Source organism: Notolepis coatsorum (genome assembly GCF_963971535.1).
Source record: "Notolepis coatsorum genome assembly, contig: SCAFFOLD_135, whole genome shotgun sequence".
Taxonomy (NCBI): domain Eukaryota; kingdom Metazoa; phylum Chordata; class Actinopteri; order Aulopiformes; family Paralepididae; genus Notolepis; species Notolepis coatsorum.
The window spans coordinates 169,363-241,451 of NW_028171532.1; positions in this window are offsets into that span (position 1 = coordinate 169,363).

Sequence of the window (72,089 nt, forward strand, 5' to 3'; positions counted from 1 at the left end):
TCTGGTGCAGGTCGAGGTTCTGTCTCTGCTGTGTGTTTGAGGTTTGTCTGGTGCAGGTCGAGGTTCTGTCTCTGCTGTGTGTTTGAGGTTTGTCTGGTGCAGGTCGAGGTTCTGTCTCTGCTGTGTGTTTGAGGTTTGCCTGGTGCAGGTCGAGGTTCTGTCTCTGCTGTGTGTTTGAGGTTTGCCTGGTGCAGGTCGAGGTTCTGTCTCTGCTGTGTGTTTGAGGTTTGCCTGGTGCAGGTCGAGGTTCTGTCTCTGCTGTGTGTTTGAGGTTTGTCTGGTGCAGGTCGAGGTTCTGTCTCTGCTGTGTGTTTGAGGTCTGTCTGCCACAGGTAAAGGTTCTGTTGGAGGACACTTCAAGAACACCTCAGCCCACCTGGTTGACCTTCTGAACCATTAACTTCCACGCATGCATAAATAAATAAATAAATAAACACATATACAGTGTAGAAGAGCCCTGTCTGAACCCATATAGCCTATCTCCCCTTCGGCCCACCGGTAGATGTTTGGTTTCCCAAGGGGGGACCTGAGTCTGTAACACATACAAACAGTAAAGACACAGATACAAGCAGTTTTGTGTGTGTGTGTGTGTGTGTGTGTGTGTGTGTGTGTGTGTGTGTGTGTGTGTGTGTGTGTGTGTGTGTGTGTGTGTGTGTGTGTGTGTGTACGTGACCCTGTTGGCACGAGCGATTGGTCAAAGCGTCATGGTGGCGCGTAGGAGGTTTCACTTTCCAGGATATGATGATAAGGAGTATGTTGTTTGTATATTGTATTTTGTTGTCACCGTTACTCCACATTTACACAGCATTGTTGTCTAAAAGCAAGGCAGTTGCATTTAAATGACAGGTGCAGGATGGTATTTAATTGTAATAGCATTTTTCTTTAACATATTTAAATCTCTCCACCAGCCATAATGTCCTGTGAAAATAGTTCTAGATTTATAATAGATCCACCTATCTAGATTCTTAGATTCAGATTCAGATAATTTTATTGTCACAGACTTTCTAAATGTACATACATTCAGAAAAACGTGAGATGCTTGTAAACACAATACAGAACGATCTATACAAACTATACAATACAAGGTAAACAACGGATACAAAAAAGAAGAAATTATTCTACAGTGTAAGTAGCAGCAGTGTCAGTGTGTGTGCAACATCTGTACTTGTGTGTGGATGTGTAAGTCACTTAAAGGAACACTTTTTGGGAAATTAGCTTATTTGCCATCTACCCTGGAGTTAGACAAGCAGATACAAACCCTTTTCTTCTCTGTGCATGCATTAGGCTTAGGGAACAGCCGCACCGTTAGCCTAGCTTAGCGCCATTCACTCGAAGTAGGTGTGCCAGTGTAGCCTAGTTCCCAACAGTCACGAAATACACTCCAAATACAACTCCAAAACGTTCCTGTAAACATGTTGTGAGACCTGTGTATTTACCACGTGAAAAAGAAAGAAAAAATAATTTGACATTTTTGTTTTCTAAGCAGATATATACTCTGAACTTTTTTTTGCCGAACCATGCGTTGAGTGCCAATCACGTAATATTACGTTTTTGGATAGTTTTTTTTCTTTTATTCGATATTTGTATTCATTTTTCATCCACTGACCTCGGTGTTACCATAGGAAATGATTCTGAGGGCGGCTACGTGGCGTAGTGGGCGAGGCGCTCGCCACGAATGCAGAAGCTGGGCTCGCCTGTTCGAGCCCAGCGCTCCACATTGCTTTCAGTTTAGCTGGTCGTTCATACTAATACACATTGGCCGTATTAGGGGGTGGGAAACTGATGGGTGGGGATCAGGCGTTGTGGACAGCGACTCCTACAGGTCGGTTGGTGCGCCTGCGCAGTAGAATCAGGAAGTGTCGGGGGCAGCGTGAGCCTCCCACGCGTTACTCCTCGCCACTGAGAGATCGAGCTGCGCAGGTGAAAAGATGCGACTGCTGTTACCTCAAGTACCGGAGGGGACTTGTGCTATGTATGACTTAGTCCACATTGCAGCCGGCTTGTGGGAGGCAAGAAACAGCGTTCGTGACAGGGGAGGGTTGGATTGGATGATATGAAATTGGGATGGGAGAAAATATAGAAAATGGGAGAAAAAGTGGATAAAAAAAAGGAAATGATTCTGAGATCGCCAAAGTGCAATACCGGCCGCATCCTGCTAGGTGGCAGTATCGCCCATCCTTTGAAACCTTATATCTCACCGTGTGTTACACTTAAACCCTTCCGGGCGCTGAATTTAGATGGAGCCAAGTAAATCGCTTCATCCCACCACTTCGAAACGCATCTAGCACACTCGATCCATAAGTTGTGCCAAATTATGTCTGGGACCAGATGGACACCAATACTGGAAATCGCGAGCAGACAATTGGAATATTCTTTTTGGAATACCCCCGATCAAAGGTAAGGACTATCTGACGTCAATTCCAGCTTGGTCGTACAATGTTTTCCTATTGATCCAGCTGATCAGCGTGTGTGGTGTTCAAAACGAATGCCGTTACTGGCCATCAAAGCATAAAAAAAACACCCCCCCCCTTTCATGCATTCATGATGAAACATAATACCTATTATATACATTTTATTTGGAAATAGTAGCATGTTCAGGGAAGAAACGCCAATGCTTATAGCAGAATTCACGTAGCGCCCTATAACTCAGCTTTTCAGGAATTAGCCCGGATCACTCCTAAACTATAGAATATTCACCACGGGATAACGTGCGAACATATACATGAAAAAATTATCTCTTTTTTGCATGTTCGACGGAAGAAAGTCACTGTCAAATGACCATAGTATTGTCTCCATAGCTATAATATAGAATATAGATATAGCTGTCCAAACATAGTGACGCACAGTGAAAATATGCTATGGAAACATGGCGCGTTAGCTACGAGGATAAGGCTGGCGCCCAATGTGTTAAAGGGAACGTCCACCATTAACCCTTTCACTGCCGCACTACCAAAGGGTTAACCCTTTCACTGTGACAATACACAGAAGGTTAACCCTTTCACTGCCACACGACAGCCGGTTAACCCTTTCACTGCCACGCAACAGAAGGTTAACCCTTTACTATCACACTACCGACGACTGTCGGTAGTGTGATAGTAAAGGGTTAACCTTCTGTCGTGTGGCAGTGAAAGGGTTAAGGTAACATTGTGATGTGCTGTTCTATTGCAATGCCAACCTGCAATTTACAGTAAAGCGAGACTCTGATAATTGAATCCACTGTGTTGTGTAATGTATTTACTTTGAATAAGATAATTTCTTACCTCAGTGAAATACTTATGACCAAGAACGTTGTGATAAATTGTCTAAGGTATTTAAAGGGGCCATACGCTAATTTGGAAGATTCAACAGATGAAAGGTATACGTTACTATTTTTGGGAAAACTGTTTGGTCTATTACTTACACTGGGTGTGGGGGTGTGTGTCACCTACACAGTACTAGACGGGACACAGTTATTAAGGGGAACTACAGTGTACTAACAGGCAGGGGTGTAGCTCCAGATTCTGGGCCACCTGAAAGAATGTATTTGTAGGCCCCCAGTGAATGCGAGCGCGCGTTAGCGCGCGAGCGGAATTTTTTTGTGCCATTTTTTTTTTTATGAAAACGCATAATATGGTTTTTACCTATACATTCGGATCAGCAGTTCAGCACCTGCACTGTTGGTGGGTGAGCCTAGTAAAGGATGTCGCATTGCGTTCATCTTCAATGAATGGACCAATGCAATAGTCTACCAAAGCCCCCCCCTCTCTCTCTATATATCTCACACACACACACACACACACACACACACACACACACACACACACACACACACACACACACACACACACACACACACACACACACACACACACACACACACACACACACACACACACACACACACACACACACACACACACACTTCAGAAACAAACATAGTATCAATGAGAGCATCAATAATACACCTGAGTGATGTCTAGTAAAAAAAAAAAAAAAAATTTTTTTTTTTGGGGGGGGCCCCCAGTGCTGGGCCCTTGGAATCATCCTAAGCTACCCCCCCCCAGCTACGCCCCTGCTAACAGGTATTCGTCATTAAGAGCAATTGATGACTACTGTAAAAGCTCCTCCTAGGCTGGTAAATCCTAAGGCCCCACTAGGCCGCGTTCATATATATTTTACGCCTAGTAGTGTGGCAACCACAGTTGGGGGCCCGGCTGGGCATAGCTCCTCCGCGTTCCGGCTGCCCAGTGTTTGTAGAACCTCACCCTCACTAAGCTGGGATAAATAAAAATGAGTCTGATCACCAGGAACGGGCGTTGGTTTGATTTGAAGGAGGAAACCTGATGCAGGTCGAGGTTCTGTCTCTGCTGTGTGTTTGAGGTTTGCCTGATGCAGGTCGAGGTTCTGTCTCTGCTGTGTGTTTGAGGTTTGCCTGGTGCAGGTCGAGGTTCTGTCTCTGCTGTGTGTTTGAGGTTTGCCTGGTGCAGGTCGAGGTTCTGTCTCTGCTGTGTGTTTGAGGTCTGTCTGGTGCAGGTCGAGGTTCTGTCTCTGCTGTGTGTTTGAGGTTTGTCTGGTGCAGGTCGAGGTTCTGTCTCTGCTGTGTGTTTGAGGTTTGTCTGGTGCAGGTCGAGGTTCTGTCTCTGCTGTGTGTTTGAGGTTTGTCTGGTGCAGGTCGAGGTTCTGTCTCTGCTGTGTGTTTGAGGTTTGCCTGGTGCAGGTCGAGGTTCTGTCTCTGCTGTGTGTTTGAGGTTTGCCTGGTGCAGGTCGAGGTTCTGTCTCTGCTGTGTGTTTGAGGTTTGTCTGGTGCAGGTCGAGGTTCTGTCTCTGCTGTGTGTTTGAGGTTTGTCTGGTGCAGGTCGAGGTTCTGTCTCTGCTGTGTGTTTGAGGTCTGTCTGCCACAGGTAAAGGTTCTGTTGGAGGACACTTCAAGAACACCTCAACCCACCTGGTTGACCTTCTGAACCATTAACTTCCACGCATGCATAAATAAATAAATAAATAAACACATATACAGTGTAGAAGAGCCCTGTCTGAACCCATATAGCCTATCTCCCCTTCGGCCCACCGGTAGATGTTTGGTTTCCCAAGTGGGGACCTGAGTCTGTAACACATACAAACAGTAAAGACACAGATACAAGCAGTTTTGTGTGTGTGTGTGTGTGTGTGTGTGTGTGTGTGTGTGTGTGTGTGTGTGTGTGTGTGTGACCCTGTTGGCATGAGCGATTGGTGACTGTCTGCAATGTGTACATGTGTGTAGTAGTAGTGTCCTTTCTGTACTATTACCACGTTCACACGTTGGTGCCACATCCACATCGTTCAGACGGGGGTGGCAGCGCACGGCAAAACCAGATCTCATTATTTTTGAATGAGGATGACAATAAAATCGGCTAATGCTAACATTGAGGGCAGAATGTCAAGTTGAAATGTCCTTTATGTTTGCCTTCCTCGGCCCCAGATGTTCAAACAGGATGTTGAGCCTGCCAACATCTTCCTATTCCTACAGCGAGTCCCATTGCGCAAAATGCCCCATGACGCAAATGTCGGTTTGTTCAAGTGTCCTGTCTCTCACGTCCTGTCTCAAAAGTCCATAGCTTGCATGTCCTGACATTTTTATTTCCTCCTGCATAAACGTCTGTCACTAAAATGTTGGCCACTGAAATGTCCCATGTACAGTATTTCCCTCCAATGTCCTGTTCCTCCAATGTCCATCATTCAATGTATTTAGCCTAAAGTGTCCCATCGCTCAAATGTTTATGGCTCAAGCGTCTATTTCTCAAGTGTCATTCAGTCATTCTAATATCTATTGCTCAAATCTCTACTCACATATCCCTCCCTCAAATGTCGCCCAGCTCTCAAATTGTGACTCAAATGTTGTTTATCTGTTGTTACAGAGCTCCATTTTAATTTGCCTTTGGGAGTTAATAATTCTCTTCAATTAAATATTTGCTTAAAATACAGTATCTGATAGTTGAGCTCATAGATTAGATTAGATTTTATTCAAATGTATTGGCATCATACAGCACAAGTACAGTACAACGAAAAGAAGTTTGGCATCCAACCAGAGCGCAAATGTATAGCAGTAAAGTGCAACAGCAATATACAGGTGATTAAACTGGGTACACGATAGGGTTGTCCCCGACTAAGGATTTGGATGGTCGACTAGGATTGGCCAAAATTTGCAGTTAGTCGACTATTGGTCGACTTAAAAAAATATATATATATAATATTTTTAAACTTTTTTTATTTTATTAAAAAAAAATGTATCATTCCATTTGGGCTGTGGGGGGTGCTTAATGTCGGAAGGAGTCGACTGAAGGCTTCTTGTCCTCTGCAAAAGCATGCAATTGGTCCACTGATACATCTTGATATTTGTCTAGTTCTAGTAGATGGGTGAAATCCTCTTTCAGTGCCTCTGTGCCTGTTTTCGTAGGCAGTTAGCCTCTGGTATGCGTGCCATTAGTGTTAGCCACGCTTCTAGGCCTCTTTTCTTTTGGAAAGAATGATAAAAAAAAAAATAAAAAAAATATAAATTATTTTTTTATTTTATTTTTTTATTATATTTGACTAAGAGGTTGGCCAGTCGACTACGGCTCCTTTCGACCGATTAGTCGACTAATCGATTAATAGGGGTCAGCCCTAGTACACAATATACAAATTAGTGCTACTGAGTCTAGAACTAATCAGATGTATGTACAGAGTTGTAGTATAATATGTACAGTGACACAGGTGTAAGTACAGTATGGTAGTACTCATACTAGGGCTGACCCCTATTAGTCGATTAGTCGACTAATCGGTCGAAAGGAGCCGTAGTCGACTGGCCAACCTCTTAGTCGAATATAATACAAATAATTTTTATATATATATATATAATATATAAAAAAATTATGTATTATTATATTATATTTATTATATTATTATTATATATATATATTTTTGTATCATTCTTTCCAAAAGAAAAGAGGCCTAGAAGCGTGGCTAACGCTAATGGCACGCATACCAGAGGCTAACTGCCTACGAAAACAGGCACAGAGGCACTGAAAGAGGATTTCACCCATCTAATGAACACACTAGACTAGACAAATATCAAGATGTATCCATCAGTGGACCAATTGCATGCTTTTGCAGAGGACAAGAAGCCTTCAGTCGACTCCTTCAGACATTAAGCACCCCCCACAGCCCAAATGGAATGACAAAAAAATATATATATATATATTTTACCAATAGTCGACTAACGGCAAATTTTGGCCAATCAGTCGACCATCCAAATCCTTAGTCGGGGACAACCCTAGCAGACACAAAGCGTAACTGTTCTTGTAAGAGCTCCTCATTCTGCCCATTGGAATGTGCCCTGCAGTAGATAGGACCTGTCCGGGGGAGAGAGGCACAAGGAGCAGACAACTTGTACTGCTGTGATGGGAAGGCCATGACAAACAATATACAACATACATATACACGTTCTTTAATCATATCATCAACGGTGAAAGAAAGTAGGCACAGAGGTCACTGTCCTAATAACGTCTGTGAGGGGGAACGGGATGGCAAATGCTGGTCACGCTGGCTCAACAGATACCAGAAAACATGTTTTCTGTTTACTGCAGATACAGTCCAGCAGCATAGGATAAGAGTAGGATATGTGTAGATATAGTATCTACATATATGTAAAATGACTAAATTACTGCAAGAGAATACATATATATATTCTTTATATATATATATATATATGTACATGCTATCATACAGCCCAGATAGCAAAAAATGAGTGAATCAACGTTGAAATAGGGTTCAGCAGAAATATTGAATCTATGTTGAAGCCTGACATCTAAATTATATAGATCGTTGTCTATGACCCTAACGTTGAATCAACGTTAGGTGTCAACCATAGCTGATACTATATCAATGTTGATTCAACCATCATCTAAATGGTAATATACATGCACATTTTAGTTGATTTTATATTGAATCAATGTTAGACATCAATGTTTATTCAACCATAATCTAAATGGTAATCTACATGCACATTTTAGTTGATTTTATATTGAATCAATGTTAGACATCAATGTTTATTCAACCATAATCTAAATGGTACTCTACTTGTACATTTGTAACTTGTACATCTACTTGTAACTTGTAAAGTTAAGGAATCAATACTGATTAATGTACATGTTACATTAAAATATTGCTGCTGATATGTATACATCATAACATTACATGTTTTTTTCCTGCTGTTAAACACACTATTGTTAAATAAATAATAATAAAATTCTTATATGACCATATTTCCAAAAATGTGTGAACAAAAATGACAACATGGCTTTAATATGAAAATAAATTTTTTTCTAGGGTATCAGAACTTAGTGACTAAAACTTTTTACAAAAAACAAACAGGCTTTCATTAACAATATAGCCACTGCCAGAATAGTGACACACATATTGTGTGTGGTGAGCACACGCATTCATGCACAACGAAGACAAGATTGCAATCATTTTAACTATAAACTTATGAGCTCAAAGTATGAGCTCACTACTGACTGAAATGTCCAACAAAAAGCATCAATTGTCAAATAACTAGACACATTAACATTAACTAGACTAGATGTTTGAGGAAATTAGAAAGGGAACAACAACTTAACCCTTGTGTCTGATCAGATTCGTATTTGTTTGATAACTTTGCAGTGATGAGCCAACATAATATGTGGCATAATCTTTTAATTATCTTGTATTTTTTTTTTACTCTTCATAAATTGTTTATTCCACTTCAGCCCGATCATAACCACCACATATTTTTTTTTTTTTTCATATTTAACAACTCTTTTCAGAAAAGTGGGAGTATTTCATTACAAAAATAATATAAAAAATGGTTATGATCAGGGCTGAAGTTGAATAAAATATTTATGGAAAAGAAAGTGGGAAATTATTTCAACATAATCTTTTTATGGAGTTTTTCAATTTAGTCCCCTAATAAGAGTATAATATTTTAGTTTTCAGACACAAGGGTTAAATATAAACAATGGCATAGGATTTGAATTTAAACACAGTGGAGCTTAGATGATCTACAGTTGTCCACGACTTATCCTCCAAGGCATCTGCTATATAATAATCTTCAGATTTACTTAAGTGTTATTAGTAGGTTACAGCAGTAAGCATTAGTTTGCTCAGTCAATTATGGCCAATTCGTTTTATATTGTTTAATACAGTTAAATAAATAGATAAATGAAAAGCAATTTTTTTTGGATTACCCCCCACTGTACCGAAAATAATACCGAACCGTGTCTTCAAAACCGAGGTACGTACCGAACCGTGGATTTTGTGTACCGTTACACCCCTAATGTTTCTATAACTCTCTCCCATATAACTCTCTCCCATACCCTTAACACCAACCGCTGAAGTGCCCTTGAGCAAGGCACTAAACCCCCAACTGCTCCAGTGGAGTTGCTCAGTGGCCAACAGTGTCAGACTGTGGTTGTACTGGGGCCTAACAAAATTAATAGTTGGTTTCAGGTTGGTTGTCAGTTTGGCCATGGGTAGGTAGGGAATTTATTTTATTTAATTTTTTTATTTTATTCTTTCCCACGGCGACTATGGATAGGGAATTTCTTTATTTAATTAAAATGTTCACAACAACATGGATGCATGTACTCTGCCAGCATGTTTAATATCCATAATACTAAATGTTTGACTAAGATTTCTATGAAACTTTATTTAAAAAAAAAAAAAAAAAACTCATAAAATATATTGGGTCGCACCTAAATCGGCAGGGTCGGTCGGCAACCTGAAACCAACTATTAATTTTGTTAGGCCTGGGCAGCTCCCAGGTGTGAATGGAACTCTGTGAATGTGAAGCAGGGCGTAGCTGAAAAAGAGCATCTGTGCTCAGCGAACCTACCCTGGGTAAATAAAGGTTAAAATAAAAAAAATAAAAAATAAACACTGCAAGAACAGGCTGAAGCAGCATAAGTCATTCAAGTAGATGCCGTCCATGGAAGAACAGTGTCCAGGGTAATTCCTTGTACTGTATGAACCAGGGAAACAGTGTGCTGTGGTACCCCAAGTTTGACTCTGGTTCGCTTGACAATTAAGTTTGGGTCACTTCGGTTCCAAGAACAGGCTGAAGCAGCATATTCAAGTAGATTCCGTCCATGGAAGAACAGTGTCCATCAGGGTAATTCCTTGTACTGTATGAACCAGGGAAACAGTGTGTGCTGTGCTGTGCTGGGGTAGCTGTGCTGTGCTGGGGTACCCTAAGTTTGACTCTGGTTCGCTTGACAATTAAGTTTGGGTCACTTCGGTTCCAAGAACAGGCTGAAGCAGCATAAGTCATTCAAGTAGATGCCAGGGTAATTCCTTGTACTGTATGAACCAGGGAAACAGTGTGTGGTGTGCTGTGCTGTGCTGGGGTACCCTAAGTTTGACTCTGGTTCGCTTGACTTAAGTTTGGGTCACTTCGGTTCCTTGAGATGCCTCCCTCCCGGTCTGGCGCATAACGAAGCCACTTCTTGACAGTTTCGCTGTAGTCCTGGTCGGTCAGCTTGGGGTCAAACTGTCGAGCAGCAGCTGATAGACACAAAAATAAAAAAGGGAGGAAGAGAGGTGGGTGAGATGATGTACGATGATAAGAGCACCCGGCCCTCACTTCACACGAGTGCGATTTTTTTTAATCACTCAATTACTCACTCTGTAGGTCTACAGTAACAAGCTACAGTCAGCATCCAGTTAGACTGGACAGGAAAGAGAATTAAGCAATCGCAATACAATGTGTATCCATGCACCTCTAAAGCTCACCATTTCCATTTCCATTTGCAACAGCATAATTATATTCTGAATCACCAGCATCACCAGCATCACCACCGCACTACCTAAACTTAACCTATGAAGTAGTTTGCAGGGGAGGAAGCTCACCAAACATGCAGGCTTGTAGTGTGGTGTGCTTGAATGGCTTCTTGCTTTCTGAACAACGCTTGTCTTTCTTTCCAGCCCAGTTGAACCCACTGGCCAGGGCGTTGGTCATAGCAGTTTTCAACATCAGTCTGATCAGGTTCTCTGAATTGGTGCCTCCTACCAAAGCCAGGCGAGAAATCTAAATCAGAGAGAAGAAAATGAAGGCCCTGCGTTAGAAACAGCATAACGTTTATTTTATGAACACAGAGCAACCAACTTGTTTATACACACACTTTATGCATGCACTGATATTCCAGCCCATGCCAGTCATTAGGTTTAACCACATTAACCCTCCTGTCCATATGTAAACGGTATATTTGAACAATTTCAAAACGTTTCATAAATAGCAGATATACAAGCTCTAACACGTTTTGAACTAGAAAGTGCTAAACACATTTTTCCCCTGAACAAGACCACATTGAAACAATCTACATTTGATAAATGAATGCAGTTCAATAAATTACCATCTTTTGACGGACTGATTGCTCCATCAGTAATGATTCTGCCTCATTGAAGTCTTGTTCACTGGCGATTGGCAGCTGGAAGGGGAGCATAGTGGTTGTGGTGGCCACCCCGTGTCCCCTGGTCCCACCAGATATGTTGCCCTCAGCCAACTCGGTCTTGATGAACTGCACATCTCTGGATAGATCCTTCACCACGACAAGTAATTCAGCAAGCATTGAATTCATCTTCTGGATGGTAAGGTCTTCAGAAGAAGAGTTAAAATCATTAAGTGAGAAATAAAAATAAGCAGCAAATCACACGAGGAATTACACCATGTCCAATAGACTTGCCTTTCATAAGCTGCCCGTCATCGCCGGCCATCTGTCTACGCTGTGAAACACCAGATTGCCCTGAGCTGTGTCCTGACATCGTTGTAGAAACAAAATCATAGTTATATATTTCACTAGTTTGACTGCATTGGATCAAACTGGTGGTAGTTCCCTCTAAAATGGCATACCATTTTGTGCATGTTGTGAGAGACCAGGGGGACTGTAGTATTGCCCCGAGCTGCATCCCGACATCCCTGTAGAAACAAATCATTATATTTAAAAATACAAAATCTGACTTGTCAGTCAAATTAACATACATGTCACAATCACTAACACCGGTTCCTGACAGGCAGCAAGCGAGCGAACTGGAGACGAAATCGCACACGACACTGTCCTGATATGACGCAGCGCGTGTCCGAGTGTGTGTTACCTGGATTCTCGACCAATAAAAAGTGTTTAGGGGTGGGACTCGGCCGCGTAATCGCTCAACTAGAGACACAGCGAGCGGATATTTGAGGGGTGAACGACATCGCTGCTCAGTTCACTGTCGCTCGCGGCAGGTCAGGATAGTCTGATTGAAACGAATACATTTTAATCACTTTTTCTCGCTCGCTCGCGTCGCTCTATGTCAGGAAGGGGTGTAAGGAGTTGTATCCCCGTCTCTCAAAACACTGTTACTGAAAGAGTACAGTATCATACCACTACTTGCACTTTGTCGATCTTGCAGCTGCTGGACATGTGAGGCCTGCTGCTGCTGGTGATACTGAACATCAAATCCTGGCATCTCGGCTGAAACACAGTAGGAAATACACAAAGTTATTAGCAAATGACGCTATTGTAATCCCCCATGTGAGAAAATGTTTGATTTCCATTCAGCTGATTTCACGTGCACTGCCAAATACTACTTTAATAAAAATATCAAAGACAATGCGAGACAATACAGATATTTTAAACATGCCAGAATATTATGTTATGAGATTGCTTGATAACTCACCATTATGTTGAGTTAGCGATTGCCGGTAGTTGCTAGTAACCAGATCTACAAAGGGGAAATGTAAAATAAGTTGCGACTCAAACATGGTGGAAATTGTGCTCAATATAAAAGCATTATGTACAACTACACATTTTTATTGTGACATTGCTTGCAAGTTGTGAAGGCTTTGAATTTTTGTAGTGGGCTGGCATGCACATTGTAAACATGTATTCTGTTGCATGCATGATGCCAGCGACCTGCCAGCCATCTCCTCACAAGAACACAGATATGGGTTCACTTACTGTTATTTGGATCAGGAGTCTGCAACGAATCTAAATAGCTGTAGATCCTGCCACCATCCAAAGAATCTAAAAAAGGTAAGCCAGGGTGAGAATTGAAGATGCTACAAATCATGTTTAAACAGTCATCTAGTTGGCATTTTAACATGCATAGCAACATACCATTCATTGTAGGGTCTTGGCCAACAACTGGAGGTTTGACGTATCTTAGCGCCTTACGAGACCGGCTCGATTTTGGAGTCTGTCCTACAACATATTTTAGTTGGCATGTTATTCACAATGTATATATTTTGGGCCAACTATAGAATAACTGCAAGAAATGCAGAAGTCCAATCAAATTAAAATGCTCAATTTGTCGGTACATGGTCAGACTAATTTGTTTAACTGTTTATTATTATTATTAACTGTAGCCATTTCCAAAGTGCCTATATAAAATAAATGCATTGCATCAATACCTGGGAAACCCACATCAGGTGCTTTGGCAAAACGTTTTCTTTTGGCGTCGCCACTCGAGTCAGAGTCCGAGTGCACATACTGCTGATTTGGCCTAAAAAAAAGTATATATATACACACATATAAATAAATGTAGTTATGATACTACGTTTATTAGTCAAGGCTAAAGTCTGAATACATAGGCCCTCAGGCCACTGTGTGTTATCCTTTTAGCACTACTTGCAACTACAACAGCAGTGCCATTATTTACAACACCCTAGGGAGAGTTGTCCCTTTAACAAAGTGAACACTGTACCTGGATCTTCTTTTTTGGCGGAGATCTCCTTCGTCCTCAGATTCAATTTCAGAGGTTGGACACATAGTTGAGGTGTACTTGGTCTCTCGTTTTTTGGCCTCATCATGGGTCTCTGGAAAGAGCAGAGAGAAAATGACAATTAACATATCTGCAGTCCAGTGTTTAACGAAAAAATATATGTACCTCTTATCATATGTGCATCGTCACAATTTGCGTCCTCACTTTTTGTGTATGTGTTGCACGAAATACTCACCACACGTAGTAAGCTCACGTACATCCTTATAGGTGATCCATTTATCATCTGGTTGCAGTCCATCTCGAAGGGCTTTTGTGAGCTTTATGTGTTTAGGGGGCCATAACACAGTCTGGTCTTTAGCATTAAACCAGCTCCCTAGAACTACTGCTGTCCCACCATTTGGGAACTGTACAACTGACCACAGCACCACCTCACCATTCATCTTCAAAGGGCTGAAATGAGAATTTACGGTACTCATAATGATCTCTCCTTACAAGCCATTCCCATACCGTCCTAAACTAATATAATCCAGCCTTATTTCTGTCTGTAGTCGTCGGTGTAGGTTATCCAGTGTACATATCCACACGGTCCTCGTCTAGGGCTCCTTGGGTGAAAGCGCCAGGGTAAGCAGCCCAGCCTGGATAAGCACACTAGCTGGTACGAGGAAACGTTGGTAATGCTGGTCACTGTAGAACGGTAGCCGCACGATACACTATACATAATAGACTAATAATAATAGAATAGGTCGAACTCAACGATACAGCTTTAAACTCTGACACTTCAGCTATCAATTTGCACGCGGTCTCAAGGCTCTATTTTGGGGCAAAACGGGGCACACTTCACAGCACGTTGTATCGTGGTGAAGGCTTCAACTTATTGGGGTAACTAACTGCTGTATCCACCTGAAACGTATTTATACGTAAGGTGAATAATCTATAGTACCAGCCTTATTTCTGTCTGTAGTCGTCGGTGTAGGTTATCCAGTGTACATATCCACACGGTCCTCGTCTAGGGCTCCTCGGGTGAAAGCGCCAGGGTAAGCAGCCCAGCCTGGATAAGCACACTAGCTGGTACGAGGAAACGTTGGTAATGCTGGTCACTGTAGAACGGTAGCCGCACGATACACTATACATAATAGACTAATAATAATAGAATAGGTCGAACTCAACGATACAGCTTTAAACTCTGACACTTCAGCTATCAATTTGCACGCGGTCTCAAGGCTCTATTTTGGGGCAAAACGGGCACACTTCACAGCACGTTGTATCGTGGTGAAGGCTTCAACTTATTGGGGTAACTAACTGCTGTATCCACCTGAAACGTATTTATACGTAAGGTGAATAATCTATAGTACCAGCCTTATTTCTGTCTGTAGTCGTCGGTGTAGGTTATCCAGTGTACATATCCACACGGTCCTCGTCTAGGGCTCCTCGGGTGAAAGCGCCAGGGTAAGCAGCCCAGCCTGGATAAGCACACTAGCTGGTACGAGGAAACGTTGGTAATGCTGGTCACTGTAGAATGGTAGCCGCACGATACACTATACATAATAGACTAATAATAATAGAATAGGTCGAACCAGCTCTCTAGAACTACTGCTGTCCCACCATTTGGGAACTGTACAACTGACCACAGCACCACCTCACCATTCATCTTCAAAGGGCTGAAATGAGAATTTACGGTACTCATAATGATCTCTCCTTACAAGCCATTCCCATACCGTCCTACAAAGCCAAAGTGCACTACACACATTGCATTTTTGAAGCATTTAAAGGAAAACTCCAACATTTTGTGAAATTAGCTTATTTGACATCTTCCCTGGAGTTATAAGAAGATACATACCTTTTTCGTCTCTCTGCATGCATTGGGCTTAGGGAACGCCTGGACAGTTAGCCTAGCTTAACTTCATCACTGGAAGTGGGGCAGACATCTAACCTAGTTCACTACAGTCAGGAAATATACTCCAAATACAATCAAAATACAACTCCCAAACGTTCCCGTAAACATGTTGTGACCTGTGTATTTACCACGTCTCCCAGTCACACAAGTCACACAAGTCTCCAAGTCACACAAGTCACACAAGTCACACAAGTCACACAAGTCACACAAGTCACACAAGTCCAGGTCACACAAGTCACACAAGTCTCCAAGTCACACAAGTCACACAAGTCTCCAAGTCACACAAGTCACACAAGTCACACAAGTCACACAAGTGATGCTGGTAATGCTGGTCACTGTAGAACGGTAGCCGCACGATACACTATACATAATAGACTAATAATAATAGAATAGGTCGAACTCAACGATACAGCTTTAAACTCTGACACTTCAGCTATCAATTTGCACGCGGTCTCAAGGCTCTATTTTGGGGCAAAACGGGCACACTTCACAGCACGTTGTATCGTGGTGAAGGCTTCAACTTATTGGGGTAACTAACTGATGTATCCACCTGAAACGTATTTATACGTAAGGTGAATAATCTATAGTACCAGCCAACTCTAACATTTTGTGAAATTAGCTTATTTGACATCTTCCCTGGAGTTATAAGAAGATACATACCTTTTTCGTCTCTCTGCATGCATTGGGCTTAGGGAACGCCTGGACAGTTAGCCTAGCTTAACTTCATCACTGGAAGTGGGGCAGACATCTAACCTAGTTCACTACAGTCAGGAAATATACTCCAAATACAATCAAAATACAACTCCCAAACGTTCCCGTAAACATGTTGTGACCTGTGTATTTACCACGTCTCCCAGTCACACAAGTCACACAAGTCTCCAAGTCACACAAGTCACACAAGTCACACAAGTCACACAAGTCACACAAGTCCAGGTCACACAAGTCACACAAGTCTCCAAGTCACACAAGTCACACAAGTCTCCAAGTCACACAAGTCACACAAGTCACACAAGTCACACAAGTCTCCAAGTCACACAAGTCACACAAGTCTCCAAGTCACACAAGTCACACAAGTCTCCAAGTCACACAAGTCACACAAGTCTCCAAGTCACACAAGTCTCCAAGTCACACAAGTCACACAAGTCACACAAGTCTCCAAGTCACACATGTCACACAAGTCTCCAAGTCACACAAGTCTCCAAGTCACACAAGTCACACAAGTCACACAAGTCTCCAAGTCACACAAGTCACACAAGTCTCCAAGTCACACAAGTCTCCAAGTCACACAAGTCACACAAGTCACGCAAGTCACACAAGTCCAAGTCACACAAGTCACACAAGTCTCCAAGTCACACAAGTCACACAAGTCTCCAAGTCACACAAGTCTCCAAGTCACACAAGTCACACAAGTCACACAAGTCACACAAGTCCAAGTCACACAAGTCACACAAGTCTCCAAGTCACACAAGTCACACAAGTCTCCAAGTCACACAAGTCTCCAAGTCACACAAGTCACACAAGTCACACAAGTCCAAGTCACACAAGTCACACAAGTCTCCAAGTCACACAAGTCACACAAGTCTCCAAGTCACAAAAGTCTCCCAGTCACACGAGACTCATGTGACTGGGAGACTCGTGTGACTTGTGTGACTGGGAGACGGGGTAAACACACAGGTCACAACATGTTTACAGGAACGTTTGGGAGTTGTATTTGGAGTATATTTCCTGACTGTAGTGAACTAGGCTAGATGTCTGCCCCACTTCCAGTGATGAAGTTAAGCTAGGCTAACGGTCCAGGCGTTCCCTAAGCCCAAAGCATGCAGAGAGACGAAAAAGGTATGCATCTTCTTGTCCAACTCCAGGGAAGATGTTAAATAAGCTAATTTCACAAAATGTTGGAGTTTTCCTTTAAGCGTTTCAATTGGCCAGCCAAACATGTTATCTGTGTACATGTAATATTGTACTAATTGTGTATTTATTAATGAGGTAAGTTATGCCCCGAAATCCGACGTTAGAGTCAGTGTGTCAATATAGTTACTGCACTTTAGCTTTGTAGGGCAGTATGGTTATGCTGTTAAATGAAGTAGTGGTATTGCAATGGCACCATCTCCGTCTGGAGAGAGAAGACATTTGCGCTTGATATAGCGAAGTTTACCTATCCCTATATCTTCTTGCAAGCCACTGACCTTGTATGTACCAATGTATGATGATTCACAGGGATACATGTAGTATGGCTGTTTGTGTCTGTACTTTCTGTAAATTATATATACCTCTTCCTCTGATTTAAGAATATTCTCTACTAATGCAAATCCATCTCCAACCTCAATACAATTGTCTCCTTTCTTTGTGGACAAAGTAAACCGATGAGTGGAGACCTTCCTGTACTGTTGTGAAGAAGTAAACTGTGGGGGGACAGGCCCATCAGTGTGAATATTACGCAAAATTGGATCATCTGTGGGACATGGGGATCCAACATGTGGAATTTCAGACAACCTTTTCACTACCTGTTGTAGAGGCTGATGTGGCTTGCGTAGAAGATGCTTAATTTGTCCAAGATAGTTCTCAAAAGGGAATCCTGAGATATTATCTAGAGTGCCAAACTTCCTGTATTCCTCAGCCAAATGAATAAGCTGGTGTACATTGTACACAATTTCACCTCTTCCATACACTGTCCCAAAGTGTTCAACAAAAGAAACCATCAACTTGTGCGCAAAGGCCAACATTTCCTCAGAAATACTAGGGGACAGCAACAAGTACATTCCAACAGAAAACAACATGAAGTTGTCATACAGCTCACTGGGGAGGGAATCCTTCAAAACAACAGGACCCCAATACAACATGAAGGATCGCAACTCTGTAGCTTTCCAGCGATCTAACTCTGACAGTTCCCTTGGTTTACGGTTAAATTCACAAGGCATGTAGGGACGTAGCTTTAGCAGTTTACCTGAAATGGCTTGTACAGTTTTGGAAGGGACCCTTGTTGCCAAATTCTTCCCCTTTAACCATATATTAAGCAGTTTCCTTGTATCTCCGAGACAACAGAGATGCATGTAATCAGTTGGAAACATAGAAACCATCTTAACTAAACCTGTTAAAGGGCTCGTCCCATTGTGATGTGCCTCATCAACCATGTCTGAGAAACTGGAGTCTGTCCTAAGTCTGACTTTTGTTTCAGGGTATGTCATTTTATTTCTCCATACATCCTCCTGAAAACACTTGTCACAACCAGAATAGCCATTAAATGCCTTGGTCTGCTTAATATAAGCTCTAGCCGGGGCATCACAAATGAAAGAAGAAATCTGTACATCAAATTGCTTGTCATTATAAATAATGCCATTAGACAGTACATTCTGAAGATCTTTGACAAACTGCTCTAGGTACTCAAAAACACTCTTTGGCTTGCTGAGACCACAAAAAATGCCAACAACAAATGGGGACTTTGTGTAGTCACATTTGAGACTTCCAAGTATGGGCCAAAACTGAAGTTTAGAACTTTTGAATAAAGGTAAACCATCTATATTAAACTGTAAATTAAGAGTTGTCAGAGTTGCCGGTAAAATCAAACATGCCAACCGTGAAAGCACCCCTTTGACTAAACCAAAATGATAGTATTCTCCCCCTTAAATCTTAGTGGTAGGCACATGTTTTTGTGTTCCTAGCAATGTTCTTCCATCTTTAGGAAGGGTGGGGTGAAACATCTTCAAAAAGGACAGCAAAGATGATAGTGCAACCAGAGAGACTGAATAGGATGTTGCCCAATATTTTAAACTTGTCATGAGGAAATCTTCATTATGCTCATCACTGTCAAAGACATGTTCAGGTTCAATTTCGTCATCCCCAGCTATACTTTCACCTGGTGAGTCAATATTTTCACTTTGATCACTGATAGTTAGTGGTCTGTTTAGTGGCAAGTCTGAAGTTGATAAATCTAGTGGCAAGTCTGATCTAGTTGTTAAATCTAGTGGCAAGTCTGTCTTTGGTAAATCGAGCAGGCACTCAGTATAGGCTGTGACAGGATCTGTGTTCTCTAAAGAGTGATGGTTTGTCCTTGAATTAGCAGCAACAATTAACTTATAATCAGTGAGGATAGCCTGCTCTGTCTCTCTCACTAATTTGTTGACTCTACGTCTTTTAGCCCGAGAATAAGATGACATAGTGATGAGGTGCTGTAGTCAATGTAATGGTACATAAATTGTGCTATTTACTTGGCTAGAACAGGTCTTTGCTTCAATTGCTGCAACGTGCGGCTTCTTGAAACTGGTACGTGATTCTGGAAAAAGAAAGAAAAAAGAGAGGAGGGTCGACATTAATGTGCTGCATTGCAATGTGCAGGGTGAAACGCTTGCATAATTCTACATTTTGATCAATATCAAGAGAGTCCATTATTATATTATTGTTATATTGTTCATTAGAAAATACCATGTATATAACCAAACGTCTAACTATATAGTCAATGTAATGGTACATACATTGTGCTATTTACTTGGCTAGAACAGGTCTTTGCTTCAATTGCTGCAACGTGCGGCTTCTTGAAACTGGTACGTGATTCTGGAAAAAGAAAGAAAAAAGAGAGGAGGGTCGACATTAATGTGCTGCATTGCAATGTGCAGGGTGAAACGCTTGCATAATTCTACATTTTGATCAATATCAAGAGAGTCCATTATTATATTATTGTTATATTGTTCATTAGAAAATACCATGTATATAACCAAACGTCTAACTATATAGTCAATATAATGGTACATAAATTGTGGTATTTACTTGGCTAGAACAATTAAGTCTCAAACAGCCTGCAAACTACCTGGCGTTCTATCGCCATGCTCTAAGACAAACTCTAACCTTAACCAACTTAGAAAGAGTGCAAGGGGAGATGAAGCATATAGCGATATAAACATAGTCATAGCATCAAATTAGTATTTAGATAAGCCACAGAAAAAAATCACGTTATAAAAATAAGCAGTTTCTAAGAAAAAACGATTTGTTATGTGAAGCGCTTTATCAACATGGGCGCCGCCATTTTGTTTGGTGACATCACCGTCGCGGTGCATTTAGCTAGCTGGCTACCTAGCCGCAGCCGGGATTCAAAGCCAACTAACCGGCTAACCCAGCTCGCTAAATACTGCATGTAGCTAGCAGAACTGTAAAATTAGTTTGAACAGCCATACAAAAAGAAACACGCGGTCCCGTTGTTGTCTGGTAGGCAACGTTGCATTTACGGATCCACGTGTTTACTAGGCCAGCTAGCGCGTGCTTCCTTGACTACTTCCTGTTCACCCAATAAGCATGCTTTTGATTGGCTGAGTCGCACAACGTCATTCAGTAACAACGCACGCAATTGGACCACGCAATTTATAATCGTTGGCGCTTTAATATTAACATCGAAATAACTTAAACAACCGTAATATTAACATCGAAATAACTTAAACAACCGTACGATTCCACTTGCACACTCTCCAGAGTTATATTAAGCACACGCTACGAATATTCATGAATATTTATCTTAGTTGACGTATATATATATTTACCTACCAAACTGCAGCATATCACATGCACAACGCCGTCAAGATCCACTGGTGCACACTCACAATAACGTTATTTTTCACAGAACACAGTTAAGATAAAAGTAATATAGCCAAAACTTACTGTAAAGCACTCAGTAGAATCAAATCCGGGGGGAACCAGACGTGCTGTTCTGAACAGCAGTTCACATTGAGAGATCGAGTGCTCAGCTGCATGCTGGGACGTACGTCTGTTTAAATTGGGGGGGGGAATTCGGGCCAACGTAATGACGACAAACAGCATATACGTTGAACAGCATCCGTTGATTCAACATTTATTAGATATTGGCATTTCAATCATTAAAATGCAACCACAAAACAATATTGATTCAATGATATGTTTTCAACAATAGTCAATTGCTTTAGCGGTTAATGGGTGATTCAACATCAATCGTCGACCTTAACCAAAAAGCAAGCATTGTGACCATGAATCAACATTGAATTAACACCTTTTGCTATCTGGGAGGGATAACGTCCAAAGCAAATTCCTTGTATGTGAAAACGACTTGGCAAATAAAGACCTTTCTGATTCTGATTCTGATTTCTAAGGGTTCTATGCAGGTGTATAAGTAATTATATACTACTAAGTATATACTCATCATACTGAGCCTACACAGTATTGTGCAAGTGAGCAACCAAGACCAAACTATACATACACATTTGGTATTAATAACATATTTCTGTTACTCATGGTAAAGGTCTGAAAGTTACAGGGAAGAAGTCAATAGAACATCTGTAGCAGTAAACATTCAGTCATAAATGAAAATCAAATCAAATGTATTTGTATAGCCCGAGAGATCACATGGAATAGCCCCCATGGGCTGTACAAGTCTTCTTGTACAAGTCAAGAAGAAACATCACAATAGATCAAAAACAAAAACCACCATGAAATCCACATAGCGACACTCCCATACCTTTCCCAACGAAGATAAGGAATGACTCACTAAAAACCTAGCAATAGGAAAAAAGCACCACAGGCGGTGTGGAGGAGAGAACCCTCAGATGGGCCCTTCAAAGGGGGGATCCCCCAACTGGATGTTGGTGATAATATAGTGTTGATGATAGATGGATGGAGAATAGAACAGGCGAATAATTGGTATGAATGTATATACATGTAATGAAACACACATACATATATACATGGTAGTAGTAGTACCTAAGGTACATAACAACATTTAAAAATGTAAATAAATAGAGCTAAGAACAAAAAAATGTATGGCATAGGAAAACTGAGGATGATGTAGATCATGTAGTCATGTTGTGATTAATTGATTCTACTGATAGACACCCACATTTTGCCACATTATTAGCCACAGTTCTATTTCATTATGGCTGCTGCTCAGCGTCATCTGCACGCACTTCACTTCGTGCACGAGCACTGAATAAAAAAATTCCACAATGTACCTTTACATCCCAACATTCGTCTGGCCACACCCCTATCCGCTTACCTTCATAAGCAGGTGTGTGGTCACCTACTCGCCTCCTTCTTCACTTTCACCACAAGGAAGTGCCTTCGGTAGATCCCACACTTGACGAGGTTGTTAGCTGAAGAAAGTTGAGAGGTGTTTACATTTTTTCTTGCTTTTTTCTTCTCTCATATATTTCGAAAGAAAAAAGCGAAGTCATAATGTCTACTTCGGAGGGTCGCGCTCGCAACGCCACTCTTCGCCAGCGGTTCTCCATCTCCGCCTCTGTCGTATGTCTTGGAGCGGGGTTGAGGCCTCTCTCGTGGTCGGCAGCCATGCCCGGTAGGCGTCCGATGGGTAGTTTGCCTCTCCAAGGAGCTGGTGCACCAGTGCCGTCTCCTGTGCGATGGCCTGGTTCCGGCTCTGGTTCCTCTGCTTCCGGGGAGTCGTCCGCTGTTGGGCGGCCAGCTCCTTTGGTTGCAGGGGATTTGAGACGCAAACTTTTTGCGTCAGCTCGCTCCCGTCGCAAGATGGTGGCTTGCAGACGCGAAGGCCTGGTTTTGGTGAGTTGCTGGAGCCGGATGAGGATGCGTCGGTCTCTACATGCCCGATGGAGACAGAGGACTAAATGATAGAGGCGGACGGGTTCTTGTTCGAAGGCCCGGTGGAGACATGTCCCCTGCCTGTCCAGGTAACACTGGAGGGGGGTGAGATGTCTCCTTGGGGTTCCTCGTCCGCAGATGTTGGGTTAGAACCTCCGACTCGGCGGCGGGATGCCCTGCTATCAGCCACATCAGAATGTGGCTCCTTAACCAGTAGTCTGCTGTATGTGAGGGACGCGGGCTCGGAGGAGGAAAGTATGAAGGGGGAACTGCGTGCTTTGTTCCCCGAGCTCATGGCGGCGGCGGCAGTCGCAAACGGCGTGCCGCTGCCGCAGCCACTGCCTGTTCCTGTCCCTGACGATTGCATAGGTCATCTATGGCAACGTCGCCTGGTGAGAGGGGTGGACGTTGTCTACCCATTTTTCCCCTCAATGGCGGCCTACGTCCGTCAGGGCCAGGTGGTCTCCCACATCATGGGCCTCACCCCCGCCTACGTGCAAGTCACGCGGGTGGTGGGTTTGGTAGACGGCATGAAGGAGGGCGTGCCACGGCTTGATAGGCCGATGGCGGCGCTCCTTTGTCCTGAGGTGGTGTGGGAGCCGTTACGGAAGCCTGTTCCCCAAGGGAAATCGGCGAGGCGGTTGGCATTTTGGAGCGACCAGTTATTTATCACCGGAACACAATCTCTAGCTGCCACTTCTAACATCGCGCAGCTGGCGAGATTCATGTCCGGGATATTGACGGGCGGCACGGAGCTGACGGATTTACAGCATGATCAGCTCGCCCAGTCGGCAGGAGCCATCCTGCATCTGATTCAGCCGCAGGCTATAGCCCCTGGGAAAGTGCGCGCCCTGGCCACTCTGGTCCAGCGCCACCTTTGGCTGGAGCAGGCGCGTGTGCCGGAGAAGAAGAGGACTCCCCTTCTGATGGCACCCCTCTCCGAGGCTGGACTATTCGGGTCGGCACTGCAGCTGATGACCTCAACCTGCAGGGAGATGCAGGAGGAGCGCTCCGTGCTCCAGCCTCATTTCCCCCCGCCCGATGTTGCCGGTGGAGTCAGACGGCCGCCGCGTCGTCGAGGTTCCTCCGCCGTGGCCGCCGCTGCTACCACCGCCACTGCTGGACCTTCAGCGAAGAAGGCCAGGAGGAGAGAGGGCGCCTCTGCCACTACACTCGGAGGTGACGGTAGGGATCGTCGCGACCAGCCGCCGATTTTTTATCGTCCCTCCGGGGCTCCACGGGGTGGGAAGCCCCGAGCGGCTCGTGGCAGGCGTCGCTAAGACTTCAGTGACTTTTTCCCTCTGTGGTCCCCCCCTGTTCCCTTCCCGGCCCCTCTATGATTTTGTTCGAAAATGAAGAGTCCCCTCTAAAGGTTGCAACGTGTGAATCTTTCGCTAGTATGGGTTGATAGGAGGGCTAGATCTTACTTCATGTTAGAGCTTAAGCAAGGCCTGCAGCCTACACTCGGTTGAAAAAGGGTTTTTTCTGCCTCGACCTGAATCTCCACATAAAGGTAGAGGTTAGTTGTGTGCTCTGTTGCTTAAACAGTGATATTGAGCTGCAACACTATTGTGTTGGTTTGCAGTAATGCTCGTATGAAAACGTACCACGGCTCAGCCGCTCTCTCTCTCTATCAATTTTTTCTGTGTTTACAACATGAATGCGGGTGTCGGGTTCACACACACACACAACTTGGTCTTGCTATAAACCCTGTTCACAGATGTGTCTGTGGTTAGCGTGCATTGAATTAGCTTGCGCTATTCATTAGCATTGCTACTGAAGGTATCATATGGCTATTGTTGTTGTCGTATGCAAGGGTTGGGCTTGTGAGGGGGTGCCGGATAAACCCCTCCTTCCTTCTTCTGATTGGTCAGGGGGTTTATTGGACTCTCTTTTCGTTCAGTCAGGGCCAAGCTGTTAGGCGGCTTGGCAAGGAGGGGGGGGGGGGGGGGGGGAAGGGTTTCCCAGACTCTGCACCCATCACAGGCGTTTGAGTCTTGGGTTTCCCCCGTCATAGCACACGTCACTAGGCACGTTGCTATTAGATGATGACTTCCGTGAGTTTATACCCGTATGTAGGGTCTGTTGTTGTCAAGTTGTCGGGGCAGAGCGTAAGAACTTACTGTTCTACTACGCTCGATATACGCGTAACTTGAGTCGGTTGGTCACATGACTCAATGTTACCGTGACTTTTCAATCTATGGCTCACGTGGGAAGTCTCTCTGAGGAGTTCCGTCTCTCCTCTGTGGTGAGGATGACGGGATGTAAAAATGTAAACAATTTTTACCCTCGGCTGCGTCACGTGGGATTCATGTCAGTCGGTGTTTCTTTCTTTTTTAATAAAAAAGAGTGGAGAATATGAAGCACGACAACCTTCTTGTCGTTCTCCCAGGCGCCTTGAAGGATCAATGTGGGGTCTGGTTAGACTGTCCATTGATATGTTTTGGGTCCCGACGCATACATAGTGCTGGCTCGGGGTGTTTCTGTTAAGAATCATGCGGGAGGCTAGTACGCCTTGGTTGCTTGTTATTAAAACAGCGTTTTTATAAGGCAACTGGGATGGGGGATTTTTTCCTCTTCCGAGAGCCTGTTACTGGGATTCTCATTCATATCTGGGGGATGTTAACGGAATAGATCAGAACATAGGTAGAGGGGTCTCACGCCCTTGGGGTGGGCCACTGAGCGAGGTATAAACAGGACCGTCTGGGTGGCGCCCTCTTTTCATGTTTTAGATCAACACGCATATCTGCCCCCTCTCCTGGAGTAGGCATGTCGGCGTGGTTAGGGCACGGGTAACCCGTTGTCCGCCGGGGATGCAGATCTGCTGTTCTGGTACCCTGAGGGACTTGTGCTTTTTTCAGGGGGTGTCACAGGGTTAGGCGTTATGGAGACCCTTTGTTGGGTACATGTTGTACCTGGCACTATTATAAGGGGCTGGTTCTCCTTTCTTTCGCTCCTCTCTCACGCATGGCGAAGAGGGGGCTGTTGGGGTGGTCTTCTGGACCTCCTCTGGTAACCCTGTGCGCTTCCCGAGCCGCCGGGCCCGGTCCGAAGTAATGTTTCGTTGAAACCGTCGGCCTGGGATAACCATTTTTCTTGAGGGGTTATAGGAACAACCACCGTCTGTGTACCGAGAGGGTGGTTGATTCCCTGGTGTGTTGGAGCAGAGTCAACTCCCGGGTTACCCGGTTGAGTGTGCCCCTGCACGTTCATGACGTCTGCCAATCGTGTCAGCATTCTCTGCCTCGACCCCTCTGGGTGGTTTTTTTTTTATGGAGGCTTTGTCATGGTGCTCAACAACGCCAGCATACGCCCCTTCCGCCGGGGGGGCTGTTTTCAGTTGACCCCTTTGGCGCCTGTCTCGTCCGCAGTGCTCCAGGCTCAGGTCTACAGCCTGCTGCCTGGTTTCCCCGGTGCGCTGCCTGCTTCCGTTGGTTAACCTTTTTGAGTGTTTTACGGCCATGCTGACTGCCTGTGTTACAGGGTCAGTGTGCCAGGCGGTGTACTATTGGGGGAAAGGGCCCCCTCTTGGAGGGGCCCTGTCCGAATACGCTGGCGATGTGGGGGGCGGTGTCACTAAGTGACCGCCTGGTGGGGTCTTGATGCCTGGTGTCATTGACCTCTCCGGGCCCCCTTTTTCCAGGGGATCCAGTCCCTTCAGTGGGTCTGGGTCTTCCTTCGCGCTCCGCTGCTATGGCCTTGCCACGGGGTTGAGTTTGCTCTTGACTCCGTGATTTTGGGGGCAGTAACGAGGGTTGTTCCTTCCGTTCGTTCTCTGGTGGCATGCGGGTTGTGCGTGTGCATAGTCGTGGGGTCAAGCCACGATCTGCTCACCCTGTGCGTTGAGTTGCTTGAGTTCCTCTTCGCACGGTCGGATCCGTCTCCCTCCCGTCCTCCAATAGGCGGGGTATCCTCCATTAGGGAGGGTCGGGGGGCTCGGTCCTCCCCGGTCTGATGGTTGTGGGGGGCCTCAGCGGGGTACATTTGTCGAGCTTCAGGCTCCCGCTCAGCTCCTGTAGTGCAGATGACGCTGAGCGGCAGCCATAATGAAATAGAACGTAAGGTTATGTATATAACCAAGTTCTATGAATACTGGTGACGCTCAGCGTTAGGACGCCACTGCGGCCCTTGATCTCACCTTGTGGTGAAAGTTTGGGAAGGAGGCGAGTAGGTGACCACACACCTGCTTATGAAGGTAAGCAGATAGGGGTGTGGCCAGACGAATGTTGGGATGTAAAGGTACATTGTGGAATTTTTTATTCAGTGCTCGTGCACGAAGTGAAGTGCGTGCAGATGACGCTGAGCGTCACCATAATTCATAGAACTTGGTTATATACATAACCTTACGATAACATCTATAGTCATAATTCAGTGTCTGCCTGCAATGAAGTGAATTCCATTTCATATACTGTCCCATGTTTGATGAATTGAACAGTGTGAACTGACTTCTCTGTTATGGGCGACTTGAATTGTGTTTCAGAAAAGGTGGTTTCTTTGTGGCAAAACTACAAGGCCTGGGGGAAAAGGCAAACTTTATAAAAGGTCTAAGGATGAAGCTAACTTTATACAAGGTCTAAGGAAGAAACAAACTTTATTTACAAGGTCTGATGAAAAGGCAAACTTTATTTACAAGGTCTAAGGAAGAAACAAACTTTATTTACAAGGTCTGAGGAAGAAGCAAACTTTATTTACAAGGTCTGAGGAAGAAGCAAACTTTATACAATGTTTGAGGAAGAAGCTAACTTTATACAATGTCTGAGGAATAATCAAACTTTATTAACAATTAAGGTCTGTCTGTCGAATTTCCAATGCACATCAATTACTGTCATTTCTCAGAGATAAGTAGGTTTTCCAATAATTTGACCACATTGGACATGCCTCTGCCTGCTATCAGACCAATTTCCACCCAGTCCTTCGTTGGAATATGCTTTGTTGGAAGTGATTTAAATCCGTTCCAAGATTTGACGGGAAAAGAAGGGCTTTTCATACACAATTTGATTTTAATCTCAAATGGGGTTCCTTCTGGGGCGGCTGATTGGCGCAGTGGGCAAGGCGCTCACCACTAACGCAGGAGACGCTGGGTTCGAGCCCAGCTCTCGGCGTTGCTACCGGTTTGGTCGGTCGTTCATACTAACACATTTGGCAAGTGTTAGAGGATGGGAAAGCCGGTGGGTGGGGATTGGACGTTGTGGACAGCGAGCCAGTCCCGGCGCCATGGGCGGGTATTAGGGGGCCGGGCCCGCCCACTGAGTCAGCTGTGCCCACCCTGGTAAAAAAAAAAACAGCAACACTAATGAAGCTAGCACGGCACTCTGAGAATTCGTTTTCTACCCTCAAGAACGTCTTTACAGAACATCGCCTTAGTATGCTTCATCGACGCAACTAAGGCCAATTTAATTCAGTTGGCATTTGAGAACTTAACAAAAAAGTTTAGGAATGAGTGGAGGGGCAGTGTTTTAAGAAGATTTCACTCTGTCCCCAAACGCCGCTTGCCGCTCTACTTATGATGGTGAGTAGCCTGTGGAGGAATTTTGTTTTTATGCACCTTATTTTTGTCAGTTCAGTTCAGTTTGTCAGTGAATTCAGAAGTGTTGAATAAATTGAGACTTTTCAAAGATATAGAATAGAATAGAATAGAAATGTATTATCCTGAGGGAAATTTGACACTGCAAATCACTCAACATTAAACATTTAGACAGAACAAGTCACAAATAAGAATAACAAAACAAATGGCATAAGAATAGAATAAAATGAAATAGAATAAGAATTGAATAAAAGATACAGTAAATAAATACAGTAAAAATATACTGAAGTCTACAGTAGGTGTAATAATGCACAGTGCTGTTTAAAAAGTAAGAGTCCAGGAAGATGGTAATTGTCACTCTGTGCTCAGTGATGCAGTGAGGCACAGTGATGCATTGTATAGTCTGATGGCTGTCGGAATGAAGGACTTCCTGTGCCGTTCAGTGCTGCATTTAGATAGTGTGAGCCTATAACATGCTCCTCCTGTCAGCCAAGTCTGTGTATAGTGGGTGGGAGGGGTTTTCCCTGATGGCCTGGAACTTAGCAAGGTTCCTCCTCTCCGCCACCCTAGCTAGAGTCCAGCTCCACCCCAACCACGCTACTGGCCTTCTTGACCATCTTATCCAGCCTGTTTGTGTCCCCTGCTCTCAGTCCGCTGCCCCAGCAGGTATGTTATATCCGTTCAGTCTGTTTTTGTATAAGTGAAAGTTCTTAAGATAGAGAGAAATTAGATTTTTCAATTGCCTCTCTGCTGTTTAGTTCAGCACCGTGGGCAGCGCCAAGCAAGCCACAGCGCCGCTGTCCCAGCTGAAACGTATAAAAGGGAACCTGTGTTGAAAAACCATTGTGCCCCCCCGAGAACATTTTATGCCCCCCCCACTCATTTGTTTCTGCAGCCTGGTCCAGGTCAGTTGGGTGACGCCGGTGCGACAGAAACAGGAAGTAGCGGGGGCAGCGTGAGCCCCCCACGCGTTACTCGTCGCCACTGAGAGTTCGAGCTGCTGCGGTGAAAAGATGCGACAGGCTGCCTCCTCATGTACCGGAGGGGACACGTGATGCAAGGCTTCTATCCTCACTACAGCCGACCAGTGGGAGGCATGGTCTAGCAACGTTCAAGACAGGGGAGGGAAGAATTGGATAATATAAAATAAAAAATTGGGATGGGAGAAAAAATAGAAAATGGGGAGAAAAAGTGGATACAAAATAAATGGGGTTCCTTCTCCCATTACTTATTACAGTGATTACTGTAATATTACTTATTACAGTGAGCCAAGATGTGGAGGGAACCAGCGTCTGATCCGATGCCAGTGGAATGTGTAGATAAGGCTGAGCTCTCTATCCTCCCATTAGGGGAACGTGGTATAAACACTGCATCATAACCTGGACTCATAGGAAGCCAACTCCCTTCTCTGTGCCGTTAACGACTGATACGACTCATATCTTAATGGCAGTAAATACAGTAACTTGGATTAAATGAAATGAGGGTAACATGTGTTCCTGCCTAGATGACATCAAATGCTGGATGGCACACAATTTTCTACAGCTCAATCAGTCAAAGTGTGAAATCCTCCTTTTCGGCCCTCCGAACCAAACCAGTGTCATTGCCAGCAGCCTGGGTAACCTGTCTCCCCTAGTCAAGCCCTTTGTTAAAAACCTGGGCGTGCTCTTTGACCCCGAGTTTTCCTTCAATAGGCAGGTAAACTCGGTGGTGAAGGGGTGCTTTTTCCAGCTCCGGTCCATAGCCAGGATCAAGGCCATTCTCTCCCCCTCAGACCTGGAAAGAGTAATTCACGCCTTCAAATCCTCACGCTTAGACTAATAATAATAATAATAATAATAATAATAATAATAATAATATAATGCAGGACCTGTTGCAGAGGTCTTTATTCGGCATGCAACGACACTCAATGTTTTAGCGGTGAATGAATGAATGAATGAAAACTTTATTTAACAGATTGCAGAATGGGTACAATACAGTACGGCTCAATACATACAATTGTTAAGGGGATGCAGACCTGAGAAAGACGTTTGTCTTGTTTCCATCAGGGTCCCCACACAGCGGTTAGTTTAGCACACACACCGGAACACACACGCATGCATTGTCTCTTTAGGATCGCCGATGCGATTCGTCTCTGCGATTAACCCATCCCGTCGTCCTTCTCCCCCAAGGGCAGCCGGGAGCAGACAGGCGTCAACGTGAGCCGCGCCAGGGGACCAATCCAAGTGCTCCTGTCCGTCTTCGTCAAGGACGCCACAGCGTTAGCGATCTGTTGTTGTGCATGTTTTTCCATTGGGTTTATCTTATCGGGGGGGAAACCCTTGCGAGCACGGGGAGAACATGCAAACTCCACACAGAAAGGCCTGGGAGATACCCCACCTGGGTACCTGGCATCATGGAAACCTGGTCCCCAAGCGGGAATCGACCCTGGACTACTGTAACTCCCTGTACCTGGGGCTAAATAAATCCACCATAGCCCGTCTACAACTCCCCCAAAACGCTGCCGCTAGACTGCTCACAGGTACCCAGAAGAGAGCTCACATCACCCCTGTACTTGCCTCCCTCCACTGGCTCCCGGTGAGCTTTAGAATAGACTTCAATGTCCTTTTATTGGTTTACAAAGCCCTAAATGGTAAAGCCCCTGCTTACCTAGCAGACCTCCTCCTCACCCCCTATACCAACGCCAGGGCCCTCAGATCGGCTGATAAGGGTCTCCTAACCACCCGTAGGTCTAACTTCAAGTCTAGGGGGGGACGTGCTTTTGCGGTCGCAGCACCTGACCTCTGGAACAGGATCCCCATGTCCATTAAATCTGCCCCCTCCATCAAGTCTTTTAAATCAAAACTCAAAACCCACCTATATCGCCTGGCCTTCCCTGACTCACTTTAACTCTTGCCGTACTTGTTGACGTGTTGTTCTGTTTTTCCTTTGTCTATCCGTTGATTTTTTTTGTTTGTTTATTTTATACTTTTCTTTGTTCTTAGTTTAGCTATGTGAAGCACTTTGGTTGACAAGCGTCATGTTTAAACGTGCTATATAAATAAATTTGATTGATTGATTGATTGATTGATTGATGTGTTGGGTTTGATTTGAAGGAAGAAACCTGATGTAACTGAAACACAAACCTAAACATACATGAAAAGGATGAAAAACCTTTAAACTGGGGAAATATACTAGTTAAGTAGCTCCACACCTTCATTAACCTGAAACAAAAAGACGTAGCCTACAATTGGGTCAACAAAAAGACTGAGGGGCGAATTCACAAAGGGATTCTGCGACTTTTTCTGACACTATGCCGGCGCAAATAGCTCTGAAACACAGTTTGCTATTCACAGACGAGGCGCCATGGGTGAAATAAGGGGGTAACTGCGTTCCATCAGCATTGCGTCCGGTGCTATTTGCGCATATTTAAATGAGGTAATATGGGCAGAACATGTTCCCCTTTCTATGCAAATGAGCCTCATCCAAAAACACTCACAAAACGGCCGGCACAAATTGCACCGTGCAGTCAAAGCGACACTCCTAACGTCTTCAGAGATCTGGTGGTAACTAAGCGACGTGCACAACGTGGAAACATTTGGGTGATCTTGCACAAGCTCACACACACACGCACGTCCGTGCACAGATCGATGCAAGATTTCTCCCGGTGGTGGATCTCGGTGGGGGGCACGACCTCCCAATGTAACGTTCTGGAGACTATCATCTTAGGATTGTCTCCCACTGTCTACCTGGGTCACTCCTGTTGTTATGGGTTCACCTTGTATGTCACCACTGATTGCTGTCATCACTAATTGTCTGTCACACCTGGGTGCTGTCATTGGTTGACAGACTGCTGTCACTTATTGACAGCGTGGAATGTTCAGTATGTTCCTATTTAACGTTTGCTCTATCCTTTGTCCTTTGCTAGAGCTTCACCTAAACCTACGGACAAGATACAGCTGGAACAAGCACAGACATATTGTCTTTATCCCTGTACTTGCATTATTCTCTTTTCCCTGATAATAAACAGTACAGCTGTTTTGGAAGAGTAAACATATCTCCGTCTCGTTCTTCTTCTCGACAACTTGGAAGTCACTTACCCGTTCGTAACACCCAATGCACTTCCATCAGCGGAAACGTCGTGGGGCGCGATGTGGAAAAAGCTTGCCCATTTTGAGCGAGCTCCCACGCGCGCGCCCGTATTCCGATGCGCGCAATAATATTCACGGGGTAGATGTCACCGTGGGACACAAGTTCCCAATGCATTGTCCTGTGGGATTATGCCCCCCTCCCCCCACGGCGATATTAATTGAGTGGCGGATTTGCGGTGATGGAGTAATGAAAGAGGCTACATTTAATTAGAAACGCAAGGCTTGCCGCGGGCGACTCATGGGGACTTCCTGGTGACCCCTGGTGCCGTGTTGGTGACCCCTGCTACCATTTTGGTGACCCTTTTAAAATGTTGAGCACCTGCCCCTCTAAAGGTCTCTGCACGGCCCTGTACATTATCATATACTATATATATCATATACCAGGGGTCACCAACACGGCACCAGGGGTATCCAACACGGCACCAGGGGTCACCAACACCATAGATATCTATAGAACACTAGATAGCTTAAGGCGGAGTCACCAGCGTCACTGAACCGCCGCCATCTTGCCCAGGTCAGCCTTGAGTGAGAGTGAGTGAGCTGCACAGACAAAAATACTCATAACTCGCTGAAATATTGACGGATTTACAAACGGGTTGGTTTGCTATAAACATCAAAGATGTAGTTATGATACTGCATACTTATAAAAAAAAAATTAAGATGTTTTTTTTTACAAACCGCTTGAATCATAGCCACGTTAATAATGCTTGTAATAAACCAAACCGTTTGTAAATCCGTCAATATTTCAGCGAGTTATGAGTATTTTTGTCTGTGCAGCTCACTCACTCTCACTCAAGGCTGACTTGGGCAAGATGGCGGCGGTTCAGTGACGTCGCTCTCCATTGGCCGGCAGCGCGGGCAAGCTATCTAGTGTTCTATATATCTATGACCAACACGGCACCAGGGGTCACAGACACGGTACCAGGGGTCACCAACACGGCACCAGGGGTCACAGACACGGTAGCAGGCGTCACCAGGAAGCTCCCAAGGACTTCAGTGACTGGGAGAAAAGAAAAACACCCCTGGCACGCGGGCTCTGCTGGTGAAGCTTGTTGATAGACTGCTGTGTGCCAGTAAAAATGGAGGGAATGTTTAGCTCTTATTATTGAAACGAATGCTGACTGAGTAGGGCTACATACAGCCATGAGCTGATGACAGAACGTGAGGAGAGCAACACACAGCTATTATAAAACTCTGAAAAGGGAGAAATAAACTTCCAGGCACACACGTCTCAGAACCTTTTCCCGGACTGAGAAGGAAGCTGGGTCAAGGTCGTCAACCAAGTGAGGAAAAAAGGACACAGGGTTGCTATACCTAACAAAGATACTGTATGACTCAGGGATACCAGTGAGAGGGCACATGTATCAAAATGTTAGAACACCAACTACAGCGTAACGTAACCAGCCACACTATAGCATTAGCAACCAATATTCAGAGAATGTAACACGGAATCGTACAACAAACTGCATCATACTATTTTGATTACGCCTTAGTTAGGGGATTTATAAAAATGTATTATAATTATTATTATTTGAAGATTCCTCAATTGCAGACTACTCTCAGGCCGCTAGAGGACGTGAGGAGTTGGTGGACCTGGACATTGCTTACAGACTGACAAGTAACAGAAACTGACAAGTAACAGCGGACAAGAAAGCACTGCTTGAAATAGAATCTTTAATGTCCATTTAAAACAGCAATATTACTGTATGATGTTCAATAGAGAACAGAACACACACACACCACACACACACACACGCACACACACACACACACACACACACACACACACACACACACACACACACACACACACACACACACACACACACACACACACACACACACACACACACACACACACACACACACACACACACACACACACACACACACACACACACACACACACACACACACACACACACACACACACACACACACACACACACACACACACACACACACACACACACACACACACACACACACACACACACACACACACATTTTAAATGTTTATTTATGTCCACATGAACAGAAGTACAAGGGGGCCTCATACAAAGGACATAAACAATGCGAGTGCAGTCAGAAAGTATGAAAGAACAGTCAGGTACAAGGTGCATGGACGGCAGAATCATGGGAAAAGGTAACAACGTCTCCTCCAAATTGAGCGGCTTCCTATAATTGCTGATACTGAGCAGTACCTGGCTAGCTGCTTGGCCTTCCTTTTGGGGAGACCGGCTATTTGTAGGCCCCTCAAAACCAACTTGTGCACATGCCCTAGGCTGCCAAAGATAAAAACTAGGAGTTTACATCTGTAGCCTATATGAGATGGTCTCTGTAGCTGTTGGTATTTCAGCATTTTGGTTAGGAAGGCTTCTTCTAAGCTGTAGTCAAAAGTACAGCCAACCTCAAGAATGGACACCTCCCTAAGGTGTTCATTTACCACAAATACATCAGGGGTGTTAGCTGTAATATTAAGAGAACATGGAATTATCATTGCACAGGTTGAACATGCTTGGCTTCACAGTAGAATGCTTAAACAGCGTGATGGAGGACCTAAAAATAGAAGAGACATCTTTCGCTATCAAATCTACTATTCTGTCATGCCTACTTATGTAGAGGCCCCTGTATACATGGCAACCATTTAAGATGTGGGACATGGTTTCAGCTATTTGGTTGTTGTCATGATGAATACAGTGAGGAGCATGACTGCCTGGAAACCAGATGGAGAGATTCAGTTTAGATGGTAAGACCTGTAATCTCGCTTTCAGAGTAAAGATAACAATGCACTCATCTATGGCAACATTTTTGAACACAGAGTGAGAGACAGAATGGTCCGCAGCAGGGAGACATGCAATCCTCCCCCGCAGTCTCAACTCAGTCCATTGTTCCCGCTGTCTTTGCTGTTGTGCACACACACACACACACGCACGCACGCACGCACGCACGCACGCACACACGCACGCACGCACGCAACACATCACATTGTCGAGATTAACGTTAGCAAGAAGAATACAAGCATAGTCTTATTTTCATGTAGTTGTGGACAGCTAGTGAACAAAGAATTTCTTTGTTGTGTTTGAATATTGCAGGGTTTTTGCTAATATATAAGACTATCCATAAAAGTATCTACAGTATCTATAATCTACCATATTATCTATATCTATAATTCCCTCTATTGCAAAATGACTTAAACAGTGTCTACAATGTACTAATCTACTGTGTTAAAACTGATTCTATGTGAGTTGAATGTATGACACTATGTGGGCCTATATGTAAAATGTCATACATTCCTGTGGACCTATACAACGCAGGCACCAGAGAGTCTGTGTTCTAATAATGTTGAGCTCAGTTGTAATCCAATCCTACCTAGCTGACCATTACCTATTTCTTTATTTGGTTTTGTGTCAGTCTTGTTTCTCTGATCCTATTTCTGAAGATGCATTTCCATTGGCTAATGGACGAGATATAAGTCACTTGTTGTTACTTCCTGCTCCTGGCAGAATCTAGAATGTCCGCCCGTTGAAAATGACCACATTTCAATGCATTGTATACCTGTTTGTAATTTATGCTGATTCACTTCTTGGAATAAAACCATTGAAAGATGTTCTACCTTTCATTATTGGATATGATTGACCATGACAATTTGGATATTTGAATCTAGTCAGATATACGAGTCAAATTGGGTGAAGGCCCGACTGGATTATTTGACAATTTGTAAGTGAGGACTATTTCACAATTTGGATGGAATACCTTACAGTTGCAAAATATGACAGTTACCATTCTTAATCTTGGTTGCTAAAATATTAGTTATGGAAAACATGTTATGGTTTGTGTAACTGAGGGGTTACAAAACCCTGACTGTATTAAAGATTGTGATAGATTAAACCACTGCTAGGTATGTACTTTAATTACTGGCCAGACAGTACATCTAATATATGGTAGACACTCATAATAACACGGCACTGACAAAGAAATATCATTTGAGGGTATTTATTATTATGCAATAATTGGTTACAGATATGAGAATTAGGGTCGCGCTTGTATGGCGAAGAATAGGCATAAAGTCAGTCAGTAGCATAAATCAATGGGAATAGAGTACTTCCTACGATGGGGTACTAGGCTAATGCCGCCTGGCGTATAATGGCAATTATAGAGGGCAACGCTGGTACCGCTTGGAGACAATGGGTTCCTCCCAGAGTTGTAAGGTCTGGAGGAGAGAGGAATGTTCGGATACTCAGTCTGATCAATTGAAGAAGAAGGGGATTCACGTACAGAAGCCAGTCCTTGTAATCCAAAGCTCAGCATCAAAAGCAATAACTGTAATCCAATTGCACGATAGCAACGATGATAGCCAGCTAGCCTCGGTCCATGAGGCCAGCCCGAATGTAGATCCTCACGAGGTTAAATCCAAACGACAGTGGAGATTAACGATGCTCTTCTCCGGGTAATACGTTCCACAATCAATATAATCCAACCAATACTGGTTCTGCAATCGCCGCCGTCGGTTCTCCTGTGCACATGTCCAGTAGGTTCTCCGTCTAGGCCTCCTCATGTGCTGGTACCAATGTATTTAGTCCATGCGCACTGGCTAAGGTCCACTAGCTAAACGAACGAACTGCTGGGTAATGCTACACACGAACAAACTGTTGTTGGCACGATACACAATAAATTAACGACTATTTACTTCACATTAAGCTAAGTCGAACTTGACGTTACTGCATTAAATCTGAGACTTTTACTATTCAATTTGCACATGGTTCTCAACGCTCTGTTAGACGAACTGCTTCTCACTACATTAGAATCACACTGAACTGTCACCCTGCTGCTATGCGCACCTGCGCCGATATATATACTTAAGTGGCTTTCTAGTGCCAAAACTAACCACTTGCCCTGAATCAATGCGCTGCCAAGGGCATGTCCTGACTTGCCCAGACTCGTCCTTGAACCTGGCTGAGGACGAGACTGCCTGGCGCTGCCGTCAGGGGGCATTATCCATAAGGAAAGTGAATATTACTAGGATTTACATGCAGGCTTAAAGGGATATAACGTGTATATATAAATAATATACAAGGTATATAAAACAATAAATGTAGATTCTCAGCTTTAATCTGGCCCTTCACAACAGTTTGTAACCGACCCCAATCGCACAACAGGGCATTTATTTCTTACATAACAAAAAGCGGCACAGTCCCTTTAAGGGAAAACACAAAAACACTAGAGTCAAGGAAATATGGAAAAGCGGCACTGTGCCTTTAAGAGGCGAACAGGCTAAGGGACTAAGGCTAAGGGCCAGGGCTAAGGGCCAGGGCTAAGTGTCAGAGCCAGGACCAGGGGCACTGGAGAGGGGGACAGGGACAGAGGCCCGGAGAGGCGGGCTGGAGACAGGGACAGAGAACAGGGTTAAGGCCTTGGACAGGGCGAGGGCCAGAGCTGCTTACAGGGATGAGGACAGGGTTCCGACGGCGGAGGCCGGGCACGGTGACAGGGGCCCGACAGCGGGGGCCTGGCACGGGGATCCTCCTCCTCCTCTTCGGATGCTGCAGACGGGCAGCGCAGAACAAAGGGGGTCCCAGGGGACCGGGATGGGAACACGCCGTCCTCCCGTGGAATACTAGGGAACGACGACGAGCCTCACCCCAGGAACGAGGATCACGAAGAGACGCCTTCCTCCCGTGGAATCGGGAGCGATGGCGAGCCGGCTTGACGTCTGGAGTGGGAACACTGGAAAACCTCCCGTAGAGAATTAGAGAGCAAAGACGGTGTCCCACTCCAGGCAAACGGCGACAGGTGGTGATGGCTGGCACGTCGTCTCACGCCGGAGACGCGGCAGGTGATGGTGACGTACAGAATGGTAACGTCCAGAACTCCATGAACAATGAACACAGATACAGAACACAGAACACAGAACACAGAATCCAGAACACAGAATCCAGAACACAGAATCCAGAACACAGAATCCAGAACACAGAATCCAGAACACAGAACGACCCGACAAGGACTGGAGGGGAGTCTGCAACCTATGTACTCTCCCGAGGTGATTGCAAACTCCCAACAGGTGCGTGAAGGTAGAGGGTCAAGGATGTCCAAGGGTGGGGGCTGATGAAGAGTAGAGGAGAGTAAATCATCGCAAGGGTGGGGGCTGGTGAGGAGAGGACAGGGAGAAAAGGTCCAGGGAAACAGGCGAATCCTCACAAAACAATAACTTTCTTACCATTAGCTGCTGATGCTGACTTCAGTTGCTGCTTATTAAAATCATCTTACAGATGGGCAAACGTGAGGCGAGATGCTCGGTTTGCGCTAGATTTCTATTATAAGAGGGAGGCTGACGTGTCGCACAACATAACAGAAAACCATGCACCTCAGACAGACAGGCATTCAAATATTTATTTTTATTTATAATATTATTAATTGTTAAAGGTCCCATGCATTATAAATGGCCTTTTCCAGTGTTTAGCATTGTTTCCTAGCAATTGGGGATTATATCAATGTGGTCTGTGTCGTTAATTATCATATTGACTCATCAGTCTAGTCTCAAGTTCACGAGATCTTCCCTCACTCAACTAAGCTGTTCTGATTTGACAGTATTGCTGATGTGAATAAGGTACTGATTTGCAGTAACGGCCCCTCTATGGTTGTAGCGCATAGTGTAACCCGACACTTCCTCAAACAGGTTTTGACAGAGAGGCAGAGAACGAGCGTGTTATGTACCATGAGCCTGATCACTCCTGTGTCACTGGGCATACAGGTGAGGGCTGCTAATTAGCTAATTGCTGCTGATTGGTTACCTGCTGGCAGGTTAAAACCAGCCCTTTAGTCACACATGCAGGTCTGTCTGTGGCTAGAGGGAGAGTTGTCACGTTCTCACATTCTTTGTTCTTTAGTTTGTATCAGGATTTCATTGTTAGAGTAGTCTTTTTGGGTTAAACACGGGTTTTGGTGTCGGTTTGCACATAGGTTGCGTGCCTTTGAGCCAGGGTCGTAACAGAGCGAGAGCGAGAGAGAGAGAGAGATAGAGAGGGAGAGAGAGATAGAGAGAGAGAGAGAGGGACCGGCGGGACCGCGTGCAGAAGTGTGTGTAAAAATGTGTGTGCACCATCTCTCTCCCTCGTCGGAGCATTTACACACAAACTTGATTGCGTGTGTGTCGGGGACGCATCTCTCTCTCTCTCTCTCTCTCTCTCTCTCTCTCTCTCTCTCTCTCTCTCTCTCTCTCTCTCTCTCTCTCTCTCTCTCTCTCGTATGTATCACGCTGTGTGGGTGACTGTCACTCAAAGCGCTTATGGGCGGAGCCCATCCAATAACAACCTGAAATCCTGAGGCTGAAAAATGATGCTTTTGATTAGAAATATAAAACAATGAATGTTTTTGAAAAAAACCTTACAGATGTCTTCCATAGACTCACAGGAATTGTGTAAAGTTGCCCAAATAGTGCAAGGAATAGCAATACATGTCCCCTTTAAAATGATTCTTGATGAGGACCTTGGGCACTGCCCTTTACAAGCACTTGCCCTTTTTGGGCACCCAAAGCCCCCCCACCACCCCTCCCCCCTCTGCACATGCCTGATAATGTGGGTTCTATTCGCTTAACTAACTCTTAACATTAAATACAACATTGTCACTGGCACAGTGCCTAACTTCGGTCTAAAGATGCTGCACCATGCACGGTCTGCACAAAATAATGTATCATTAAAATGTATTTGTCCATGTTATTCAGCAGTAGGCTATTATGAGCAAAGAAATCCGTTAGATTGGACATTTTGATGAATTATTTCAAGTGGAGAATTGAGAAATTCGGCACTACTGATAGATGAAGTTATTTCAGGACACTGCCAATTGAATAACATGACAAATGAGTGTGAGTGAACACAGCAATGAGTTGAGCAATGAGTCACTTTACTAATTTTTTTTAAAATATTTGCATGAGTAGAACAATTAGATTGTACATTTGATTATGTATGTCATCATGCAACACAAGCACAACATTACTGTATGATATAATTGTGTAATAACCAGGAATATCAACAAGAAACTAAAGAACGGAATGGGCTTTTAGGGGATTATATGGAAATAGACAATGTAATTGCACAGGTCTAACTGAAAACACTTGTACAATTTGAAGTTTTACTCATATAACATATGTACAGAAAAGTTTGTGAGCTTTTGAGTCTTTCTTGAGCACAGAACTATGAAAATGACAAACTATGTACAGGCATTGTTTGGACTTTGTATATAGAATTCCGCCTGGATATTTCTTGCAATTTATGGGCTCAAAAGTTCAAGTTCAAGTTCCAAGTTCTTTAATAGTTGTCATACAGAAGTACAGAATACTTTCATACAAAATGCTTCTTACTGTTACGCTCCAGAGACTGTGCTAGACAAGATAGTATCAAATAACATAATATAGCATGTAATTTAGAAGAAGAAAAATGAGGTCACAGTGTTCGGTATAGACATATGTACAATGTTCTGAGTTACCATATAATATACAATACTATGCAGTGTACTAATGTACAGTACTATCTAGTGCAAAGCAGAAATGGGATGAGGTACAATTTTAGGTACAATTTACAGTAAGGTGTACGAGTTGTAGTGCAATCCTTCATCAATAAATATAAAGTGTGGGGAGTGGGTGCTACAGTGTGTTTGTTTAAAGTGGGTGTGTGCTATAAAGTGTGTGGAGTGGGTGCTACAGTGTGTTTGTTTAAAGTGAGTGTGTGCGTGTGGATGTGTGTGCTATGTGCGTTTGGTGGTTGTTGTTGTGTAGTGTTCATTCATTGTTCGTTTAGCAGCCTGATGGCCTGGGGATAGAAGCTTCTTCTGAGTCTTTCTGTGCTCGCCTTGAGACTCCGGTATCGCTTGCCTGACCGCAGCAGTTCAAAGAGGCAGTTTGTTTCTTCCACGTCCAGGCAGGAAGGGCACTGGAGCGGGGGTCCTGGGGCACAAGAGACAGGAGGTTAGAGAAGGGATACAACAGGAGTAGATACAACAGGTGGAATTGTCGTACCTAGGTAGGCAGTTTAACACTGCAACGCCGGATGACAGGATCTGCCAGATGATATAGGGACCGCTTGATGAGGGAATCCCTTGCAGCCGCGCTGATTGCTCCTCATCTGGCAGCGCGGGAACGCTCCAGCAGGAAGCCCATGTATGGGCGCATCAGGCTGACGGCAGAGGAAGGCTCGAGCCCCGATCGTGACAGGACCCCCCCCTCGACGGGCGCCTCCTGGCGGCCCTCCAGGCTTGTCTGGGTTACGCTGGTGGAAGTCCCGGATGAGGTCGGGGTCCAGGATCATCCCGCGGGAGACCCAGCTGCGCTCCTCCGGGCCGTAGCCCTCCCAGTCCATGAGGTATTGATGCCCACGGCCACGAGGACGCACGTCCAGCAGCTGCCGGACGATGTAGGCCGGGTGGTCATTGATGACCAGCGGAGGGGGAGGCTCCGGAGCTGGAGGAGACAGGGGACTGGAGACCACCGGCTTCAGCTGTGAGACATGGAAGGAGGGGTGAATGCGCATGATGGAGGGGAGCTGGAGTTTAACGACCGAGGGGTTAATAATGGACAAGATCTTGTAGGGACCAACAAAACGGGGGGTGAGTTTGCGGGACAAGGACTTGAGTGGCAGGTCTCGGGACGAGAGCCAAAACATCTGACCTGGTTGATAGTTGGGAGCCGGGGTCCGGTGGCGGTCGGCGAAGTGACCTGTGTCGCTGAGTCCGACGTCATGGTCGCAGTGTTCTGTGAGGATAGGGGTTTTTGCGGATCCCAATAGCAACAACAGGAGGAGAGAGAATGGAGCGGTTTAGGGTTCTTTAATTGTTCTTCCCCAAACAGGCAGAGTTATAACAGGAATGTGCGATAGACAGGGGTTATAATGTTCTTGGGGGGGAATGAGAACAGGTGCACTTCCAGTGCAGCTGTAGGCAGAGAGAACAGGTCTTGCGTTGAGAGAAAGAGCAGGCTCCTTGTTAGGCTCGAGACGTCCAGGCAGGAAGGGCACTGGAGCGGGGGTCCTGGGGCACAAGAGACAGGAGGTTAGAGAAGGGATACAACAGGAGTAGATACAACAGGTGGAATCGTCGTACCTAGGTAGGCAGTTTAACACTGCGACGCCGGATGACAGGATGTGCCAGATGATATAGGGACCGCTTGATGAGGGAATCCCTTGCAGCCACGCTGATTGCTCCTCATCTGGCAGCGCGGGAACGCTCCAGCAGGAAGCCCATGTATGGGCGCGTCAGGCTGACGGCAGAGGAAGGCTCGAGCCCCGATCGTGACAGCTCAAGCATCTGTGTCTTGGCGACCATTGGAGGAGAAGATGGTGTCCCCACATAGACTTCAAGATATTGTGTATACCAACATTTCAATTAAGCAATGCAAATTACGATTTGGCCCGCTTATCACACATGTGATCCAGTCCTGGCGTGACACCCAGAAAGCATGTACTAACCGCCATAAATGGCACACGCATTCCCCTCTATTTAATAACAATTCACTCCTTATTGGACAACAACCTATTAGGTACCCTAGATGGGAAAAGAAAGGCATCCACACGTTGGGGGATATCTTCGATAACTCTGGTCTCCGATCTTTCCAAGATCTATCCAATGGATATGATCTCCCCAGAACCTCCTTTTTCTTTTATTTACAAATAAGAGCAGCCCTGAGGGCTCATGTCGTTCCATGGGATGCTCCACTAGAGCGGCACCGCTTTCAGAAATTATTTTATGACAAAGAGACATCGAGAGGCTTCATTTCTGACTTTTATCGCCATTTACTTACGTCCTTGTATAAGGACCTCCCCCTGGATACGATTTGGAGAAAGGATGTCCCGGAGTTGGATGTAGATTTTGATTGGGATGCAGTTTGGGAAAATGTACGGCTTTCCTCACACAACCCAGATCACCAACAGATTCATCTAAATTTTTTTCATAGGACTTATTTGACCCCTAGATGATTGAATCTAATGGGTCTCAGACCTGACTATCAATGTACCTTATGTCCAAACGGTGCCATCGGAACATTTATGCATATGTACTGGGAATGTCCTCCTGTTGAGCTTTTTTGGGAAGAGATTGCCACCCAGCTATCAGATATTTTCTCTCTGACCATTATTATTGAACGAGGTTTCTCAATTACCAACATGTGAAGAGACTCATTCTAGCCGGCCTCACACCCGCCAACAAATGTATTGCTTCACGATGGATACACCCAGACAAGCTATGTCCGAAGGTATGGATTCTTACCTACCTCGATGTGACATATCTGGAGATATATACTGCACGAGTTTTAGGGGTTAACGAGGCGAATATTGCAATCAGGTTGGCAGCAGTTGCAAAGTGGTGGTAGGGGAGTTGGGACCTCTGTGACCTCTCCACACAGACAGGCAGGCAGGCAGGCAGGCAGACAGACAACCAGACAGACAGACAGACAGACAGACAGACAGACAGACAGACAGACAGACAGACAGACAGACAGACAGACAGACAGACAGACAGACAGACAGACAGACAGACAGACAGACAGACAGACAGACAGACAGACAGACAGACAGACGTGGCAACATAGGCTAAAGGCCTATTGTAGGCTATTTTGGGTTTTGGTGAGTTGATTTGAACAATATTTCTGCAGGACAGAATAGTCTACATTGCAATACTCCTCCACATGGTGGTGCCAGAACCATAGCAAATGATCAAACGGTATTGTGTCCACCAATGGATGCATGCCCTAAATAGTTTCGTAGCTTTGAATGCCTCTGGGTTTATAACAGGCAACAGAGCATATTTTGTTAAATCAACACATTGTAGATTAGATTAGATTAAAATGTGTTGTCATCATACAGCACAAGTACAGTACAACGAAAATAAGTTTGGCATCCAACCAGAGTGCAAATGTAACAGTAAAGTGCAAAAGCAATATACAATGTACAGGCGATTAAACTGGGTACAAGATATACAAATTAGTACTACTGAGTGAGTGTCCATGTATGTACTGAGTTGTAGTATTAATATGTACAGTGGTACAGGTGTAAAGACAATATGGTAGTAGTCATACTGCAACATAACTAGGAAGAATAGGATATGTACAGATATAGATATAGTATCTAGGCCCCTACAGGTATGTAAAAGGACTATGTGCAGGTAAATACAGACAGGTGTGTATATGTATATATATATGTGTGGTGATAATACATATATATATGGTATATACTGCATTTGTACATGCAATCATACAGAGTTTTCAGAGTTAAAAAAAGTACCCAGTTTACATTTGGATAAATCAGTCTCTAGATACAGTACAGTAAGGTTTTATCAGGGGTGTAAAGTACTTGAGTAATTGTACTTCGTTACAATACTTAAGTACTGTTTTGGGGGATTTGTACTTTACTCTAGTATTATTAGGTTTGTATACTTTGTACTTTTACTCCATTACATTTCAGAGAAGAAAAACATACTTTTTACTCCTTACATTTAAAATGCAGACCTACAAAGTACAAAGTACAAATCTCACAGGTCCAACCATTTTAATTAGTATATTTTAATTGTTTATCTGGCCGAACTAACGTTAACGTTATTAATCCTGCGACCGCAGGTAAACAGCCAATCAAATCCCCATCAATGGAAAATGAACCCGCCCATACCCATGCTGATTGGTCCTTGTGCAACACTAGAAAGCGGGGATCTTTGATTAAATACCTGCTATCAGAAGAATAGACAGTCAGATCCGCATTATTAATATTGTGATATTATTCAGGGTACTCCAGTATTCTGTCTTTAATATTGTGATATTATTCAGGGTACTCCAGTATTCTGCTTTTAAGATTGTGATATTATTCAGGATAATCCAGTATGCTGTGGTTAATATTGTGATATTATTCAGGATACACCATTCTGTTTTTAATATTGTCATATTATTCAGGATACTACAGTATATCAAGTCTTTAATATTGTGATATTATTCATGCTGTGATGTGAATGCCATCCATGTTAGTTTACCTTCAATGGAGAAGTGCATTAAATAATTGTAATGCAAAAAAAGTGTCCTCTGTTCTTTAATTTCAGCATTGTCTATCGCAGAACACATTCCATTGTGGGCAGAGTGTATGCTTGGTTTTATTCCAGCCTTGCCTAAACACCAGCTGATGATTTCACTAATTGGCTCACCTCTTCAACTAACTCAGCTGGTGCAATGTATAGTTAAAATGAAAACTTGGCCCACGATAGAATGAGTTTGAGACCCCTGGTCTATCCCTTTAGAAAAAAAATGTACTTTTACTTTTTAGTACTTAAGTACATTTAAAAGTAGGAATTTTTTACTTTTACTCAAGTGTGTTTTTAGCCAGATACTTTTGACTTTTACTTGAGTCAGATTTTGAGACAGTACCCATACTTTCACTTAAGTATAATTTCTGGGTACTTTTTACACCCCTGGGTTTTATTAACCCTATCATATTGTATAACCCCACCATCTGTACTGGGTTGATGTGGCAGATATAGGTTAAGTATTTTCCATCTATTGCCCACTGATGACATCACATGTACAAGGACCATTGAGGCAAGGCTTAGCTAAACTTCAAGGACCGCTAGGTGTCAGCAAATACCAAGATAACATAATATTACGTGTGTGAACCAGTGAAAATATCTCTAGCAGGCAAATAATTGTATTTATAGTGGTAACGTTTGTAGTAATAGTAGTAGTAGCAGTAGCAGCAGCAATAGTAGTAATAGTAGTAGTAGTAGTAGTAGTAGTAGTAGTAGTAGTAGTAGTAGTAGTAGTAGTAGTAATAGTAGTAGTAGTAGTAGTAGTAGTAGTAGTAGTAGTAGTAGTAGTAGTAGTAGTAGTAGTAGTAGTAGTAGTAGTAGTAGTAGTAGTAGCAGTAGCAGTAGCAGTAGCAGTAATAGTAGCATTAGTAGTAGTAGCCTAATAGTAGTAGCAGCAATAGTAGCAATAGCAGTAACAGTAGTATTACCACTACCACTACCATCACTACTACTATGACTTTGACTCCTACTACTCCTACTACTAGGCTACTACCACTACTACCACTAGGCTACTACTACTACTACTACTACTACTACTACTACTACTACTACTACTACTACTACTACTACTACTACTACTACTACTACTACTACTACTACTACTACTACTACTGTAGCTAAGGGGCTACACAACCCGGACTGTATTGAAATGTTAGATTAAACCACTACTAAAGAATATTAATTAGCCAGACAGTATAGGTACACAAAATGGCGGACGCTCTATTAATGGCGAGGGGACAGTGATACAAGTTGAATAATCACTTTAATAGTAATAGCAAAACATACATGTTATACACAGCGCAGATCTCCTTTAATACGATAATGTCAATGCAATAATGTCAGAGGTAACGATAGTCTTGAACTACGAGTACTCGACCATTGAAGCTTGGAGTAGAGTGAGAAGAAGCGAGCAGCATGGGGAGCGCAAGATGGCGGGTGTAGACGGTAATTCTCTGGAGCTCCTACTCCAGAGAGCTGTAGACAAACTTGGGTGGTAATCCTGTCGTCGCTGGGGAGGAGGTCTCGTTCCTGTATTCCTAGCGCCCGATGGCAGGATTGATAGCTATTATTCCAAAAGCCCGATGGCATGGTTGCTAGCTAGTTAGCCCTTGTACACTTAGAGCCAACCCACATGTCGTCTTCAATAGGTAGGTAAATCCAGAACGCCGCTGGGTTTAGCTATAAGTCTCTCAACGTTACTTCACTCACACAAGTCACTATACTGTGCCAATAGTGGCTCGACAATATTAGGTGGTATCTAATTAGCTGTACAGCTCTCTGTCAAGATACATTGCCTGCCGTTCTGCTACTGCTGCCAAACGTCTTCTCCACAACACACTCTATGTCCAGGCATGTCCCAAGAACTCCGTGCATGCGCTCACGCTGTCTACGGCGTTAAGAGTGGAACATATACAAATAAGCGAATGATGAATACTGGTAGGTAAACAGATGACGTGAAGACATATATCTTATATATATAAACAATATGTAAGTTATACAAAATAATAAACACAGACTCTATGTTTTAATCTGGACCTTCAGAACAACTACTACTACTACTACTACTACTACTACTACTACTACTACTACTACTACTACTACTACTACTACTGTTACGAAGGATCAGATTAAACCGAATATATATATTTATTGCTTGATATATATTGCATAGTATTTGTATATTGTCTGATATCCCTTGTGTATTCTTTGTACATATACACGGAATATCCCTTTTACCTAGTACAGACCATAATATTTCGTTCTCCTATTGGATAGCGATCCACTAGGCGCCACTGCCATACCCCCAATGTCTAGTTCAAAGTCACCGCCAAGGCTTGCCTGGACATGCCCGGTTCTGCGCAAGAATACGGGACAGAAATAAGGCTGGTACTAGATTATTCACCGTACGTATAAATACGTCGCAGGTGGATACAGCAGCACCAAAAGTCAAGTTAACCTAGAAACGTGTTACCCTCAAACGTTAAAGCCTTCATCACGAGTCAACGACCAAGTGAAGTGAGCAACCGTGCGTCTAAATAGAGCACTTATAACCGTGTGCGAACTGATAGCTGAAGTGTCAGAGTTTAACGCTGTATCGTCAAGTTCGACCTAGTTAATGTGAAGTACCGCGCACCGGAGAATCTACACCGGTGAATGCAGAGCCCTTTTCCGGCTGGATTATTATTATATTGCTTTGGTCCTGTGGCTGTTGGAGCGGAGGAGAATCGTCTACACCCCACTACTGTGTGGGATTTACCCGTGAGGAACATCACTCGAGCCCGTCTCTAGGAGAGGCTGGCTGGCTTTCACCTATGCTGCACGCATACTTGGATTATAGCTGCTGCTTTCGTCTGCCGATCAAGGGAGTAATGTACCGTCTCCCGTAGCTGGAGTTTATTGATTCCCCGTTGATCCAGACTTTTGCATTCGAACATTTCCTCCCCCTGCTGGCCTACAACCGGAGGGACCCTACTAGTATCTCCCGCTGCCCTACTAGTGTACCATAGATATAATTCCTAAGATACAGGTGGTATTCATTATCTCCTGCGTAATATTATAATGGACTTACGCTATTGACTTACTCACGCACATTCTTCGCCTTACAAGCGCGACTCTAAGTAAAGTAATGTAATCTACTATTATTGCTGCTAATAAATATTATTCTAACCAAGATTTGTGTGGAACCGTGTCATTGTGGAAGTGTTCATCTCATATACCTGTGTACTGTATGGCCAGTAGTAATGTACATAAGACAGTAGTGGTTTAATGATACCATACTTATTAATACAGTCAGGGAATTGTACCCCTCAGTTACAATTGGTCCTTCGAGCCGGAGGGTGAATGAATGAATGAATGAAAACTTTATTTAACAGATTGCAGAATGGGTACAATACAGTACGGCTCAATACATACAATTGTTAAGGGGATGCAGACCTGAGAAAGACGTTTGTCTTGTTTCCATCAGGGTCCCCCATTTTCAATTCATATAGACATATATGACATACATGACATACAGATAGTCAGTACTGCTACATCTATACATTTATGACATACCAGATTTGCAAATACAGTACTGTTTGTGATACAGAAGGAGTCAAGAAAAGGGAGTATATACATTTGACGTAGAAACTGTACATTGGAGGTTGGGTGGGGGGGGTTGGGTACATTGGGATATTGACAACCATACTGGGTAATTTACATTGGAGGTGGTTGGGGGGGGGGGGGGGGGGGGCGGGGGGCACACTGTATAAACAAGTAACACTGTACATTGAGGGGGGGGGGGGAGGAGACACTGTACAAACAAACACAATTGTACATTGAACTATTGACAAAACCATACTAGGTAAATGACTGTACATTGGAGGGGGTTGGAATGATTGGGTTAGGATATTTACAGGGGCCAGTGTTGAATTGCAGTCTCCCGTAGGTGTCCCTTGAGAGAGGTTTTGAAAGTGGGTAGTGATCCACATTCCTTTACAGCTTTGGGTAGGGCGTTCCACATTGATGTGGCATAATTGCGAAACGTGTTTAGTCCCTTATTTGAGCCGAATCTGGGTTTGACATGATTTGTGGAGCTCCCTCTGGTGTTGTGATCGTGGTATTCACTGACCTTTGGGAAGTATTTTGACATGTACATGGGTACCTTGGTCGTGTAGTGTATCTTGTAGACCAGGCCCATTGCAAGTTGTTGTACTCTGTCGTCTACTCTAAGCCATCCTAGGTTGTCGAAGTGGGCAGGGGTGAGGTGGGTTCTAGGAGTAAGGTCAAGCAGTAGTCTGACCAGTTTGTTTTGAGATGTTTGTAATTTTGTTTTTAGCGCCTTTGAGGTGCTTTGGTACCATGAGGTGCAAGCATAGTCGTAGTACCCCTGAATGAGTGCTCCTGCCAGAGTCTTCAGGGTGTTCTTGTTTACCAGAGAGGAGATCCGGTACAAGAATCGAGTTCGTTGGTTGACTTTTTTTATTACATTGGATGCCATTTTGTCACAGGAGAGATTAGCCTCTAGGATGGACCCCAGGTAGGTAATTTCATCTTTCCTTGTGACAATATTGTCACCCACTGTAACTGAGAAGCCGTCGGTCTTGCTGAGTTTGTTATTTGAACCGAAGAGAATGGACTCTGTTTTGCCCATGTGTAATGATAGTTTGTTATCAGCGAGCCATATGCAGATTCTGCCTAGTTCCGAGCTGAGGGTTTTTTCAACCTGTAACTTGTTCTTGTCAGAGACCAGCAGGGCTGAGTCGTCCGCAAACAGGAACAAGTTGCAGTCACAAGCTGACGACATGTCATTTGCATAAATTAGGAACAGTAGCGGTCCTAGTATGCTTCCTTGTGGAACACCACAGCTCACTGTGAGGGGGGGGGATAGGGTACCGTTTACCTCCACCATCTGTTCCCTCCCCTCAAGGTAGGATTGCATCCAGCTCACTGATAGACTATCAAAACCAATTGCTTTTAGCTTGTCAATCAGAATGGAGTGATTGACCGTGTCAAAGGCCTTTTGTAGGTCCAGCATGACCATGCCGCAGTATTTGCCTGCGTCCACCTCTTGTTTGATGTGGTCATTCAAATAGAGAAGGCATGTGTCAGTGGAGTGGGATGTTCTGAAGCCAGATTGGAATTCGTAGATTAGATTTTTTTCCGCTAGGTACTTTTCGACCTGTTCGTAGACTATTTTTTCCATGACTTTCGAGATGGAGGTGAGAATAGAAACAGGGCGGTAGTTGCCTGGGTCTAATTTGCTGCCCTTTTTGTGCAGAGGGGTCACCCTCGCAATTTTGAAGTCCTTGGGGACGTGTCCCTGTTTTATGGAGAGGTTTATTATGTGTGTGATGATTGGTGTGATGGCGGCTGCTGAGTCTCTGAGGAATTTGGAGGGGATGTTGTCATGGCCAGTGGCCTTGTTAGGTTGGAGGGCGCTCAGTTTATTGAGTACCTCATCTGTTGTTACCATTTTAGCGTAATTAGCGTAATAATTAGCGTAATATTAATATAATATTAATATTAACATGGGCGATGATGAACACTCCACAAACGGTTCTCCTAAGTTAGATCGCCCGGAGCGCAGACGGCAGCCACCTCGTTACCTAGAGGACTACGCTGTCAGTCTACTACCTAGCTTACAGACGTTAAACGCGGAAAAAGCGGATAGTAAAAGTATGTCAAACCCTACTGACCAGGCGACCCCGCCAGTAGAGACCCTAGTGGGTTCTAACGTAACTGACCAAGCTCACGGGGGGGACCAGGAGGGACCTGACATGACTTTACCCCCCGCCAACGTCGACGAGGTAGTCCCCGGAGAGCTCCAGGATAAAGAAAGCCCTCCAGGGACGGAACCCGACCCACCACAAGAAGAGACGCGCACCCAGGAGATAGACCTCCTCGGTACGCGACAGGAGAACAGATCTCCAACGAGTACTACCAGAAGCCGATCACCTCGACCAACGTCTTCCCCCAGCGAGGCGGACAAGATGCTGGCGCAGGCACTCATCGCCACCCTGGCAGCCTCCACCGAACGCGATCGACTTCAGGGTGAACGCGATCGACTCCAAGCGCAACAGACGAGCGAGCGCGAACAAGCTGCAGACGAACGAGAGCGCCTTCACGCGCAACTCCAAGCGCAAGCCCTCAGTGAACGCGAACATTCTGCAACCGAGCGAGAGCGCTTCCAGGCGCAACAAAGGAGTGAAGACGACCGCATAAGACTGGAGACCAGACGCCTTCAGACAGAAGAGAACATTGAAAGAGCACGCCGCCGCCAATGCGCAGCGCGACGCCGCCAATGCCCAGCGCGAAGCAGCGCGCGACGCCGGCCATGCCCAGCGCGAGGCAGAGCGCGACCGGCTGCAGGCGCAGATGATGGACAAATTGATTGCCATGGCGACACCCCCTCACTCCGCACGGAGCTCCCGGAGATCGTCACGACAAGGGTCTAGGACACATTCCCCTACCCGACCAAGCGACCCGGGACCCCGCCAACAGGAGGATCCTGTCCACGTCTCCGAACCCCCTCCCCGGCCGGTCCATACAAGACCCAGCAACCGGGAAGAACCGGACCACGCCGAGAGACTGAACAGAAGACTCCAGGACCTAGCAGAGGAAGAGGAAGAGGAGGAATGTCAAGCCGACCAGCAGCAACGTACTCTGGACCAGGAGGCCCAGTACAGCCCCGACCAGCAGCAACGTACTCTGGACCAGGAGGCCCAGTACAGCTCAGACGTCAGCCCCGAGGCACTGCGCTACAAACCCCCGACTCAACTCACGGGTGAGTTTGACGCACCGCCAGCCCCGAGGAACAGCACCTGGGTACCCGACCTTCGGTACCCACCAAGTACCAGCCCAAGACGACACGCACGGGGAGACTCGCCCAGGAGGCCTCTCCCCCAACGCTCACCGATGTGCCAGCCATCCATGGCATCGTACCTTGGCACACCGACGTTCCCGGACTTCACACACGAGAACAGAGCACAGTACACAGAGCTACGAATGTGCTTAGAGACAATGATGTCCGATGTACCGGATGAAACGTACAAGTATGCTATCCTACTCAAGCACCTGAAGGTGCCCAGAGCGCACAATATAGCGCTGGCATATTCCAACTCTACTACCCCATACACTGCGGCTCTAGTAGCCCTCGACCAACGTTATGGACGCATATGGGACTACGTGATACAAGAGATAAGAGACATCGACCGTCTCCCCCCAGCCAGAGACAACAGAGCATTGGATGACCTCTCTATCAAGGTACAGTCCCTGGTAGGGATGCTGGGGTCCCAAAAGGAAAAAGGGATATACGAACTGTACGCTAACTCTAATGTAGAGAGAATATTAGAGAAGCTCCCTCCCGCCCGACAAGAGCGTTTTCGGCGGCAGAGAGACCACCGTGACCCCAACGGCCCAGAGGCATCCCTCCTAGACCTGTCTGAGTTCCTCGCCAGGGAGGTCAGCAGCTTACGACTGGACACGTTCGTATGGAGTGGACCAAGCCCAAGACCAGGACCTCGAGGATTAAATGATAACCGCTGGTCGGTGACCGTTATGCACCAAGCCGAATCAGTACCGCAGCACAAGAACCACAACACCCCCTCGACGAAAGAGGAGTGGAAGATTGAATGCCAGTACTGTGAAGGGGAACATCGGCTGTATCAGTGCGACACTTTCGGGAAGCTGACCACGGACGAGGTGAGTCAGTGGATCAAGGACCACCGCCGCTGCTTCCGCTGCGCGCGCAGCCATATGGCAGCTGAGTGCCGCTTGAAGAAGAAGTGTAGCAGGTGCGGCGGCGCCCACTTGGAGGTCCTGCATGACATCAACAGGCGTCCGCCAGGACAACAAAGTGGGCCCGTCACGGTAATGTACCAGGCCGAGGCGGTGGCACCAGTACCAAAGATCCACCAGACCGCTCCCTACTGTACCGACTGCTACAGCAGACACTGGGAGTCACGGTGCTACTCGGACGACCGCGAGTCGGCACCACTCCAGAAGATCCAAAGCAACCGACTAACAGGAGTGCTCCACATTGACCAGCATAGCGGGACCCCCCGAGTGCTCATCAAAGTGGTCAGAGTGCTCCTGAGCTACGAGGACAAGGTCCTGGACACTTACGCCGTCCTGGACGATGGGTCTGAAAAGACTCTCCTCCTCGCTTCCGCCGCAGCCCAGTTGGGCCTGCGGGGTGCCAAAGGTACCATGACCATACGCACCATCAGAAGGGACCAGAAGACCATAAAAGGTGAAAAGGTCTCCTTCAAGATAGCAGCGGTGGACCAGCCCGAGAAGCAGTATAGTATAACCAACGTCTTCACCAGCCACGACATAGGCCTATCACAGTACACCTACCCCATCCCACAGCTGATGGCTAAGTATGTGCACCTACGTCAACTACCTATACCGCTTATCGACGGCGCCACACCGACCCTGCTCATCGGCTCCGACCACGCGGACCTCATTCTCCCAATTGAGGCGGCCCACATCGGACCCAAAGGATGCCCAGTCGCGGTTCAGACCCGACTGGGGTGGACGCTCCAGGGCCCCCTCTACGGACTTGACAGTCAACCCACGTCTACACGCTGCCTACACACAAAGGCGAGCGACACCGGCCACTCCCTCGTACAGCCCGTTGAGAGGCTATTGACATTAAGCGAGAGGCCTGTGAGAGAACCGTGGGCACAAGAGGGAGTTCGGAACTCCACCCCCCTCAGCTGCGCTCCAGACGTAGCTGACCTCGAACCCAGCACCCCGAGCGACTCCTTGATGGTGCGGCCGGAACCGGCCCCTCCTCAGACGGGGTACAGAGCAAACAAGAGAAACAGACGGAGGAGGTGGAGGCGCAGCCAAGCACAGATCAAAGCAGTCTCAGGCCCGCTTCCTCCTAACCCCCCTACCATCCCTTCCAGCCCGTCAGAAGCGGGTCAAGGACGGGGACAACTTAAAAGTGGACACAGTCGTCATGACCATAGACCAGTCACTACCCCGAGCTGCGTGGCCGGCCGGCCGCATAAGCAAAGTGATCACTGGTGCCGACGGAAAGGTCAGAGCGGCAGAAGTGATTTGTCCAGGGGCGGACATACACCCGACCCGTGGCGAGGCTGATACCATGACCCACTGACTTTGTGAACTGCCCTACCCTCACAACGGACATTGAGTAGTGGACAGTGCGGTTAATCTGTCTCTGCTTATCTAATTAGGTGGGACTAATTAGGAGGCGGCTGTTACGAAGGATCAGATTAAACCGAATATATATATTTATTGCTTGATATATATTGCATAGTATTTGTATATCGTCTGATATCCCTTGTGTATTCTTTGTACATATACACGGAATATCCCTTTTACCTAGTACAGACCATAATATTTCGTTCTCCTATTGGATAGCGATCCACTAGGCCAGTGGCGGCTCTGCCACTAGGGGCGCAAGGGCGCCGACCCACCTGCTGACTGCTGTTAAATCAGAGAGAAGAAGAAAATAAAACTTTTTAGTTTTTAGTTTTATAGCCCTATAAATAATATAAACATGTTTAAAATTAATAACATTTACTCATTTTAAGTATGTTTGTGTTTCCAATGCACAATATAACGTTATTATATAAAATAAAAAAATACTCGTTTTCGTGAACAGGAAGTGACATCACTTTTTTTTTTTTTATTATTTCTTGGCCCGGGCTAGACGCAATAGCGCTCTGAGTGCGCGTCACGGTTTGATCGCTGTATCCGTCGAAGCCAATCAGTGCGTAACGCGTTGTGCGTTGAAATATGACTATTATGTTGGAATCCGGGCGCGATTTGAAGCGGTCTAGCCAGTAGCGTCAAGAATTTCTGTAGCCGCATTTCGCGGAGACGCTCTCTGATTGGCCGACGCCAGTATTTTTTTCCGTAGCAGAATTTCACAGAGACGATCTCTGATTGGCCGAATCCAATTTCTAATGTTCCAATTCTAGCTTATTCCAGTCCGTTGGTGAGAGATGTTGTGTTGTTGTGTTGTTGTGAAATGCAGGCAGCAGAGCGTGCCGTGACTGCAAGTTCTTTAGATGGTTAAGCTTAGGCACTCTTTCAAAGTTGGTTAAGGTTAGAGTTTGTCTTAGAGCATGGCGATAGAACGCCAGGTAGTTTGCAGTCTGTTCGACGCGGAAAAATGGACAAAGAAATGTACTTGTGTTGTGCTAACAGCCTAACAAGCTAACACTTGGCTAACAAGCTATATGGCGGATGCAGTCTGGAGACAGTGGACAGTGGATATACATCAACAGATACACGTTTATCAAGCTCTCCTGCCCTGGACGTTTCAACTAAACAGTGAGTCTCTCTCTCTCTCTCTCTCTCGCTCTCTCGCTCTCTCTCTCTCGCTATACACAGCTGTCTCCGCGAAATGCGGCTACGGAAAAAAGTATTGACTGTGCTTGCTGAGACGATAATTAATAGGCTAGCGATTCAAAACGCGCTGCTGTGTTGTGAACTATAACATTAATTTAGCTGCTGCTGATGCATAATGAATGAATGGTGAGTTGTTTAAAATGACAACATACATGTGTTAATTATTTGATTTGATTGATCCGAGAGACAGAGAGAGATTGCTCCAGAGCATCTCAGAGCATTACATTTTCAACTCGACCTATTAACGAGAACTGCGACCTACAAGGCACCAGCGCCAGCGGCCGCCACTGCACTAGGCGCCACTGCCATACCCCCAATGTCTAGTTCAAAGTCACCGCCAAGGCTTGCCTGGACATGCCCGGTTCTGCGCAAGAATACGGGACAGAAATAAGGCTGGTACTAGATTATTCACCGTACGTATAAATACGTCGCAGGTGGATACAGCAGCACTTAGCCAAAAGTCAAGTTAACCTAGAAACGTGTTACCCTCAAACGTTAAAGCCTTCATCACGAGTCAACGACCAAGTGAAGTGAGCAACTGTGCGTCTAAATAGAGCACTTATAACCGCGTGCGAACTGATAGCTGAAGTGTCAGAGTTTAACGCTGTATCGTCAAGTTCGACCTAGTTAATGTGAAGTACCGCGCACCGGAGAATCTACACCGGTGAATGCAGAGCCCTTTTCCGGCTGGATTATTATTATATTGCTTTGGTCCTGTGGCTGTTGGAGCGGAGGAGAATCGTCTACACCCCACTACTGTGTGGGATTTACCGGTGAGGAACATCACTCGAGCCCGTCTCTAGGAGAGGCTGGCTGGCTTTCACCTATGCTGCACGCATACTTGGATTATAGCTGCTGCTTTCGTCTGCCGATCAAGGGAGTAATGTACCGTCTCCCGTAGCTGGAGTTTATTGATTCCCTGTTGATCCAGACTTTTGCATTCGAACATTTCCTCCCCCTGCTGGCCTACAACCGGAGGGACCCTACTAGTATCTCCCGCTGCCCTACTAGTGTACCATAGATATAATTCCTAAGATACAGGTGGTATTCATTATCTCCTGCGTAATATTATAATGGACTTACGCTATTGACTTACTCACGCACATTCTTCGCCTTACAAGCGCGACTCTAAGTAAAGTAATGTAATCTACTATTATTGCTGCTAATAAATATTATTCTAACCAAGATTTGTGTGGAACCGTGTCATTGTGGAAGTGTTCATCTCATATACCTGTGTACTGTATGGCCAGTAGTAATGTACATAAGACAGTAGTGGTTTAATGATACCATACTTATTAATACAGTCAGGGAATTGTACCCCTCAGTTACAACTACTACTACTACTACTATTACTACTACTACTACTACTACTACTACTACTACTACTACTACTACTACTACTACTACTACAACTACTACTACTACTACTACTACTACTACTACTACTACTACTACTACTACTACTACTACTACTACTACTACTACTACTGTACTACTACTACTACTACTACTACTACTACTACTACTACTACCACTACGACTACTACTACTACCACTACTGCTACCACTACTACTACTACTACTACTACTACTACTACTACTACTACTACTACTACTACTACTACTACTACTACTACTACTACTACTACTACTACTACCACTACTACTACTACTACTACTACTACTACTACCACTACTGCTACCACTACTACTACTACTACTACTACTACTACTACTACTACTACTACTACTACTACTACTACTACTACTACTACTACTACTACTACTACTACTACTACTACTACTGTACTACTACTACTACTACTACTACTACTACTACTACTACTACTACCACTACGACTACTACTACTACCACTACTGCTACCACTACTACTACTACTACTACTACTACTACTACTACTACTACTACTACTACTACTACTACTACTACTACTACTACTACTACTACTACTACTATGTGAAAGGGTATTAAAGGGTCAGCAGTGAGACCATAACAAAACCTCACACATGTCAGCTTCCACTTCCAGAAAACAAGACTTTATGACAACCTGTTTGGTGGAGAACTCAGTTACAGTTTATTCTACTTGTGTACAATAAGACTTGAATGAAAACGGTCAGCAGGGAGAGGGGGAGGAAGGTCGAGCATGTTCCTCATTATGTCTCGACCGCACACCCCTTCCTTCACTCACCAAGATGTCCCTTCAAGTGTAACGGGATTTTCTAGCTTCATAAAAGCCACACTGAAAAACATTGATAGCTTTAATTGACTCTAATGTATTACGGAGACACAACCTCAGTTTCGACAATTACTGGCTTACTGGAACTATCTACAGCAATTACCCGTCCGTTTGGGCTTCAGTCAATCAAATGATTTCTTAGACCACTGTAAGCTCTGGAAAATTAAAGTAGCTCAGCTGAGTTCTTTTTATTTCCCCCCCCCTTCTTCTTTTTAAGCTTTGGATGTGCACGGTCATCACCTGTTGCACCCAAGCTGCAATACCGTTTATAATTGTCAATGAAAAAGTAGTTTATGAACCTAAACCCTACCATAACCCTTTCACTACCACACTACAGAAGGTTAACCTTTCACTACCACACTACAGACGGTTAACCGTCTGTAGTGTGGTAGTGAAAGGGTTAACCTTATGTAGTGTGGTTGTGAAAGGGTTAACCCTTTGTCATGTGGCAGTGAACGTTTTTTTTTTTTTTTTTTATCTTTTCCCCCCTCCTCTTTTCCCGATTTTTCTCCCATCCCACTGTTAGTCGTTATGCCAATTCCCAACTCCCTTCCTGGTTGTTGCGCACCCCCCCTACTGTTGGTCCGAGAGGCCGGAGACTATCACATGCTATCCTCCGACACATGCGCAGCCAGCCGGCAGCCAGCCTGGCAGCTCAGATTCTCACTGGGAGAGTGTAACGTGTGGAAGGTCACACTACCTCCCTCCAGATCCTTCCTTCGCTGAGCAGGCGCCCCGACCGAACTGTAGGAGTATTTTTCTGTTTACAACGCCCACCCATCAGCTTTCCCACCCTCTAATACTGCCAATTGTATTAGTACGGACGACCAGCCAAACTGAAAACAATGTGGAGAGCTGGATTCGAACACGCGAATCCAGCGTCTCCAGCATTGGTGGTGAGTGCCTTGCCCACTGCACCACCTAGCCGCCCTGGCAGTGAAAGGGTTAACCTTCTGTATTGTCGCAGTGAAAGGGTTAACCCTTTGGTAGTGTGGTAGTGAAAAGGTTAACTCTAACCGTAGCCTCAGTGGAGGCTGCATGTCCCAAGACGATCTAACACAGAGATTCTCTCTAACCACTGCTGCACATGACTATCGGCTGACTGAACAGGGAACGGGAGCACATGAGGTCTTGTTTGTTTTTCATTCTACATGCAATTATCCCATTCATTTTCCCATTCATTCAAAGAATGCATTAGCTCGTGGTGTGGCAAAATATGTTGGCATATCTAAGCCCTTACAGAAATGCCACGTGAATTTCGTACGTGAAAATCGATAAAAAAAATGAAATAAGATGAATTATATGTCACCTCATATTAGATATACGATCATTAATATTATGCGTATGTGTTTCCAATGTGTTCTTGGAACACTTCATATATGACCCATGTAATTCCATGTGTGCTTACATGTCATTTTCAAGGTATCACGTGGGAAACTATGCTTATCACTTGTGATCACGATAGCTTAATGTGAGCTATTGAAACTATGGGAAATTAGATTTCACAATTCAGCACAGAGGGAGAATAGCAGCTCAGTCTTGTCAAGGTTGAGCCTGTTGGCAGGGCCTGGTGCATATGACATCATACTGGGGATTTTAGTTTCACCCTCACTGGGACCGATCCATCACCCTTGACCTACTCCCTGGCATACAACCCCAGTCACTCATTATTAGCTAACATCATACCGAATACGCCACATCGCTGTCAATCACCTTTTCTATTTCTGCCAGAGCAACAGATGACTTCATGTCTGAGATGGAGATGTTAGGGGCGCGTGTCTCAACCTGTGTGAGGAGGGACGATGTACCATGGTAATATAATTGAGTGTCACAGTATAGCGACCATAGTAAAAATAGTGTGAGGTGATGATAGAACGAGGAGATTTACTGTAGAGAGAGAAGAGGAGGTAGCCAAGGACGGAGTCCTGAGGGACCCCAGTGAAGATTGATATAGAAAGAGATGCCCCCCCCCCTTGTAATCTTATAGAAATCCAGAAACCATGACAACACAGATGGGGTGGGTGGAGGTCCTCTGGTGGGTCAGTGTTGCATGTCTGGGACGCCTGCAGCCTTTCTCCAACGCGTTCGTGTTTCCGCGTCTCTGATTGGCCAGGTCATGTGACATGTGCGCCCAATCGTGTGACGCCTGTTTCTTTCACCGGTTAAGCTTGGGCACTCTTTCGAAGTTGGTTAAGGTTAGAGTTTGTCTTAGAGCAGGGCGATAGAACACCAGCCCTGATTCCAAACTCTAACCTTAACCAACTTCGAAAGAGTCGCCTGAGCTTAACCAGTGATAAACTAGGGGGTAGGTAGTTTGCAGGCTGTTCGACCCGGAAATAGGCGCAGAACTTGCCGTCCCACGATTGGCGCACATATCACATGACCTGGCCAATCAGAGCGCAAAACGGGAACCCGGAAACACGGACGCGTTGGAGAAAAGCTACACGCGTCTGGGACAACACAAATAGAGAAGAGTGAAGGAGAAAGCATCACTTTAAAGCTGCAGTAGGCAACTTCGGAAAAAGAGTGAGTTTCCCTGCCCAGCGGAAATAAAGCATCACCTTTGAAGCCCATGCAGCACAACAAAGGTTCCCCACAGATTCCCATGCAGCACAACAAAGGTTCCCCACAGATTCCCATGCAGCACAACAAAGGTTCCCCACAGATTCCCATGCAGCACAACAAAGGTTCCCCACAGATTCCCATGCAGCACAACAAAGGTTCCCCACAGATTCCCATGCAGCACAACAAAGGTTCCCCACAGATTCCCATGCAGCACAACAAAGGTTCCCCACAGATTCCCATGCAGCACAACAAAGGTTCCCCACAGATTCCCATGCAGCACAACAAAGGTTCCCCACAGATTCCCATGCAGCACAACAAAGGTTCCCCACAGATTCCCATGCAGCACAACAAAGGTTCCCCACAGATTCCCATGCAGCACAACAAAGGTTCCCCACAGATTCCCATGCAGCACAACAAAGGTTCCCCACAGATTCCCATGCAGCACAACAAAGGTTCCCCACAGATTCCCATGCAGCACAACAAAGGTTCCCCACAGATTCCCATGCAGCACAACAAAGGTTCCCCACAGATTCCCATGCAGCACAACAAAGGTTCCCCACAGATTCCCATGCAGCACAACAAAGGTTCCCCACAGATTCCCATGCAGCACAACAAAGGTTCCCCACAGATTCCCATGCAGCACAACAAAGGTTCCCCACAGATTCCCATGCAGCACAACAAAGGTTCCCCACAGATTCCCATGCAGCACAACAAAGGTTCCCCACAGATTCCCATGCAGCACAACAAAGGTTCCCCACAGATTCCCAGAGGCACCAGCAGCTTTGAGCTGAATTTCCTTTTAAACAAATAATATAATATATTTCCCAGCCTCTGATTGGCAGGTGGTTTTGCACCCTGTGTGTACTTTTTGATGAGGAATGCGATGGTGGTCTTAATTTGCAGATGCAACCCCCCGGGAACCACTTGGCAGGTAAAAAAAAACCCTGACTGGCCAAAAACATCAGCTCCTTGCATCAATAACCAGATCAGATGTTTTGTCAAGTGGTATTCCGGGGTCGAAGAACTAAGACCACCATCATTCATTCATTCATTCATTCATTCAATCTTTATTTATACTCGATAATACACTGAGTAATTAAACTCATTTACAGTGCCATCGAGATGTTACATACACAAGTGTCACAGTGTGTTCATAAATATAAAGACATCAGACAATCAGAATAATTAAGAGCTCATTTTAAAATACATTAAAAAAAATAATAAAAAATCTTTTAAAAAGAATAAAATAGCTCAAAATTAAAACAGAGGTAATAATTTAAAAACAATTACATATTGTGGTGACCTGATTGGCCATTAAGGTTCTAAACCGACCCATAGACACTAGAGTGTCTAGTTTCAGTGTTTCCTGCAGGGTATTCCATGATGTAGGGGCAAAAAAGCCAAAAGCAGATCTACCAAGTTCAGTACAAACTCTAGGCACTCTAAGTGTAAGCCAAAAACTGGATCGTGTTTCCATCGCATTCCTTATCAAAAAGTACACACAATTGTGCAAAACCACCTGTCAATCAGAGGCTGTGAAATATTTTCTATTCTTGTGTTTTTTGTTTGTCAGCTTAACCTCTTAAACCCTAGCCATATTTTCTGAATGTGACATGTGCGCCCAATCGTGTGACGCCTGTTTCTTTCACCGGTTAAGAAAATCTATTGTAAAAATCGATTGCATGCAAAAATGACATGTGTACATCCCAGAGGATAACACGTACAACTGTACTGTACTTAAGAACTCTCTGAGGTCTGGGCTTTTTTGCGATTCTATTTCGGACCCCCGATTCTGGGCCCTTGTTTCCAACGTGGTCCTCGCTCGTGGACAAAAATGTTATAGTTTTGTATTAAAAGAGTGTGTGTTATTGTAGCCGGTGTGATCTTACTGCGTTGTGTATTTCCGATTTGACCCCTGTTAAGGGATCGCCCTGAGTGGGAGTTGAACCCCGATCTCCCGCGTCGCGGGCGGCATCACAGACCACTATACCAAGAGGTGAATCCACCTCTTGCTACTGGGTCTGGATGCCTCTGGGGAGTGAGTTTACTTGCAGTACCGCTTAACGTCCACAGCCACTTCACTTACTGTACCCTGTGACTGTGGATAGACTGCGGTACCTCCATTACACTCACCCCCCTAAACTCACTCCACCCAGGGCATCCGGGTCTAGCGGCACCACGTGTAGCCGGTGTGATCTTACTGCGTTGTGTATTTCCGATTTGACTCCTGTTAAGGGATCGCCCTGAGTGGGAGTTGAACCCCGATCTCCCACGTCGCGGGCGGCATCACAGACCACTATACCAAGAGGTGAATCCACCTCTTGCTACTGGGTCTGGATGCCTCTGGGGAGTGAGTTTACTTGCAGTACCGCTTAACGTCCACAGCCACTTCACTTACTGTACCTCGTGACTGTGGATAGACTGCGGTACCTCCGTTACACTATGATACATTATTTGTAATAGAAGTGAGTTTGTATATGCGTGTAAACCTTCCAAGCCTAGAGCCTCTATGGAAAAATGGACTTCTGACCAATAAAACACATTTGTGAGTCGGCGCTACCTCGATAGTCAGGAGAGTCAGAGAGAGACCGTTCCATAATAATACACCTGTATAATAGAAAGAGCTCCGAGCGGAAGCCCCTACTCGCTCTACAACCACTTATGCTGTCTCCTGCCTTACTAAAACATTCCACGCTTGGCCTCGCAAAAAAAAAACCTTGACTGCAATTCTAGCTTTTGGATCGAGTTATTACGCGACCTAAATAAATCTGCTTTTCCATATTGCATCTCCCTATTATGCAGATGGTATCTGGGGATAAACGTTGATATTATAAACACCCGCTTCCTGTTTGAAGTGCACTAAACTCAGAGTATCACGTGTAAACGCACTAAACTCAACTGGAAGGGAAAATGGAGAAGAGGGGAAGAAAATCAATTTGGGGCTTTTTAGATTGTTTACAAATCTGGCCTCGATACAGCCACCCATCCCGCTGCTCAGGGAGGAGGGGGCGAGCCGCCTGGAGCCACATTTGCATTTATATGGTTTCCGCATCAAAACCGCACAACACTTTTTTATCTTCATTAGGACCTAATAAAGATGGCCATCGATGCTGATGCAGAATATCAATAATTTCTCGACGGCGCTAGACGGCGCCTCCAGAGGCTGGGACTTCAGTGACACCCCTGTGTGCTGCAGACGTCCTTTTACCTTCCGTTTGTCCCCTCGCTCTGTTCTCTGTCTTTGTTTACCGGAGACCTCTGTTTCACACGCACGCACGCACGCTCGCACGCACGCGCACACACACACACACACAGGGAGATTTCTTATCAGTATCATCTATTCATCATTATTTACGTGTCTGTTCTCCCCCCCCCCCCTCTCGCCAGCACCACAAACCCTCCTTTTTGAGTGGAGTCACAAAAGACATTTTGGTCCAACTGTTCCCCGCAGTCAATAATTTCGGGTCAACAAGGCTGTCTGCTCCCTTTCCACCCCTTATGATCTTAGTAACAACAGCCATTAGTTCCTCACTGTGTCGTTACGGTTGCAGCCAGCATGTGGCGTGACTCCACGCTGTTCTTTTAGGAAGGGCCGTAGAATATGTGTGCAGCAGTCACCCAGGAGGAGGAGGCTGGTGAAGGAAGCATTCTGTGTTGACATGTGTTGTTGTGGAATATTTTAAAAGGAGCCAAGACAGTTAGCCCCTTTCGGGACTGTGATGCACAGAGTGAATACACCGTCCCTTAAAACGACCATTGAAAAATCCTACAATGTCTCGCTTTTCTCTATCAATACGCTTGTCATACAGGTGTCGCAAAGACATTTCACAGTTGCACAAGGGTTTCGGACAGACAAACGCTAGGGTTTGAAAGCTCGGGGTTGCTAATAAACATTTTAAATAATTTGTATAAACTGGTCAACACGGGCTCAAAACGGCTTTATTTCCTGTGTTTGACCAGTTTATAAAAATGATTTAAAAATGTTTATTAGCAACGCCAAGCTTTCAAACCCTAGCGTTTGTCTGTCCGAAACCCTTGTGCAACTGTGAGTACCTTTGAAGTTTCTTTGCGACACCTGTACCACAACAAGCGTTTTGATAGAGAAAAGCGAGACAGACTTAATTGTAGGATTTTTTAATGGTTGTATAAGAGACGGTGTATTCACTCGGTGCATCACAGTCCCGAAAGGGGCTACAAGACAGTGAACTGTAGAAATTCAGATAGTAGTTTATTTTCTGTGGCCACAGAAAGTATCCTCAGTTTACGATCAGAGACAAGTGTAACACGAGCGTCTGACCAGAAAGTGAGAGAGAGAGAGAGAGAGCTCTGGTCAGACTTGCAGACACCAGCTGGGGATGCCAAATGAAAACGAAGATGGGTTTAGGGGTTTTGTCGTATCTGACACAAGATTGATATGAAACAAAAGACAACAAAGAAAAGGACAAGATGACATATTCTGAAAATATGACATATCTAAGACAAACTGTCCTGGGCCATGGTCGTTGTTTTAGGAACACTGTTAAGACTGTCGCCCTAGTGTCTGAGAAACTGTATACTAGTTAACTATATTAACTAGTGAAGGCTGTACAGAGAATATGTATCTAACAGAGCTATGCACATGCTGTATAGTACACTGTACACACCAATAGGCCCAGTGAGCTGTACAAATGATGTAATAGGATGAAACACATAATATTTTCCATAACACATGTCAGCCCAGCTGAGTTCCTGATAAACTAAGAAGGCTCCTGTATCTTCAATCTTTTTCAATAGTTATTATTGATGTTTCAGTACAAGTCCAGGTTGATTTTAGATTAGATTAGATTGAAATTGATTGTCATCATACAGCACAAGTAGGCCTACAGTACAACGGAAATCAGTTTGGCATCCAACCAGAGTGCAAATGTAGCAGGAAAGTGCAACAGCAATATACAAGGTACATACAGGTGGTAAAAATATTATATTTATAAAATAAAATATTTTGTACAGGTGGGTGCAAAATATACAAATGAGTACTACTGAGTGTAGTGCTAATCAGATGTACGTACAGAGTTGTAGTATAATATGTACAGGTGTAAAGACAGTATGGTAGTAGTAGTGATACTGTCCAGCACCGTAACTAGTAAGAGTAGGATATGTACAGATATAGATATAGTACCTACAGATATGTAAATGGGCTATGTGCAGGTAAATACAGATAGGTAGATATATATGTGGTGAGAATACAAATATATATATATGGCATACAGCATTTGTACATAAATTGAGCTTATACTACAAGTCGAGTCCCTTGCATTGAGTGAAAACCTATAAATCATCCTTTTATTCTTGGACCAATATCATTTTTTTTTTTTTTTAATGTAAACCTACTAGGTGGGGGCGGTCAGTTGTCACTCTGCCTCTGCCAGCTGTTCAACAGGTGCTAACCAGAGGAAGATGGGGGGGGGGGGTTTGGGGGGTCATCCAGCACTGTTGGAGAGATTATATTATACGATGGACATTGGCTTTACGAGAAGAATTATCCTACCCCTGGTCTTCTTGCTTTGCAGGTAACAGATGGAACTATGTCATTTTATCCATCCCTATATCCAACTGTATTTCATTTCACCTAGTGTTTGAAATGTGTGCCTTTAATATGAGCCAAAAAAGGGCTATACATTTCAGTTAGATGTCGTAACATTTTGTTATTCAAAGGCATCGTAACTCAGTTCCCTGAGGGACCAATAGGTCGACCGACACGTAGAACCCAAGAGCTCAGCTGTTTTGTGTGAACGGCGCAGCACAGTGTTGCTTAGTACATTTACATTTAGTCATTTAACAGACGTTTTTATCCAAAGCGACTTACAAGTTGTGTACAACAGCAACAGGTCAGCAGGAAGGGTACAACTCTTTCAGCTGAGTAACAATGTTCGACAAACATTGCAGCACCCGTGTTGAAACGTGGGCGCTGCAGTGTTGAGTGCATAGTAGTAAAGACATATTAGCATAGTAGGTAGTAATATAGACAAAGAAGATTATTTAGTAGCAAAGTGCATGATAGTAAAAGACTAAAGAAGAAGTGAAGGTTAGTATTTTTTCTTTTGAAAGAAGTGTGTTTGTAGTCAACGGCTAAACAATAACGTTACAACAACAACAACAACAACAACAACAACAACAACAACAACAACAACAATAACATAATAACAATAATTAGAATGTTATTCCTATAATTTTAAAACGTTTAGTTAAGGTTTGTGTACAGGAACAAATATCTCTCAAATAAATGTATACATTACATATACAGTAGGGGTGTAAAGGTACAGTACGCGTATCCGTACCAAACCGAACAACTTTCAGTGTGTACCGTACCGTACCGAACGGTTGTGTAGTGTACCGAACGAAGACAACGGTATGTTAACCACTAACAACCGCCAACCGGGGAATATTTTTTTCACAATCTAATATAATTATAATTATTATATTCTTTTTTTTTTACAAGTCGATTATTAATTTCAATATAGAATATTAGTTGACAGCCCTACAAGTACAATTAGTTACTGCACACTACATCACCCCTGAGTGGAACATGGAAAGCCAAACCTTCCCCCACTGTACCAAAAACCCTACCGAACCGTGACTTCAAAACCGAGGTACGTACCGTACCGTGCTTTTTGTGTACCGTTACACCCCTAATATACAGTATACAGTTCTATTTCAACAGGCTACAATGAGACAGTCAGTTATATTTCAACAGGCTACAATGAGACAGTCAGTTATATTTCAACAGGCTACAATGAGACAGTCAGTTATATTTCAACAGGCTACAATGAGACAGTCAGTTATATTTCAACAGGCTACAATGAGACAGTCAGTTATATTTCAACAGGCTACAATGAGACAGTCAGTTATATTTCAACAGGCTACAATGAGAGAGTTAGTTATATTTCAACAGGCTACAATGAGACAGTCAGTTATATTTCAACAGGCTACAACGAGAGAGTTAGTTATATTTCAACAGGCTACAATGAGAGAGTCAGTTATATTTCAACAGGCTACAACGAGAGAGTCAGTTATATTTCAACAGGCTACAACGAGAGAGTTAGTTATATTTCAACAGGCTACAACGAGAGAGTCCGTTATATTTCAACAGGCTACAATGAGACAGTCAGTTATATTTCAACAGGCTACAACGAGAGAGTCAGTTATATTTCAACAGGCTACAATGAGAGAGTCAGTTATATTTCAACAGGCTACAACGAGAGAGTCAGTTATATTTCAACAGGCTACAATGAGAGAGTTAGTTATATTTCAACAGGCTACAATGAGACAGTCAGTTATATTTCAACAGGCTACAATGAGACAGTCTGTTATATTTCAACAGGCTACAATGAGAGAGTTAGTTATATTTCAACAGGCTACAACGAGAGAGTCCGTTATATTTCAACAGGCTACAATGAGACAGTCAGTTATATTTCAACAGGCTACACCGAGAGAGTCAGTTATATTTCAACAGGCTACAATGAGACAGTCAGTTATATTTCAACAGGCTACAACGAGAGAGTCAGTTATATTTCAACAGGCTACAATGAGAGAGTTAGTTATATTTCAACAGGCTACAATGAGACAGTCTGTTATATTTCAACAGGCTACACCGAGAGAGTTAGTTATATTTCAACAGGCTACAATGAGAGAGTTAGTTATATTTCAACAGGCTACAATGAGACAGTCAGTTATATTTCAACAGGCTACACCGAGAGAGTTAGTTATATTTCAACAGGCTACAATGAGAGAGTCAGTTATATTTCAACAGGCTACAACGAGAGAGTCAGTTATATTTCAACAGGCTACAACGAGAGAGTTAGTTATATTTCAACAGGCTACAACGAGAGAGTCCGTTATATTTCAACAGGCTACAATGAGACAGTCAGTTATATTTCAACAGGCTACAACGAGAGAGTCAGTTATATTTCAACAGGCTACAATGAGAGAGTCAGTTATATTTCAACAGGCTACAACGAGAGAGTCAGTTATATTTCAACAGGCTACAATGAGAGAGTTAGTTATATTTCAACAGGCTACAATGAGACAGTCTGTTATATTTCAACAGGCTACAATGAGACAGTCTGTTATATTTCAACAGGCTACAATGAGAGAGTTAGTTATATTTCAACAGGCTACAATGAGACAGTCTGTTATATTTCAACAGGCTACAACGAGACAGTCTGTTATATTTCAACAGGCTACAACGAGAGAGTCAGTTATATTTCAACAGGCTACAATGAGAGAGTTAGTTATATTTCAACAGGCTACAACGAGAGAGTCCGTTATATTTCAACAGGCTACAATGAGACAGTCAGTTATATTTCAACAGGCTACACCGAGAGAGTCAGTTATATTTCAACAGGCTACAATGAGACAGTCAGTTATATTTCAACAGGCTACAACGAGAGAGTCAGTTATATTTCAACAGGCTACAATGAGAGAGTTAGTTATATTTCAACAGGCTACAATGAGACAGTCTGTTATATTTCAACAGGCTACAATGAGACAGTCTGTTATATTTCAACAGGCTACAACGAGACGGTCTGTTATATTTCAACAGGCTACAATGAGAGAGTCCGTTATATTTCAACAGGCTATAATGAGACAGTCTGTTATATTTCAACAGGCTACAACGAGACGGTCTGTTATATTTCAACAGGCTACAATGAGAGAGTCAGTTATATTTCAACAGGCTACAATGAGACAGTCAGTTATATTTCAACAGGCTACAATGAGACGGTCTGTTATATTTCAACAGGCTACAACGAGACAGTTAGTTATATTTCAACAGGCTACAATGAGACGGTCTGTTATATTTCAACAGGCTACACCGAGAGAGTCCGTTATATTTCAACAGGCTACAACGAGACAGTCAGTTATATTTCAACAGGCTACAATGAGACAGTCTGTTATATTTCAACAGGCTACAATGAGAGAGTTAGTTATATTTCAACAGGCTACAACGAGACAGTTAGTTATATTTCAACAGGCTACAATGAGACGGTCTGTTATATTTCAACAGGCTACACCGAGAGAGTCCGTTATATTTCAACAGGCTACAACGAGACAGTCAGTTATATTTCAACAGGCTACAATGAGACAGTCCGTTATATTTCAACAGGCTACAACGAGACAGTCAGTTATATTTCAACAGGCTACAACGAGAGAGTCAGTTATATTTCAACAGGCTACAATGAGAGAGTTAGTTATATTTCAACAGGCTACAACGAGACAGTCAGTTATATTTCAACAGGCTACACCGAGAGAGTCAGTTATATTTCAACAGGCTACAATGAGACAGTCAGTTATATTTCAACAGGCTACAACGAGAGAGTCAGTTATATTTCAACAGGCTACAATGAGACAGTCAGTTATATTTCAACAGGCTACAATGAGACAGTCTGTTATATTTCAACAGGCTACAATGAGAGAGTTAGTTATATTTCAACAGGCTACAATGAGACAGTCTGTTATATTTCAACAGGCTACAATGAGAGAGTCCGTTATATTTCAACAGGCTACAACGAGAGAGTCAGTTATATTTCAACAGGCTACAATGAGAGAGTTAGTTATATTTCAACAGGCTACAACGAGAGAGTCAGTTATATTTCAACAGGCTACAATGAGAGAGTTAGTTATATTTCAACAGGCTACAATGAGAGAGTCCGTTATATTTCAACAGGCTATAATGAGACAGTCTGTTATATTTCAACAGGCTACAACGAGACAGTCAGTTATATTTCAACAGGCTACAACGAGAGAGTCAGTTATATTTCAACAGGCTACAATGAGAGAGTTAGTTATATTTCAACAGGCTACAACGAGAGAGTCAGTTATATTTCAACAGGCTACAATGAGACGGTCTGTTATATTTCAACAGGCTACAATGAGACAGTCTGTTATATTTCAACAGGCTACAACGAGAGAGTCAGTTATATTTCAACAGGCTACAATGAGACGGTCTGTTATATTTCAACAGGCTATAATGAGACAGTCTGTTATATTTCAACAGGCTACAATGAGAGAGTTAGTTATATTTCAACAGGCTACAACGAGAGAGTCAGTTATATTTCAACAGGCTACAATGAGACGGTCTGTTATATTTCAACAGGCTACAATGAGACAGTCTGTTATATTTCAACAGGCTACAACGAGAGAGTCAGTTATATTTCAACAGGCTACAATGAGACGGTCTGTTATATTTCAACAGGCTACACCGAGAGAGTCAGTTATATTTCAACAGGCTACAATGAGACGGTCTGTTATATTTCAACAGGCTACACCGAGAGAGTCCGTTATATTTCAACAGGCTACAACGAGACAGTCAGTTATATTTCAACAGGCTACAATGAGACAGTCAGTTATATTTCAACAGGCTACAACGAGACAGTCAGTTATATTTCAACAGGCTACAATGAGACAGTCAGTTATATTTCAACAGGCTACAATGAGAGAGTTAGTTATATTTCAACAGGCTACAATGAGAGAGTCAGTTATATTTCAACAGGCTACAATGAGACAGTCAGTTATATTTCAACAGGCTACAATGAGAGAGTCAGTTATATTTCAACAGGCTACAACGAGACAGTCAGTTATATTTCAACAGGCTACAACGAGAGAGTCAGTTATATTTCAACAGGCTACACCGAGAGAGTCCGTTATATTTCAACAGGCTACAACGAGACAGTCAGTTATATTTCAACAGGCTACAATGAGAGAGTCAGTTATATTTCAACAGGCTACAATGAGACAGTCAGTTATATTTCAACAGGCTACAACGAGACAGTCAGTTATATTTCAACAGGCTACAATGAGACAGTCAGTTATATTTCAACAGGCTACAATGAGAGAGTTAGTTATATTTCAACAGGCTACAACGAGAGAGTCAGTTATATTTCAACAGGCTACACCGAGAGAGTCCGTTATATTTCAACAGGCTACAACGAGACAGTCAGTTATATTTCAACAGGCTACAATGAGACAGTCAGTTATAT